Source organism: Sinohyriopsis cumingii, chromosome 17 (genome assembly GCF_028554795.1).
Source record: "Sinohyriopsis cumingii isolate HCF-2022 chromosome 17, ASM2855479v2, whole genome shotgun sequence".
Taxonomy (NCBI): Eukaryota; Metazoa; Mollusca; class Bivalvia; order Unionida; family Unionidae; genus Sinohyriopsis; species Sinohyriopsis cumingii.
In genome coordinates this window covers 15,339,665-15,411,753 of record NC_142977.1, presented here as the reverse complement: position 1 = coordinate 15,411,753, position 72,089 = coordinate 15,339,665, and the positions used below count along the sequence as shown (strand labels likewise).

Here is a 72,089-nt window from a genome sequence, read left to right as displayed (position 1 = left end):
GGATAAATGTTAGGCCTTATTGATTTGTATTGAATTGTACAATGGAATTTAATAAAGTTAGTCAGAATCATACCGAAAAATCACTAACATTTATTTGCAACATTATAAGCAAAATAATGTGTGCATTTGGAATTAAGCTAACAAAGTACACCGCTCCCTCAATAACTCATGCCCTGATAACTTGCAAACCAGCATATTATTAATTCCAATTAATTAATTTGTAACACGTGATAGGTTGTTGAAACCAGTTGGAACGATCTTTCATATGTTGGACATTTTGAAAATAAATGTTATTTAAACAGAATAATGAACAAGTTCATTAGAAAAAGCACGTTATTAAAAATTAATATCGACAAGAATGTAAAATGAGGAATTGGTCAATAAACAGCACAGTTCCATAACACTGCTTCCCCCCCAGTTTTCTTGATATCAAAGGGATTTTTTTTTCTCAATTTTTGGAGTTCCCTTGGTAACTCACATCCTGCTTAAAGTGTGGTCTATGTTTGTGGACCTCATTATGAAGTACTTTTATAATCATTTATCCAATATATATAAAATTATGTCTTTTGTTTTCTTCCTACCAGTGTCCAATATTCATAGCATATATTGAAGAGGTTCTTTTTTACTTAATTCTCCACAAATGCTTCAAATATGAATAAATATATGGTCGAAGTTTTTAACATTACTGGACTTGCAACTGTGTATCTTTCATAATGACCAAATGGAGAATATCTTCCAACTCTTATTACCCAGCCTAATGATGTTATTGTCTTTTAGACTAAAGGTCTGTTTGGGTTATTATTGTGGTACTAGTCACAATACATCAAATTCGTATATAAAATACCTTGAAAGAATATTTACTGATATCTATAAGGCCATTCTTAAGCTTAAACTCAATCTGCAACTCAGTTAAAGCCAACACATTTTACATACATAACTGATATAGCTAATCACATCTACTGTATAAATTGAAAACAAAAAGTATGACTTGGAAAATCTCATATAAAATATTCATCCATCTTTAAAAGAAAGTAATTTACTAGTTTAGAATTAACCAGTTTGATGTCATTTTGTTTATGGAAATTACATTATATAAGATTAAAAAAGTCAACTGAAAATATAACTATCAAATTAAAAGAAAATATTAAATCAGTTGTCAAATATCATGACATTGAAAACATACCTTTGCATGTTGTCTGACTGCTGTTGCATATATTGGAAGTATCTTCTTTTCTGTCATCAATACATCTTTCAAAACAAAAATATTGTCTTTTATCCCCCACTTGACTTTCTGTGCCATTTGGCTCTGCTGTTTATTGGTGTGATCCCTCTCAGACTTGTATCAAAGAAGGGCCCCCCCTATGTCACTTCACTAAGGATGGAGTTTCAGAAATGACCAGGCAAAATGATATCAGTTTGCCTTTTATGAGAAACCCAATTACTGGACTGGAGGACATGAAGGCTATCATATTTCAGATTATCAATGTCAGTTTGTTGGAATCCAATTGACTGTAATTGCTACAAAGAGAAACCTGTTGATATGTGATTCTGCAGCTGTTCCCTTGTAGCTGTGCAGGGTCACCTGAATGGGGAGTTTTCAGAATTAGATTTTGAAAATAAAAACATTTTAGCACAATTAAGCAAAAAACAATTGGGGAAGACAGATTATATATATATATATATATATATATATATATATATATATATATATATATATATATATATATATATATATATATATATATATATATATATATATATATATATATATATATATATATATATATATAATTGACCCAATTAGATGTTCAGGACATTATAACTTCATTGTATTTTATACTTTCCACACTTTGTAACACTTTGTACTTGAACATGCTGTCTTACAACAATTCCAAGTACAAGAAATTCACATATTCTGTCTATATCATTATTGGCTATGTATGTATTTATGTAAATGTGTTGTAACTGTGCATGGGAAAGACTATATGTATGTATGTATGTATGTATGTATGTATGTATGTATGTATGTATGTATGTATGTATGTATGTATGAATGTATGTATGTGTGTGTATGTGTGTGTGTGTGTGGATGAATGGATGGATGTGTGTGTGTATGTATGGATGGATGGATAGATGAATGGAAGAATGGATGGATAGATGGATGTATGTATTTGTGTATGTATGTATGGATGGATGGATGGAAGAATGGATGTATATATGTATGTATTTGTGTGTGTGTGTGTGTGTGTGTGTAATTTCACCTAGTAAAACAACCTGTGATGGCTCATTTCATAGGGAATTAGACTCATAATCCTAGCATTCAAGCTTTGACAGTCTGCTCAAGCCAGCATTGGGCTAACCGCTTTAGTGTGTCCTTGGGAAAAGTATTTGGTTATAATGGTGCTGACAAAACCAACGAAAGCAAAACACAAAAAATCCGGCTCTGTCGGTCAACAATATAATAACTAATGAAGCAGACTCCAAGAACAAATACTTACATTAACAAGGAAAACAAAATTAACCTCTGGGTTTTTATCAACTCATTATAGTACCTACCTTGATATATAAAATCAAGTTATTGTATGCCATGCCTTGTCTTATCACTGTGAACATCATTTCATTGTCAAGATAACTTGTATATGAATTTTTCTACTTCATAATTCTTGTTCCCAATTGCATTTAGAGATTACTTTTCTAAAAGATTTGCAATGGTAGTTATATTGATTATTCTCTGGCTCATGTAAAGTTACAAATGGTTACATTGTTCAAGACCGCTCTCGTGGCCTAGTGGTTAGAGCATCTGCCTTGGATGCAGGAGGTCATGGGTTCGATCCCCGGCCAAGTCATACCAAAGACTTACAAAATTGGTACTAACAGGTGCTTCGCTTGGCACTCAGCATTAAGAGGCTAGTGTTAGGACTGGTTGACCTGGTGTCAGGATAACGTGACTGGGTGGGACATCATGCTACATGTTTGCGTCATGGTGCTGCAGTGCTAGACATCACTATAAACTGCCACACTGCAGACATCATACATCATAGCAATATGACTGAAAAATTGTTAAAGCTATGTTTTAAAAATTCAAATCACACACACACATACTTTGCCACACCAGCATAAGTTGTCAGCTGAGTGATATACCATACCTTATCTTCATTCTATATTCAGAGTGATACTCTTTTCAAATGGAGAGGGTTAACATTAGAGGCAGAATGGTTCAAACACTGACTCTGTTCAACATTGACCCATGGGAATTAGTTAATGAAGATATCCTTGACACACAGGGTGTTAGGCTGAAAATTATTTCAGCTGTTAGTACAAGTATCAACCACAGTTATCTCTAATCTGTGTTACTAAATATATTTGCTGGTCCTGATTGTCCAATGATACATCAATCTCTGTTAATTATCATAGGACCTGCCTTAGTTGCATGGTTTTCAAAGCATCAGTGCTTGTAGTTCCAAGTCAGCCTTTGTTTAGAGAAGATGACAACAAAGATCTAAACATAATCAACAATTTCATGTGCATGACTCCCCTACATCTGTGTAAAAATGTACAATAAATAACAGATTGGAACTTGCTGTTTAGTAAAGGGATGCAAGTAAAAGCTATCAGAACCATATTGAATTATTTTCAAGCAAGTATGTCAGGCATAGCCACTTACATACAGAACCATGTCTAGTCTAATATGATTGTCATCCAAAATGAATTTTAAGCCAAAAAACACTCAGCCCTCACAAGTTTTGTGTACCCATTCCTCTCTCTCTCTCTCTCATTGATTTATGCTCCAGTATAAACAAAATAAGTATTGTACTCAAATTTATAATGCTGTAGCTATTATTTTTTCAAACTGTATGACATTTTCTGCATCAGTGTGCTTCTAGCAAACACGCTTGCAGACAACAATATCTTGCTACAATAAATGATTATGTATAGTAACAATATAGTAATTTTGATTGGTTCAGTTTATTTAATGCAATTACATGTAGCAAACAGTATCTTTTCCTCTAAACAGTGCTGATGTCATAAACTATCCTAACAAATATATTATAAAACTTGGCTTATATACTAGCGAGTATGATAAGATAGACACAAACACAACGTACGTTCCCGTCCCGTGTATGAAAATTAACACGGACTTGTCCCGTACTCCGTACTCCGTACGCCTGATTGTGTATTGTGGCTATCTTATCATACGACGCAACGCCTACGTAGCGGGACGACGGAAAGAGCGCGAGCGAGTTCCCGTCCCGTGTTAAAGTTAAGTGTGGTGGCCGTCCACGGCCACCACACTTAACCTTTAATGACGGGACGGGTTACTGATGAGAGCGCGATTGACGGAGGACACGCGGAGTACGGCTTAGGAGTATGATAAGTATAATTGCGTCTTACCCGATCCAGATGTTCCAATGATAATCATTCTGATGGAATTTGGTAACGCAGGATGGTGTTTAGCTGGCTCTCGCTGTCGAGTTGCTGAGAAATCAATTATATCCATATATATTATGACATGAATTTATATTGTTTACGTTGTAAAGTTAAAACTCCAACTACTGATTTAGCTACGGTTACAACAAAAAATAAAAAAATAGCGTATGGTGGAAAATGTTCTGTGTGCGGTAGAAAGAAATTTTCATTTTTACCTAATAAGCGCGGTGGTGATATTGCTAAAATGATGTCAAAGTTTCCAGGTGCTCCATGGGCTAAATACCCAGGAGAAAAACATCTACCAGGATATAATTATTGCGGTCCTGATACCAGACTTGATATCAGATTTGATAATCAAGATCAACCAAAACCAGGCGAGGAACCAGTAAACGCTATTGATCGAGCTTGTCATGCTCATGATGTAGCTTATAAAAGTGAAAATCTACAAGACAGGCAGTATTGCAGATGTGAAATTAATTCATGCATTAAATTCCATAAAAAATAAAAATGTCAAAGAAAAATTAGCTAATTGGTTAGTAAGATCCGCGATGAAAAGTAAACTCGTATTAGGGTCTGGTAATATATAATGGAATTAATTTATTATAGTCCAAGAGGATATTGGAAAGGTAAAGCAGCAATTAGTAAACTTGCTGATGCAGCAGCAGTTAAACATTCTACTGCTAAAAAGTGGTTATCCAAACAAGCAATATGGCAAATTTACCTACCACCACCGAAACAAATTCAGTACGCGTATTTCGATGTTAATGTTCATAATGAAGTTCATCAAGCTGATATTCGGTTTTTACCATATGATATTGTACGTAGAAAAACATACAAATACGCGTTAACTGTAGTTGATGTTGCAAGTAGGTATAAAGATGCAGAACCTCTATCAACGAAAACAGCATCTGAAGTCGCCGATGCGTTTGAACGAATTTATCAACGAGGACCATTACGATGGCCACAATTATTACAGGTTGATCCTGGTAAGGAATTTCTTGGTCCAGTATCATCGTTGATGAAACAACATAATACCAAAATACGACGAGGACATACTGCAATTCATCGTGATCAGGCAATTGTTGAGCGATTTAATCGAACACTCGCTGAGCGGTTATTTGGATATCAATACGCGAGGGAATTTATTCAAGATAAAAGATCTCGCGAATGGGTTGCAAGATTACCAAGTGTGATATCTGCATTAAATAATGAGATTACACGAACAACCAACATGAAACCCATTAATGCAATTCCAAAAAGAATTATACCAACACAACGAAAAGATGTTGAAAAACAAAAAATATTGGGTGATGTTACACTTAGATATTTATATGAACCGGTTTAACTTGAAGGTGGTAAAAAAAGAGCAACTGATCCTATTTGGAGTGTTACCACACACAAAATATCCACCGTGACAAGATCCCCAGGTAGACCTGCAATCTACAGATTAGATGTAACCGCTCCTCAACGTGGATTTACACGTGAACAACTACAAATAATTCCCGAGGATACACAATTACCACCGCGATCACTTAACTAGCGCCAAGGGTGCCAGCACCCCGACGTCGATTACACTCGAGACAGGTCAACATCACATTTTCTCGTGTATGACCGCGACTATTATCTTTTCTGTCTACGGTAAATTGTCTTGAATCATTACTCGAATACATCCACAGCATTATACAATTGCAACTGGCGCAATGATTATCCTGCTGCTGTTTTAACTCAATAATAAATTCAACATCAAGATCAAAGTCGCGTTTATTTTTTTATCAGATTGTTTGTATCCGATTAATTTTTTTCTTATCATATCATCATCGATGATGTTAAATTTATTAACGATTTCAGGAATTATAATTCTCCGTAATTGAGATATTTTTCTAACCCTCGATACCGCTAAATAGACTAAATTTGACCACTCGATGCGATCGTCTGCAATCCAGACTCGTGTATCAGAAATAGTTAATCCCTGAGACGAGTGGATCGTCATAGCGTATCCCAACACCCATGGAGATTTGTCAGCGCGTAATGCATCTTCGACCACACTGATATCAAAAGCGACAATATCATTTAATACGAGATTTTGTTGCTCAGTCTGCCCTGGAATATCAACATTAATATTCTGTTTTCGTGTATCTGATGGTCTATAACACAACGGTACGGGTAATTTTGAATATTTTTCTTTATGTAGCTGAAATAACTGCAGTTGTTAAACGTCTCTGATTATTTTTCTGCTTGCTACTATCAAATCGTTGGGTCTCCATATATTCAAAAAATCATTCATTGAGGTCTCTGAGATCACTCCACGTATTATTTCACACTGAATTTTGTTTGATTGTAATCTGATTAATTTTTTTAATTCCTTTAAATTTTCATCGAGAGCTCGATGATCATCATCTATTTCTTCGTAAAATCCACGAAATTTTTTAACCAATCATGTGGAGATGGTCCAACAAAAGGCGGCGGTTGACCATGATCGCCACATATTATTATAGCGGTATTTTTCGTCAGCAACGGATCAAGAAATATTTTTAATGTATCCAATGACACCGTGCATATCTCGTCCCAAATAATTATCTTAGGTATATATTTTTCTCCCATTCGTTCAGGAGTCCATGTATCTCCGCGCCACCGAAAGAAACTATGATACGTGCACGATTGTACTTGCCGTTGTTTCATCTCCCGTGCAAGCCTATGTGTGGGTGTCAGCACGATCATATCTGAATTTCTAAAAACATTAATTGCTCGAGTCGTTTTGCCGCATCCACCAGGTCCATTGAGATATACTGTCTTATATCTAGTTATTGGATCACTCACCGGCGGCGCTTTCGACATTTCTGATATTTTATTAACCTTACGATAAAAATCTCTCATTGGAACATCTGCTGATTCTGTATAATTGTGTAATATTTCTTTTTTTATCCTCCACGAACTCCATCGTTCATCATTACTTGTAAATTTCATAACAGATTCTAAATATTTACTCGAAATATAAAACGAATCTGTTGCGACTCTGACTGCGGTCTCAGGAAATCTATTAATCATCGATAATACATTTACAGAAACATAAGCCAACATAGAAGATCTTAGATGAGTATACTGTGGGGAGACATCATTTATGTAACTAACGATCGTACCCAATTTTGTTCCGTCGGATAAATAAACATTTTCTCGATTTACAAATATATTTCTCGCTGTTGTATCTGCGATTATAAAATCGTATTCGGCATCATCTAGAATTAATCGTGCGTAATGTCTTTTATGATCATATGACCACCTTGAGTAAATTTACCTATAATTCTTCTACCGAGATCTTTCGTTTTCTCGTTATTTTTAAGTTTAATCTCGAGAATTTTAGGGGCTTCTTTGATAATATCATCTTCAGAAACACCAGGACATTTTTCCTTAAATTCCTTAATAACTTCATCAAAACTGATTGAATCTGGCATGGGCAACCAAACTTCGTTCTGTGCGTGATATGATATAATTGCCTCACTGACAACCAACGATGTCAGTATAGCACAATCTAGCATATATCTTAATAAAACTATAGGTGCCCAACGTTTTTCACAAAAATGTCTGCCAAACCAAACATAACAAATCCTGTGAAGGTTTTCGTTAAACTCGAATGATTCAACACAAGGAAATCCAGTCAGATCAAAATCAGGTAATGGTCCATTAATTGCCACTCGCGTCATCTCGTTTGTAGGGTGACCAAATCTTTTAAAGTACACAGAACAATCTCCGTATCCTAGAAAACTTCCCGGATAACCTGCAACCATATCAACCGAAATAACATCATTGTAATTATACTTGGTATTCCACAATCCGAGGTGTCCATATTCGACGCAACTTGCGCGTACGTCCTCGAGTAAATCAAATCGTGTTGGTTTCCATGAATTTTTTTCTCTAGCGAAATGAGCAGCAACAGATGGAACGGTAAAGCAATTAGTTAGTAATTTGTCAGTATTTTCCGTGGAGTGCTTGCACTCTAAAAACTTCTCCGCAAGATTTTTCATCTCGTCATGGAGAGATTCTGTTCGATATATTTCACCATTCGGTCTAACAAACTGATCAAATCCACCTTCCTCATTACTTTTAAATAACCATACTGATACAGGATCGTTTTTACTTATTTCGTTGATAAAATCAAACATATCTGAGGGGTAAAATCTAACAGTTCGATCACGTGGAAATGTTGTTACAGCGCTGGTCCATGCGTGCGCGTTATGATCAATAATATTTATTGAAGCTCCTTTCGATTTATATTTCGATTCACACAGTACTTCTCCCGTTATTGTTGATACTTTTATTGGAAATTTTAATATGTTTCCTAATTCAGCAGCATCTTTTATTGTAGCACCGGTATCCTTAACTGAATCAGCCCACGAGTTTATTTTTTCACGTCTTAAATCAGTTAATCCATTTCCACGCATCGCGGTTGTAAAGTGTTCTATTACACGTTCGGCTACACAATTTATTTTTGAAAATTTCATGGGTGTCAGTTTATCAACGTTGGGTCTTTTATTTATCTCATAGATTCCATAAATAACTGCTGTTACAGGATACGCTCGCTCATAATACAGTTTGTCAATACCCGTCAACAGACCTGGTCTGGAATTTTTACTTAATATGGCAATTTTATTATTACCAAAGACAGGATCATATTTGTCACGGATAATCCAACTATCTGTTTCTGTTAATACAATAAATTTTACTCTGAAGAAATATTTTTGATTACCCTCGTATTCAGTGATGTAGTTAATGATAGTTGCCGCTCGCTTGTCATTCATTGTAGCGTCCTTGACAGTATTGCGTATAATCTTGAACGTTGACCATACATGAGATGCACCATCTGTGTAAAATTCTTTCTTGGCGTCATGAATTGTCCTGATCAAACTGTTATTTTTCGGATCAACCAGATCTCGTACTGGTAAGTCAGAAGATAATCTGTCGAGATTAAATTTATATTTAGAAGGCCTAGTTTGGGATAATTTTTCGAATTCGTTCATATAATTAAAACAAATATTTAAATAAAAAATATTATATATACAATGTCTCAATGCAGATGGCTCATGATCGGTTCAGTAAATCGCTGCAATAAATCCTGTAGAGGTGAATTTTGTTGGTTGCACTTACAAAATATACGACGAGGAAGCTTAGGACCAATACCATGTCTGCGATGTGGTGTTGGGGTGCGAGAAAAAACAAGATTATGTGGAAAGTGCGGTGGAAAACGGTTCAGAGAACTTAAAAGATATTATGACAAAAAAAAAATAATAATAGCGAAAACGCTATAAAATCCGTAGAGGATTATATATCAAGATTTCAGACAAACAATGATTTAAACAAATAATATTATTGTATGGAGCAAAATATATTTGTCCCACATCCTGTCATAACAAACTATGAATCAAATATTAATGGTGTCATCAGAAATTGTAGGTTAAAAAGACCAGTTGGTCATGTCATTAATACTGGTTATCTAATATTCACATACGAGGGAGGAAAGAAACATTATCTCTGTCATCGTTTCATCTACGAATGTTTCTTCGGAGTGATCAAAGATGGTCTAGTGATCGATCATATTGACGGGGATCCTCAAAATAATAGTTTATCTAATTTACAAGCTATCTCACGGAGTGAAAATAATATACGTGGTAATACTGGAAGATGTAAAACAATCGGAAAGAGGGTGATAAATTCTACAAACACAGAAACTGGCGAAGAAATTATATTTCGTTCGATATGTGCTGCTGCGAAATACTTTGATATTCACTCGTATTGGGTACAAAAAGTAGCAGAAAATATATATAAAACTGCTTTCTCAAAAAAATATAAATAGAGAATCACCTTCCGATATCAATAATTATCATTACCACCTCGAATTAATTTTTTTTTTATGTAACAGTATTTCCTCCATAAACTACTGAATTTTTGATTATATAAAAGGGAGATTACTTTGTAATCTATAGTTTTCTTCGTAGATTTCTGATTTTTTATGATCATAATTAGTCAGTTTAACTAATTACGTCGTAATTAATTACTCGTATAAGCATATTGATGGTTTTTAAATATATAAACGTATTTTCCCATCATACAACATAGCGGATCTTTATGAGAAATCAGGGCAATGTACAACCGCTATTATTGATCCGCAGGTAGCTGTATATGCTGCATTTACAATCAGCTTAGAAACCGTTGTTAAGCGCACGTGTATTTCACAATCCGTTATTGATTTCGCAGGTTGTATTTGCAGTCTGTTACGACAAACGCTGTTTATATATTCAGAAATCGTTGTTATAATACAGAAACCGTTATTTTAATGCAGAAATAGTTATTTAAATGTAGAAACTACTATTATTCAGAAACCGTTGTTTTAGTGTAAATATATTTGAAATTAGTTCATTAGCTATATATTAACTTCCAAAACATATGTTTGTAACAAGATTCGATGGCTCAGTCGGTATCGTATTGGACTGTGACGCTCGCGGTCCAGGATCGAATCCCCATGGCTGACAACTGGTCGGTGGTGTACGCATAATTGCGATTTTTATAATAATTGGGGAACCGCAAAACCCCCGCTCAGCAAAACTCAACCACCATATCGACCGGTGGTTTGATACATATTTTCGTATCACCCACGGGATTGATTATTGTGGGTGGCTTTTTGCTGAGCATATATGTTTGTACTGTCCTTCATTCATTGTATATATTCATTTCATAATATATGTTTGTAATGTCCTTCATTCGTAATCTGAGCTCGCTAATACACTCGATAGGGGCTCGTCATTCATAATCTGAGCTCGCTAACACACTCGATAGGGGCTCTTCATTCACTTTATATGTTGTGCCGTCCTTGAAACATCCCGACGAACTCGCTAAACACTCGAGAGGGGTTCTATAGGGATAATTTTTTATATTTTAAATATTTATATATTATATAATGAACCATGAAAATATCAAAGACATCATTTCTGCTATTAAAAAACTAGAAGAAAATGGAATTAATATATCTGATGAACTAAATCCTGAAAAAATAATATCTGATTTTGAAACATTAGAAGAACTTAAAAATGAAAATAAGTATGTTCTATCATCTCAATATAAGTTCATAAAGCGGATTCAGGCAGCTATGTTTCAGTCACTAGCTACGGTGAACGATGATCAAGTAAATTAATTTATTCCTCTTTCTGTCGCAGTAGAAAAGGTCAGATCGGGGTTATCGTACAGCGAGTACGAAACGAGAAAAACAATCATTACCTGCATAAGATACTTAAGAAAAATTATGTCAACAAGTAACGACCAAAGCAACCCTGTCTGAATTATTATATATTTATTCTGAAATATTTTATTTTTTCTGAGATTATATTTATTTTGAAATATCTTATTTTTTCTGAGATTATATTTATTCTGAAATATTATATTTATTCTGAGATTATATTTATTCTGAAATATTATATTTATTCTGAAATATTTTATTTTTTCTGAAATATTTTATTTTTTCTGAAATATTTTATTTATTCTGAAATATTATATTTATTCTGAGATTATATTTATTCTGAAATATTTTATTTTTTCTGAAATATTTTATTTTTTCTGAAATATTTTATTTATTCTGAAATATTATATTTATTCTGAAATATTTTTTCCCTGAAATATTTTATTTTTTTCTGAAATTGATGGGCTAGTTGGTACTCAGAATCATGCAAATCAATCAATTTTGTAATTTTGATGGGCTAGTTGGTACTCAGATTTATTATTTATTTTATTTATTCTGAATATTTTATTTTATTTTCTGAATTGCCTATTAGATCGTCGGGTACAGTTGCCTGGTTCTCTAATTGATTTTAATTGAATAATATACTAAAACCAGTAAAAACCAGTACAAATTACAAAAAATCAGTAAGATTAGCTCAAACATCAGTAAAATTAGCTCAAATATCAGTAAAATTAGCTCAAAAAATATGTAATTTTTTACTGATTTACTGGTTTTTACTGATTTTGATATTTTATTCAATTAAAATCAATTAGAAAATCAGGCAACTTTCTGATTTGTATTTGGTTGAAAAAGACCTTCTATGATCGCCTGATGATTCAAAAACAGGTTTATGATTCTATTATGAAAATATTCAATAGTATCAGCTATATGATTTAAAATTTCTACTCGTTTAATAATTTCTTCTCGCGTAGATGTCAAATCGGACAAATATTCCCGAAAACTATCACGTAAATTAACTAGTTGTACTTCGTGATCTGAATTTATGATACTAATGACATTACTGATATTTATATCGTAAAATGAATTATACAGGTTATTACCGCATCAGCGTTGTGTAAGAGCCAGTAGTACTCACCAGTTCGCTCGACACGAAATTGATCCCGTTTATCCCATTTTTCTATGTTCCACCAGAAACTTGTATAATTCATTTTAATATTATGATGAAAACTTTTCGATGATGTAAAATCAGCCCGAGCTGGTTCTGGTGGTCCTTCATACACCGGGGGAACATCAGGCCAACCTAGTACGGATCTAATCGTGGATTGATAAATTTCAACGACATAATCAGGAGAATGTATCTCAACCGTCGAGGACAGCGTCGGCTCATGAACATTAATGGATATTTTTGCTTCTTTTCCGGTTATTGATTTTATTCTATGTTGAAATTCCTCATTGATTTGTTCGATCTCATAACTACCAGTGGGTATTCCAACATCTATCCAGTCAGGAATACCATCTGGTTTGTTCTTGTTAGCAAATACAAGTAAATTATTTGCTGGTGTACCATTAAATGATTTTGATCTGATATTTGGCCAGCTGTAATATACCCGTAATTGCGCTAGTGCTATTTCTTTTACTGGAATTGCAGTAGGAAAGTTAATTCTGAATTCAGGATTAGATGAACTTACCGAGATCATCGTTATCTTTGATGGAGTTGTATTAGTCAAGATCTGCTGGAGTAATTCTGTCATTATTAATATTTGTATCTTTAATACCGATACCTTCGTCATATATTTTAGTCATCATTTAAAACTCGAAATCAGATATAATTCCATCACTGAGACTCGCTGATAACAACGAGGATAACTTCGAGTATGCTACCGTCGTTGTGTGTAATTTTATTATGTAATCGGATAATTTTTCATTCGTGCAGGGACTTATTTTTTTTGCAATGATATTAAGCACACCTGCAATCGTTGTTGCTGATGAAATACAAATAGTTACAGCTACTGGTGCCATCATTGTCACCGCTGATAATATAACACCAGTTCCAGCAACAACAGCGGATACTGAATAAACAATCACATCAACGATAACTAATCGTCATCGATATTTTTTTACTTTTACTGTATATTGTTCGACTCGATCTTTCAATGCTGCCTGCCATTCACGCGCTTGATTGTACCTGTATTGTGCACCATCCATATATTTTTTATGCAGTAAATAATTGAGGTGTTTCAGCTACAAATTCCAAACACCACCAGTAAGATGTTGCAGTTAATTTCTTATCAGCTGCTTCCAAAATAAATATTTCTTCGGTTCAGCTATTTAATATAACAGATACAACCCCGGAAAACCTATCAGTTGAATGACGCCATGGAAACGTTGTAAATATTTCAAATTTTGCAGCACTAAACACAGACAGCCTGTACACGCCAGTGACTGTTGCGGTATATTTGATAGTTTTATTTTGCTGCGACCATGTTACAAATCCCGATGATACTGTGTATACTATATTTGTGATATGTCCGGGAGTTATTCCGGCTGGAATTTTAATCAGACTGGTTTTGTTAACGATATCAGGAATCCCCGCTACGATGTTTTGCTGTGTTTGTTCGATCGTGTCAGTGTTGGTCTTAATATCAGAAAGTTTCATGCCGATGACGGGAGGAGTTCCAATGAACTCATCTACAGATTCATCGGTTTTTTGAAAGTTTCTTCGAAGTCTTGCAAAAGCGCTTACGTGAACATCATACTCGGCCCGCAGCGTGGATAATTTTCCATCTACGATGTCAACGTACATTTTTGTTGCTGCGTCTTCGTCGGATGTTGGATCTCTTAAAACTACTATTTTATTTCCGTTCATGCTGAGTTCACCCGTCATTGTGTCGCCGGTGTTTTTCACGCGATTAGCAACACTTTTTGTAATTTCATCTCTGATGGCTATAAACGATGGCTTGAATCCTTGATTTTGCCGCTGTCAGTAAACACAGGAATATTATCCGTAACTGCACCGAGTACTCGTCGAACTATATCATTCCATCTGATGTTGCTCGTTTTTAGTTTTCCGTATCGATCCTGAAAAATAACAACATCATCTGGGTCAACTCCAGCCAGGTTCATGATATCAGCGAGTTCATCTTTAGTTGCGTACATCGACAGATCAACGTCGGAATTTATTTTCTTGCTGGTAGAAGAAGATCTACCGTAAATATCAACCATTATAATAAGATCTGCTGTTTAAAACGAATCGGTTATTTGTATAATCATGCACGACTTTATGTGGCGGTTTGGATGATTTTGATATAGCGTTAAGTACATTAATTACTTCACGGCCACATATTGGCGGATCTGTCATTGTTTGTGTGGGTAGCGTTGAATACCAAACTTTGGAACCAGAGGTTCCTGCGTGAAGTGGTGCAACATACTTGATAAATTCAACAGGTGGAGCTAACCCGTATGAATCAAAATAAACAATTCCAAGTGGATCAACCGCTTATGACACCCAACGAGTACCGGGTCCTGAATTCGAGTCTAGATTAATACTACCTGTTTCGAGTTTGTTTGGTTGTTTTGGTAATTGATAATCGCATAAAAACACCTCTAAATTTTTTTATTTTTAATTTTTTAGCAACATTAAGTAAATCAAAATTTTTTTCTAAATGAATCTCGCACGGGAGGAAATTTTTCAATTGCTTCTAGTCTCTCTCGTTCTATTCTTGCAGTATGAGATTCTGGATGTACCATTATTTTTAATATAACAATTTTTTAATTAATAGCAGCAGAGAGGGCTCGTCTACAATTCTATTTGAGACAAACAATAATCGTAGACGTGGTGTTGACCTCTATGAAGGGTCACTATTTTTTTGTCTAAAAACAAGGGGTGACCATTCCTTATAGTGGTCTGATCGCCCTCTCTGCAGCTCACACATCCATCCATCCATCCACCCATCCATCCATACATACATAAATGCACACATACATAAATGCATCCATCCATGCATGCATACATACATACATACATACATACATACATACATACACACACCCACACACACTCACACATCCATGCATGCATGCATGCATGCATCCATCCATCCATTCATCCAGATATACATAAATGCATATTTACATAAATGCATACATGCATAAATGCATACATCCATCCATCCATCCATCCATCTATCCATCCATGCATGCATGCATGCATGCATCCATACGTACATACATACATACATACATACATACAGACACACACACACATACACACGCACAAACATACATACATACATACATACATACATACATACATACAGACATACATACATACATACACACGCACGCACGCACGCACACACACATACATACATACATACATACATACATACATACATACATACATACACTATTAATTACAATATATTAAAAACATTTACATCATACCTAGAAACAATGGAGCTTTATATAGACTATGGTGGTGGATAAAGCCAGCTTAAATAATAGCGTACAATACTCCCTTGGTACTGAGATGTGTGCGTCTGCTCTTGTCGTCTCTAAAATATACTTTTTTAAAGCCAAAAAGACATTTCGTACACACAATTGAGTAACATTAAATTTCATCAGACACTCGAATTCTTTTAGATTTGCCGAACGTGTATTATCCCATCATTCTGACCGTAGTAACGTATCCCAGCATGTTGGGGAAATCAATACAAACAGGATTTAAACTACTAATGAGCAAAAGAATTTTGGAATGATCAGCCCACATAAATAACTGATATTACATGTATAGTTTGATGCCGATTCTCAGAAGCATACTGTATGTTTTTGAAGATTTTTTTAATTTTTTAATTATCATAATATAATGGTTGTCACTCACTCCAAGTTCATACACTATGCACATCACACTATTGGTCAACCGATTAAATTCTCCCAAAGACGATATCACGTGATGTCACCGCTGTTATTAGTCTCGCGGCTGCTCAAAATCAATGGCATAATATAAAAAGACGGTTTTGGATGCGCTGCCATTTGTGAGGAAGCTTTTGTGAAGAGCTGAATAGAGCGGCAGTGAACAAAAAAGGTAAGAACGTAGAATATCTCACTATTTTGAATTGTGTCTTTCAGACTTAGCATGTGATGAAATAGTACACTTTTCCTCTGCCATTTCCCCACCCCATTGTATATATTTTGACATATTTGTTGGAGTGTGTGAAGCAATGAGCAAGATGTTTTCTGTACTCTTGGGTATCCCAATTTTGGCTAACAAGTAATGCCCATTAAAAAAGAAAACATGTTTTGATTTTTAGCTAGAACGGAAGATTAAGAATGACTGTCAGAATAAAAAAGGAATTGCTTGCTTGTCCTTTTTAAAGGAATTTTAAACCCTGTACACACAATATCAAGTTTAATAAGAAGAAGCACAAGAAGTTGTAAAGTGAATCATGTTGTACTAGTAAACGTACTAGTAACAATACTACATAGTTAATTCCCAAAGATATGCATTAACAATACCCTATTTCCCACCACTGATTTTGTGATCTCTAAAACATGATGTAGCAACAATACTACATAGCTCTCCACCAAACCCATGTAGTAACAATACCCTATTTCTAGGCATTGATTTGTTTTCTTCAAAATCTGATGTAGTAACAATACTACATAGCCTTCCACCAAACCCATGTAGTAACAATACCCTATTTCTAGGCATTGATTTGTTTTCTTCAAATTCTGATGTAGTGACAATACTACATGGCTCTCCACCAAACCCATGTAGTAACAATACCCTATTTCTAGGTATTGATTTTGTGACTCCAAAGCCTGATGTAGTAACAATACTACATAGCTCTCCACCATACCCATGTAGTAACAATACCCTATTTCTAGTGCACTGGTTTTGCGATTTCCAAACCTGATGTAGTAACAATACTACATAGCCTTCCACCAAACCCATGTAGTAACAATACCCTATTTCTAGGGCACTGGTTTTATGATTTCCAAGCCTGATGCAGTAACAATGCTACTCAGCAATCCACCAAATCCATGTAGTAATGTTACCCTATTTTTAGGCACTGATTTTGTGATCTCTAAAACCTGACGTAGCAACAATACAAGATAGCTCTCCACCAGACCCATAGTAATAATACCCTATTTCTAGGCACTGATTTGTTTTCTTCAAAATCTGATGTAGTAACAATACTACATAGCCTTCCACCAAACCCATGTAATAACAGTACCCTATTTCTAGGCACTGATTTCGTGATCCCAAGCCTGATGTAGTAACAATACTACATAGCTCTCCACCAAACCCATCTAGTAATATTACCCTATTTACATGTGACATTTAAAGCAGAGTCTGTGATCTCCAAAATATGATGTAGTAACATGCTACATTGTCAGTCACCAAATTTGTGTAGTAAGATTACTTTATTTCTAGGTCACATTGTAAAACTAATTGTCTTTATTTCCAAAACTTGATGTAGAGATAATACTACATTGTTAATTTAGTTGTATTACCCTATTTCCATTTAACAGTGTAACATTAACTTATTTGATTTGCAAAACCTGGTGTAGTAAAAATACTACATCCTTAATTCCAAAGCACAAATAGCAACATTACCCTATTTGCATTGTAACAGTATACCATTCATTTGGTTGTTTAAAATATCTGATGTAAGATTACTAGATCTATGCCTCACACTGCCTCCAGAATATAAAAAAAAATTATGTGTTGTTATTCCTATATGACTTGAACTTTGTGTTTAATATTAGTTGTAAATGCTTATTATATTATTATATTACTCTACTGATTATCAAATGTACTACCCTCCCAAGTGGAGACTGCCCATGGTAGTAATAATAGAATCCATCATATGCCTATGTGTAAATTATGAAAATTCCATCCTTGGCTCAGAATTTAAAGTGGTACACAAGGTTGTGCTGAGTGTTTGATGCAGATCTGTAATCCCAAGGGGAAAATTTCTATCCCAGATCAAAGCACAACGATTATTATTTTCTGACACATTTTAATCAAAATGGGAGTCCATGTCAAAAAGGCATACTGTTAATATTGCAGCAACTTTGAAACTTTCATTACCTAATGATAGAGCTTAAAAAGTTAGATTTACACTGAACTATTCAGTGGAAACGTTCAGTGATGTTCCTTTTAGCTTTCAAAGAACACAAACACAGTAGTTAAATGATACACATATGAAGAGGTCACAAAAATAAGTCCACTTTTATTGATAAGATTAATCAAGATGGACAAAAATAATGACATAGTTCTCATTCAACTTTAAGATACAATTGATTTACCCTTCAGAAAAGATACAATAAGATTGTATATTTTATAAACAAAACAACAATTACAACAGCAGCTTTTTCAGCTTAAAATGCTTGTTTTGACTACTGGGAAAATATGTTCAGGTGATGATACAAAGTGAAGACATATTTGATATTTTGTGTGCTCCCAGTAAATGTTGTTGTTGTTGTTGTTGTTGTTGTAGGGTTTAACGCCATTTTTCAGCACACGATAGGCTATACATGGCGTCCAGTATTAATGGTGGAGGAAGAACCCGGGAAATCCACGGAAAGAACCACCAACCCTCGAGAAGCTACTGGCAAGCTTTCTCACATACCCACATTGGCCGCCCAGTAAATGTGTATATGAATGTGATAATATCACTATATTGCCAAACATACCATATACCTAATTAAATTTAAGGTGATTCCTGAATACATTTACATATCATTTGATATTTGCTTATACCAAGAGGTGCTAATGTTAAATGTGACTAGTTATAGATTTTATTTTGAAATAATATCTGGATACAAAGAAAGATGTCACCCCTACATCAAGTTTGTCATCCTGAAGATCATGCTAAGCCTTCTTTCCTTGATCAGTGCATAGATAGATACCTGACAAGTGTGTCACTTTAAACTGAATAATGAACATTTGTTCCAGATAATAAGGGCTGTTCCATTAAAAAATATGTGGGACAAAGGGAAGGCACTTTTAAAGTGGGGTACTCACCCATAGATGCTATTTAGAAATTTCTTATAATTTTAATATGAACTCGTTGAAATCAAAGTACCATGGCATATATTTTTTAAAAACTGCCTTCCCTGGGTACCATGTATGTTTAAATGGAACAGCCCTAATGGTTATAATAGCGCAATCATATCTTTGTAAAGAAGCAACCAGTAACAAGTGTGCATATACTGTCTTCACAAAATAGTACAAAATACTTCCTATAGAGATTGTCATAAGTTTAATATTTTAGCATTAAAGATTGAAAAAGTTTGTAAGTTTTGCTCAAAACAGTGATGTCTTGAAAGAATCAAATCGGTCTCAAAAGGAAAATAAATCACACAGATTGTACAGCAATTTACTTTTGTCATATGATTAATGTCAATTTTGCAGTTTTGTGCCACAGTGACAAGATTGTTAGACTTATTTTAAATAATTTTTTATTCTAGTTTCCAGCCACTTCTTGTTAATATTTTTCATTGAAATTATATCTTTGGTGACATGTCCAAACAATTTACATGCTAGATAAGCTGTACATATAATATGTTTGCCTTTTTTATCTAGCTTCATTGACATTTTGCTGTATGCCAATTTCTCTTTTTGCACTTTTGCTATTGGTTCTTTACAAAATATAAAGTGTTTTCATCTGAAAAAATGGCCAGATACAAAAATTTGTGGGTGTATTCAACAAGAACTAACTCTTGGTCTGTGCTTTCTGATCCTTTTCCTTCCTGCAATCAAAGATAGAAAAAAATGAATTTGTTACTTCTAATCTAAAAACCAACTGCATAAAATCTGTGAAGATGAAATGATTAAGGATATAATCTTGAGAAACATAAACTTTAAAGCATATAAATGTTGAATTTTCGGTCACAAATGTTCTAAAGACAGAAGGCTCATAGACCCACTACATGAATGAGTAAACCTCTGTAAACTTTACATCGGCATAAAGATACATATCATGGGGATAAATGTTAGGCCTTATTGATTTGTATTGAATTGTACAATGGAATTTAATAAAGTTAGTCAGAATCATACCGAAAAATCACTAACATTTATTTGCAACATTATAAGCAAAATAATGTGTGCATTTGGAATTAAGCTAACAAAGTACACCGCTCCCTCAATAACTCATGCCCTGATAACTTGCAAACCAGCATATTATTAATTCCAATTAATTAATTTGTAACACGTGATAGGTTGTTGAAACCAGTTGGAACGATCTTTCATATGTTGGACATTTTGAAAATAAATGTTATTTAAACAGAATAATGAACAAGTTCATTAGAAAAAGCACGTTATTAAAAATTAATATCGACAAGAATGTAAAATGAGGAATTGGTCAATAAACAGCACAGTTCCATAACACTGCTTCCCCCCCAGTTTTCTTGATATCAAAGGGATTTTTTTTTCTCAATTTTTGGAGTTCCCTTGGTAACTCACATCCTGCTTAAAGTGTGGTCTATGTTTGTGGACCTCATTATGAAGTACTTTTATAATCATTTATCCAATATATATAAAATTATGTCTTTTGTTTTCTTCCTACCAGTGTCCAATATTCATAGCATATATTGAAGAGGTTCTTTTTTACTTAATTCTCCACAAATGCTTCAAATATGAATAAATATATGGTCGAAGTATTTAACATTACTGGACTTGCAACTGTGTATCTTTCATAATGACCAAATGGAGAATATCTTCCAACTCTTATTACCCAGCCTAATGATGTTATTGTCTTTTAGACTAAAGGTCTGTTTGGGTTATTATTGTGGTACTAGTCACAATACATCAAATTCGTATATAAAATACCTTGAAAGAATATTTACTGATATCTATAAGGCCATTCTTAAGCTTAAACTCAATCTGCAACTCAGTTAAAGCCAACACATTTTACATACATAACTGATATAGCTAATCACATCTACTGTATAAATTGAAAACAAAAAGTATGACTTGGAAAATCTCATATAAAATATTCATCCATCTTTAAAAGAAAGTAATTTACTAGTTTAGAATTAACCAGTTTGATGTCATTTTGTTTATGGAAATTACATTATATAAGATTAAAAAAGTCAACTGAAAATATAACTATCAAATTAAAAGAAAATATTAAATCAGTTGTCAAATATCATGACATTGAAAACATACCTTTGCATGTTGTCTGACTGCTGTTGCATATATTGGAAGTATCTTCTTTTCTGTCATCAATACATCTTTCAAAACAAAAATATTGTCTTTTATCCCCCACTTGACTTTCTGTGCCATTTGGCTCTGCTGTTTATTGGTGTGATCCCTCTCAGACTTGTATCAAAGAAGGGCCCCCCTATGTCACTTCACTAAGGATGGAGTTTCAGAAATGACCAGGCAAAATGATATCAGTTTGCCTTTTATGAGAAACCCAATTACTGGACTGGAGGACATGAAGGCTATCATATTTCAGATTATCAATGTCAGTTTGTTGGAATCCAATTGACTGTAATTGCTACAAAGAGAAACCTGTTGATATGTGATTCTGCAGCTGTTCCCTTGTAGCTGTGCAGGGTCACCTGAATGGGGAGTTTTCAGAATTAGATTTTGAAAATAAAAACATTTTAGCACAATTAAGCAAAAAACAATTGGGGAAGACAGATTATATATATATATATATATATATATATATATATATATATATATATATATATATATATAATTGACCCAATTAGATGTTCAGGACATTATAACTTCATTGTATTTTATACTTTCCACACTTTGTAACACTTTGTACTTGAACATGCTGTCTTACAACAATTCCAAGTACAAGAAATTCACATATTCTGTCTATATCATTATTGGCTATGTATGTATTTATGTAAATGTGTTGTAACTGTGCATGGGAAAGACTATATGTATGGATGTATGTATGTATGTATGTATGTATGTATGTATGTATGTATGTGTGTGTATGTGTGTGTGTGTGTGGATGAATGGATGGATGTGTGTGTGTATGTATGGATGGATGGATAGATGAATGGAAGAATGGATGGATAGATGGATGTATGTATTTGTGTATGTATGTATGGATGGATGGATGGAAGAATGGATGTATATATGTATGTATTTGTGTGTGTGTGTGTGTGTGTGTGTGTGTGTGTGTGTGTGTAATTTCACCTAGTAAAACAACCTGTGATGGCTCATTTCATAGGGAATTAGACTCATAATCCTAGCATTCAAGCTTTGACAGTCTGCTCAAGCCAGCATTGGGCTAACCGCTTTAGTGTGTCCTTGGGAAAAGTATTTGGTTATAATGGTGCTGACAAAACCAACGAAAGCAAAACACAAAAAATCCGGCTCTGTCGGTCAACAATATAATAACTAATGAAGCAGACTCCAAGAACAAATACTTAAATTAACAAGGAAAACAAAATTAACCTCTGGGTTTTTATCAACTCATTATAGTACCTACCTTGATATATAAAATCAAGTTATTGTATGCCATGCCTTGTCTTATCACTGTGAACATCATTTCATTGTCAAGATAACTTGTATATGAATTTTTCTACTTCATAATTCTTGTTCCCAATTGCATTTAGAGATTACTTTTCTAAAAGATTTGCAATGGTAGTTATATTGATTATTCTCTGGCTCATGTAAAGTTACAAATGGTTACATTGTTCAAGACCGCTCTCGTGGCCTAGTGGTTAGAGCATCTGCCTTGGATGCAGGAGGTCATGGGTTCGATCCCCGGCCAAGTCATACCAAAGACTTACAAAATTGGTACTAACAGGTGCTTCGCTTGGCACTCAGCATTAAGAGGCTAGTGTTAGGACTGGTTGACCTGGTGTCAGGATAACGTGACTGGGTGGGACATCATGCTACATGTTTGCGTCATGGTGCTGCAGTGCTAGACATCACTATAAACTGCCACACTGCAGACATCATACATCATAGCGACATGACTGAAAAATTGTTAAAGCTACGTTAAAAATTCAAATCACACACACACATAATTTGTCACACCAGCATAAGTTGTCAGCTGAGTGATATACCATACCTTATCTTCATTCTATATTCAGAGTGATGCTCTTTTCAAATGGAGAGGGTTAACATTAGAGGCAGAATGGTTCAAACACTGACTCTGTTCAACATTGACCCATGGGAATTAGTTAATGAAGATATCCTTGACACACAGGGTGTTAGGCTGAAAATTATTTCAGCTGTTAGTACAAGTATCAACCACAGTTATCTCTAATCTGTGTTACTAAATATATTTGCTGGTCCTGATTGTCCAATGATACATCAATCTCTGTTAATTATCATAGGACCTGCCTTAGTTGCATGGTTTTCAAAGCATCAGTGCTTGTAGTTCCAAGTCAGCCTTTGTTTAGAGAAGATGACAACAAAGATCTAAACATAATCAACAATTTCATGTGCATGACTCCCCTACATCTGTGTAAAAATGTACAATAAATAACAGATTGGAACTTGCTGTTTAGTAAAGGGATGCAAGTAAAAGCTATCAGAACCATATTGAATTATTTTCAAGCAAGTATGTCAGGCATAGCCACTTACATACAGAACCATATCTAGTCTAATATGATTGTCATCCAAAATGAATTTTAAGCCAAAAAACACTCAGCCCTCACAAGTTTTGTGTACCCATTCCTCTCTCTCTCTCTCTCATTGATTTATGCTCCAGTATAAACAAAATAAGTATTGTACTCAAATTTATAATGCTGTAGCTATTATTTTTTCAAACTGTATGACATTTTCTGCATCAGTGTGCTTCTAGCAAACACGCTTGCAGACAACAATATATTGCTACAATAAATGATTATGTATAGTAACAATATAGTAATTTTGATTGGTTCAGTTTATTTAATGCAATTACATGTAGCAAACAGTATCTTTTCCTCTAAACAGTGCTGATGTCATAAACTATCCTAACAAATAGGTTTAAGATTGTGTCTTGTCAGTTTTGCAAACAAATCATAGATCACTTCTCTATCCAAATGTAAAAATTATATGAAAATATATCCAAAATGGTCAGTCTCATGATAGCTTATAACTATGTTTTAAAAAAGTGTTTTTTCTGATGCATTTAAAGGTTTGAACTGAAATCTAATCTCAATTTCCTCTAATCTCTCTATCTTGAATCCAAATAACATTCAATTCTAAATGTTTTGGGTTTTGTGATGGCTATTTTATGTCATATGTATTAGTACTGTATTGATTACCTGGAATGACTGCTGATCATTCAGATATTATTGCTAATCATATAAAAAATTGGTAACAGTGAGTTACCCCTCAACCTTACTTCATAACACTAAGCATATTTAGCTAGCTGTACAAATTGTACATACAGAATGAAAATTTGCATAAAATGTCTCACTCAGTCTGGATTTCTTCAAAGGCCTGTGATGAAATGAAGCAGTCTAATTAATATATCTGCCATGGATAAAGCCAAATGCAATACATGTCCCATTGTCTGCTATTCTTAGATATAATACAGATTAATATTAATACTATCTTTGCTCATACTGTATGCAGTGGTAACATTATATCTTATGGTTTGTGTGTCTACTAGTCATTTTAAAACTAGACAGGCACAAGTTTTAAAACTTTGCAGTGATTCTGAAAATCAGGGTATCATTGTTACTTATTATTGCATGCAATGGTGGATTAAACAGTGAACTAATTCTTAGGTATGATACAGAGTAATATTAATAATATTAATAATATATTTGCTCATACTGTATGCAGTAGTATGTAGTAATATGATATCTTAAGGTTTGTGTGTCTACTAGTCATTTTAAAACTAGACATGCACAAGTGTTATAACTTTGCAGTGATTCTGAAAATCATGGTATCATTGTTACTGATTATTGAATGCAATGGTGGATAAAACGGCGAACTAATTAAAGGTATTATACATGCCTGAACTTCATGCAAACACAAGAGTATATTACTACATTTGTGTCAGCAGGAGTAACATATATGTTTCACTTGATTTTAGAAATTGAATTTGCTGTAATTCTCACCATTTTACAGTCTGTACATGTTTTGTAGATTGCAATTAACCGTTTATTGTTTTCTAATGAATTATGGACTTCCACTTAAGTAATTTACTGCAAGCTGACTGTTACTTTTAGTACAATGTGACTCACTCTTTACTGCACACTGCTCCGATGGCCTAGTGGTAAGAGCATCCGTCTTGGATGCGGGAGGTCATGGGTTAAATCCCCAGCCGAGTCAAACCAAAGACTTACAAAAATGGTTCGAACAGCTGCCTCACTTGGCTCTCAGCATTAAGACGTTAGTGATAGGACTAGTTGGCCTGGTGTCAGGATAATGTGACATGATGCCCCAGTGCTAGACATCACTATAAACTGCTACACTACAGACATCATAGCAGCATGACTGGAAAATTGTTAAAGCTACATTAAAAATCCAAATGACACACACACACACTTTAGTGCAATGTGACTTTCACTCTTTACTCCAATGTGACTGTCACTCTTTACTTCAAGGAGACTTGCTCTTTACTGCAGTTTGACCATCACTTTTTAATAAGTGTGACTGTCACTTCTGGTGCAATGTGACTGTCATTTTTACTGCAGTGTGACCCACTCTTGGTGCAGTATGACTGTCACTCTTTACAGCAATGTGATATACACCCTTGGTGCAATGTAACTGTCACTCCTAAGCTGTAATGTGACTGTAAATCTTTACTGCAATGTGACTGTCACTTTTGGTGAAATGTGTCACTCTTTACTGCAGTGTGACTCTCACTCTTGGTGAAATGTGTCACTCTTTACTGCAGTGTGACTGTCACTTTTGGTGAAATGTGTCACTCTTTACTGCAGTGTGACTGTCAATCTTGGTGAAATGTGAGTGTCACTCTTTACTGTAGTGTGACTGTCAATCTTTACTGCAATGTGACTGTCATTCTTGTTGAAATGTGACTGTCATTCTTTACTGCAATGTGACTGTCACTCTTGGTGCAATGAGACTGTCTCTTTTGGCAGATACACATACCTGGTCATACATTTACTTAAAATAGCTTATCATTTACTTATGAAAATTACAGAATTCATAGAATGTATGCTCCGTGTTGCATTCTTTAAGGTCAATAAAAATAAAAACAAAAACTGAAACAAGAACATCAGTGGCACTATTACATTCATATCTACTAAGGAATACTATCTTTATTATGCTTTAACTAGATCTGTATATATGTATGTTAACACAAAAATCATTGTGTCCATTAAGTCATTATTAGTCCTAGGTTCAACAAAATGAGACTACAGTTCAGCCAAATCTTGATAAAATATAACCATTGTGTACAATTTTCCAAGGAGAATCAATCTGGTTTGTATTTGAAACTTTCTCAAGTTTTAAACTTCCTTGCAGGTTTTATCAGGAATATATTGAGTATGTGTGTACAATGAGGAATCACTAACAAAGATAACACCCATATGTATACATTAAGTAATTTCTTGCATGTTTGCTTCAGCCATGTATACATATTTGGATAGTTTGAGTACCTTTTGTGATACTGTATTAGATTTAATTCAGTTTTCTTTGAATTAAATGTAGCCAACCAAATTTGGGACCATTCCTATATCCTTACACATTAACTGAGTTTAAGTTTCAAAACAGTGATTTCTTTTATTCAGGAAGGAGATACTTTTTCAGTTAAAATCTACTGAAATGAAATGATTAAGTTTAGTGGATTGGGCTATCTCTATACTAAATTCAAGTTTCTCCCAAGCAGCTATGTTATAATTAGGTGGTCATCATATTCATGCAGCTACTACCTTCTTCCCTGTATTATTTAGTTCTAACCATGTACATTCAAGGTCAGAAATGTCCAAGTTACACTTTAAAACAGTCTGAATGTTGTTGTTTTTTAATGCTTGCATCACACTCAAGTGTAACCTTTCCTTCCTGTATTTCATCATTTAGAATAATATGCTTAAGCCACATCTCAGCAAAAATCACTACATTAGGCAAGAAAAAGTAAATATCTGTGTTTCTGGTTGGCTGACCATCTCTGTTTTTTGTTTCTGACCCCTATTACTTTTTCCCCCTGGAGTATTTTTTTAAAATCCCATATATATATATATATATATATATATATATATATATATATATATATATATATATATATATATATATATATATATATATATATATATATATATATATAAATAGTGCAATATTAAATATACTTTTTGGGCCTCAGACATTATTGTCTATATCATGCTAACCCAGGGTGGCATAGGCCGGTATCCAGCCTGCAAACTAAGCTCTCTCTCTGTATCAAATCTATGTTACATCATAGATTGTGTACATTAAAGTACATAATATTACAATAATTTCAGTATGTTTGTGAACTGGGCTTAGGTTATATCAATGTCAACAAAAGTAAGATCCTAATAAAAAAAATACATTACTATGACAATAAAAAGAAACATTACTGGTAAAGAATGACCTATGTAAAAATAAGTATATGTGCATCAGATCAAATAACCAAACACATGGTAGGTAACATTTGGCATTACAATGTGCTGATCACATTATATAATTTTAAAATATATTAAATAATTAATATGAATAATAATAACAGGATTGTAAATATTGTCCTAAGATAGGGATCCGAATACATGTAGCATCCAAGCTAAAATCTTGCATTACAAAATTTCATAACTGTTGTATGCATCTGTGAAAGTTGATTTGCACAAGTGTCATACAACCTTATGCCAACAATTCTAACAGAACAATTTGGGAAAACACCACTGCCATAAAAGAAAGGGTCATTTGTTTTTATATTTCCCTGAATATAGACTACAGTTGTTCAGGGAACCATCTGACGGACTACATCATAATTCATTGTGGCACATTACTTTACAGGGAGTATTGATTAACACTACTATATAGCATTATATTCTAAGCCCAATACAGAACTTAATATTGGCTACTGTAACGATGGAAAAAGAAAGAGGGAGACAAATATGTCAGTCTCTTAAGGAAAGAGGGTGCAAAACAAAAAGAATAGAGTGAGAGTGAGAAAAAGAGCATATGTTTATTATAAGCATTTTCTACATGTACACATATTTAGCATACAAACATATATCAACACAAACACTTAGACAATATACACACATATACTTATATGGTCATGCACATTTGCATGTTATCACTAGACTAAACATTTGCTTGTTATTACAAGCTTTATAAAGTTGACAATATTTGCATTCTGTTACTATTTTAAATAATTATTTTCCCTTATTACTAATCTCATATGAGACAAAGAGCACTTTAACAATTTACTGCATTATTACCTTTGAAATTACTCTACTTTACTGATGTGTATATACAACTGCTAAATGTTTCTTTTCCTTTCAACAAAAGCATTAGGGGCCCCGAGTGGCTCAATAGTCTAAAGTGCTCTCCCTTATGGATCACTGCCACCTCACCTCTGTTTGCGTGGGTTCGAGTCTCGGATTCAGCTAATGTGGGTATGTGAGAAAGCTTGCCAATAGCTTCTCGTGGGTCGGTGGTTGCTTCCAGGGTTTTTCCCGGTTCTTCCTCCACCATTAATCCTGGCCACCATCTATAGCCTACCATGTGTCGAAAAATTTCTTTAAACCCTACAAAAACAACAACAACAACAAAAACAACAAAAGCATCAAATAAACAAGGCCATACCGACAACTGTAAAAGTAAATATTTAACTTCTCTGAATTTGCTTTCATAATTAAGCTTGACCATATTGTCTAACTCTATAGAGAATGTAATACATGTACCTACATACCTAAAATAAGATGTATTCCAATCTAAATGATATTCTTCACAGTACCTTATTGTACTTTATATAAATACACATTTCATTTTTTTCCCACTATTTATACAGAGTCCAGAAAATTTACAATATTAGTAGATAACATACAGAGTTGACTTAAGGGACTTTGAAAAGTCATCCAGGGTGAGAGTGGTGTCATCTGCATACTGTGAAACTATATATTCTTTGTTTTTATAAGTGTATACCTGTGATTGTTAGCTGAAATATCTAAAACTATCTTGTTGCCATTTACATCTGCTTTTACTCTGTGTATGGAAAACTGAAAGTTATTGTTTAGTAAAAAAAAATGTATTCCTCTTGAGTTGGATGCAAAGGAATTGAAGATACATTCATAAACCAAACATGATCTAATATGTCTTCCATCGTTTTATAATATGCAAATCTTGCAATAGACATATTAAGTATTGCATTCTTTTTCAGGTTTTTAAAACATTCTTTTTTGACTGGGCTTCCCAAACCCATGGAGGCAATTCTCAATAACTCATCCATTGTCCCTCTCTTAAAATTAATGATATTTGACATTGCTGAGTACTTTATTTCTGTATTTGCACAGACAGTCTTCTCCAAAACTGCAATAGTGAACATTTTATTTGTTATTCTTTGGTTACATATAAAACAAAGTTTCATACTGTCAATAAGATACTGAGAAAAGAGGAAAGACAAGAAGCAAACAAAGTCACAGGTGATACCTAAAACACAAATTGTCCATGTTGTTAAGTGAACTATCTAAATGTTTTTAAAATGGTAAAACCAATGCCCAGTAATTTAATAAGAGTATTTATGACTTGTTTGTCACTTATTTTTTAACTTTGCTTTTTTAAATGTCTTTTTATCTAAAATATCTCAGCAATCCAAATGATGCAACCTGTGCAGTCTGCTTTGTTGCTGTTCATTTAGTATTAGTGAAAAATCTTGCTTTTGGCTTACCAATGGTTACCCTTCACTGACCCCCCCCCCAATCCCACCCTCAAGGTATTAAAGATGCAGTGGACATGGCAAATTTCTTAACTTAAGGCTGTGGTGTGACTTTTTAAAAAAAAAATATTATTGTTTAATAATTAAAGATATGGATATATTTGTTAATTAGGTCTTGTAGATTTGTGTTTTTTTTTTTAACTGATGTGAGGCATGTACACCTCATATAATCACTGCACAGTAAGTAGCCAATGAAACACCCATAGTCATCTAGGAAGCAGAGCTAGCCAGTTATAGCAGTAGACATGTTTGTTAAAGGCAAGTAGAATATCTCAAAAACTGCTTGGATGACAAAATATTTTGACTTGCATCAAGCTATTAAGTAGGCAATGTTCTTCAGAATTATTAACCAGGGAAAGGGCTGGTGTTTGCACATTGCTCTCAAAAATGGCAGGCCTTCGAACATGAAAAATGCATGTAAAAATTTGGGGATAAGGTGCAAAAACATTTTATTCTGTGAATTTCCATTGACTTATCAGGCCAAGTGAGTGATATTATGTTTTGCTTTATTATGCCTATCCAAAATTATGGCCCTCTTTGACCTCACTGATGTATTTTTTAATTTAAAAAATTTATTTGGCAGGCTTATGCAACATTAAATTTTATCATAAAAACTGTCCCTTGCACCCATGACCAGTTTTCGTAATACATGATCAGCATCAAAGAAGTGGATTTTAATTGCTCTCCAGTCTGACAGTAAGCCTTTAGATGATTTGTAGAAACAAAAGCAGACTGGTTTTCTAACTCTGCTTGTAAGTACACAAGCTAGAACTCCAATTATACTAAATAATGATTGCAAAAAATAAGTAATTTGGGGACATCCATTTCAGTTTTGCATGGTTAACAATAGGTATCTTCCTTGTCAAGATAGAAAGAAGGCTAAATGTGTGAGTGTGTGTAATTTGGATTTTTAACATAGCTTTTTTTTAAAAATCAGTAATATCACTATGATGTCTGCAGCGTGGCATTTAATAGGGATGTATATCACTAGGGCATCATACAGTAGACATGAAGCATGATGTCTCACCCAGTCACATTATCTGGACACTTAAGTCCTAACACTAGCCTGTTAATGCTGAGTGCCTAGCAAGGCAGCTGTCAGTACCATTTTTAGAAGTGTTTGGTACGACTTGTCCAGGGTTCAAACCTGTGACCTCCCTCATTCGAGGCAGATGCTCTAATAATTAGTGGTTAAATAGGTAAAAAAGCTAATTTACAAACAATTTAATTTAGTATCAAACGTAAGACAAATATTGTAGGAAAGGAACACTTCCATATACTACATTTTAAAAAGTTATATGATACTAATTTATAAGTTTACTTACATACTTGGTCAGATTGCACTATGCTGTAAGATTTTACTTGGGAATGTGGTCCTTTAGTTTTGACAGGTTTTTTCTCATCTAGAATCTGAGTTTTTATCATTATTCATGTTCCCATTATTCTTCCATTACAAAAATGACAGTTTACAAAGATTCATGTTTTACTTTTACCGTGAAGTCATATGTTGCCTTCATTATATCTTCCTTAATCACATAGTTCGAGCCCTTAAAAGTCTTCCTTGTGCCTTTTTATTTTGCTTGTGTCCTTCAGGAAATTTCTGTCCTTATATCCGTATATCAGTATGCCCATTCCAAATCCACTTTAGTGTGATGGCAAAAAATTGTTCAACTAAGAATGATTAAAATTATATACATTTGAAATTTTCCAACATGCTGACGTGATGGAAAATATGCTGATCAGAAGAGTTTCTGGTGTAATTTTACTAGCCACCTTAGAAGGCTTTCCACAGACAAGATGATTTTTCTTATGCAATTTTTTGCTTGAAGGTGGTCTGATGTCCTCTCAGCCAGCACATCCTGAGATGGCTTTTCCAGGGAGATATACTATGTTGTTTTTGTTGTCGTGGGTATCAATGTTTTTATTGTAGGGAAGGTAAAGAAAATTCTGGTTTCAAAAGTTTCATTTGTTCTTATTTTGCCCTATGTTTAAGAATTAGTTAGTAATTAGTGCTCTATTTCTTGGTTATTTTCTGTTAATTCTCCCCTGTGGTATTTTACATGACTCACTCGTATATGTCATAATGTTAGATCCTTCTGTGTTTATTATTCATCATTAGGTTGCCTGTTTATGTGGGCGCACTTATCAGTCTTGTTTGGTAATTTGATTTTGGCTTCACTGCCTGCTGTCTTCCATCTGTTGTCAGCTGGCGGGATTTCGGCCCACTTTCTCCTGCACACTGTGTTAGAGGCACTATGTGTCTAAATTAGTTTCTAATGATCTTTTTTTAAGCATACAGTTACATCACAACACACCGCTCCGGTGGCCTAGTGGTTAGAGCGTCCGGCTCGGATGCAGAAGGTCGTGGGTTCGTTCCCCGGCCGAGTCATACCAAGGACTTACAAAAATGGTACTAACAGCTGCCTCGCTTGGCGCTCAGCATTAAGAGGTTAGTGTTAGGACTGGTCGGCCCGGTGTCAGGATAATGTGACTGGGTGGGACATCATGCTACATGTCTGCGGCATGATGCCCCAGTGCTAGACATTACTATAAACTGCCACATTGCAGACATAGCGATATGACTGAACAATTGTTAAAGCTACGTTAAAAATCCAAATCACATAACACATAACATAACATCACAACACACACAAACAGCACCACACCGGACTTTAATGACTATGGCAGTTCACTTCAAAATAATAATGATAACAAAATGGGGATGGGAGCGGAAACTTTAACCCTGGACTTCTGCAAAGGAAAAAGGAGTTCGATCCTAAGTTTCATTCATGTTGCTGTTGTTGTTGTTGTTGTAGTGTTTTATGTCATTTTTCAGCACACGATAGGCTTTACATGGCGGCCAGTATTAATGGTGGAGGAAGAACCCGAGACAAAACCCGGAAAGAACCACCAGCCCACAAGAAGCTACTGGCAAGCTTTCTCACATACCCACATTGGCCGAATCTGAGACTTGAACCCATGCTAACAGAGGTGAGATGGCAGTGATATGTAACAGAGAGCGCTTTAGACCACTCGGCCACTCAGGGCCCCTTTATGCATGTAAGGTTCAAGGCAAGAAAATGCTCACAAGCACTAGTGTTTGCAAGTATTGACCTGATAATGGAAACTGACCTACGTACCGGGTGGTAATGGAGGAGATCTCACAACCAGCATGCAGGGACAACTCAAAAAATATGACAAAATGAAACAAAGAACAACCTGACATGAAGGAAAAAAATGCATACATGAAATTCAAAAATTGGGAGAACGGGGAATACATAAATTACAAACCATGACATTTAGAAACGAACAACAGTGTGACACCTCCAACTCTTTACCAGCAAATGCTGGAACGGAGTCATGGGGTGCTAATATAACTTTAGTACATGTGTTTGGGTTTGTTGGGTTTTAAATAGCGAATTTGGGACACTGCATGTTGGGGCAGGGTAGCTGCTTGTGTCCTTATTACTAGCCCATTGTAAATGGCTTTTCACAGGTGAGGGCAGGGGTAGTTTCTTAGAGTTATTTGGTTTCTTTTTCTGGTGCAGTTTTGCTAGAAGCATATTGGCTTTCCAGAGTATAAATTATAGTTCAGTAATCCAAACCTGCTTTCTTCTACTTTCCATAGCATTATAAATGAAGTCTCCATTCAAAACTTTGTTATTTTATGGGTATAAAGAAGATTTTTGGGCTCAAACATGCTATCACTGTAAACATCTGATCCAGGCACTCTCCTTACTGAGGAATTTGCTAACTGTGAGCTCATAATTGTTTAGCATGCTGATGATGTTAGCAAAACACAGTTGGATGCACAGCAGGTGTTAACAACCAGTGAGGCCTTTATATTAAATATCTGGCCAATCAAATAATGTAGAGAGAGAGAGAGAGAGAGAGAGAGAGAGAGAGAGAGAGAGAGCGAGTTGTAAATATTTTTAGTATGATGAGAATAAACTATTTTCCGATTTAAAGAAAAAAATGGTAAACATTAATATGATAATGCTTTCCACAAATTCATATAGTGAACCAACTTGGTATCCATATGTTTGGAAAAAAGGGCTGGGATTATTTAAAGATTAACATGAAGAGCATACACCAGATTGTTCTCCTCCAAAATAGAAAGTAATATCAACATGGAAATTCTACCAAAAGACTTCTTATGATGTCTTGTTGGTCCTAAATAATAATGATGCCAATATGGATTCCAATATGTCCACCATAGCAGTTAAATTTGAAAATGGTGTTATTGTTGAAGAATATCAGAGATGGTTACCACATTCAGCAGTTAAAAAGAAGTAACGAAATTGATTTCAAGACAAAATTTCAGCCTAGAGACTGTGACTGCCTTCATGAGAATATTTGTTCGATTATTTTTTACACATTTACCTTTTCAACATATATTTTATAAGAAAAATATTTTAGCAAGATTATTTGAAAAAGATTAAAATTTATTTTAAAATCATATATTTTTTTAATAAATTTGTTGCTTTGCTGGCCTTAGTTCCAGCAGAAGTGTGTGAAAAACCATTAGAGTTGAAATATATTCTTAAAGACAGAGAGAGAAAGAGAGATTTGTTAAGATGTAAGAACAAAAGCACTTTCTGAATGAACAAATATATGTCCAGACTTGGAAAAGTTACTGTTTTCCAAAACAAAAACACAAAGTAAATCTGCTAGTTATCTTGAGTATTTTGATGAAAGTTTAGGGATTATGCAATCCTGGATATATGGATGAGTTGATTTATTAATAATATTGCACATGTCCTCCAAACGTTTCTTGTCTCTAGGCTTTGAAGTTTAGGATATGATTGGAGATGGTCTACCTATGTGTATAATAGTTTTAGCATGATGAACCAACCCTGACTATTAGGGCTTGATATTGAGTTTGGAAGTTGTTTCAAATACAATTTAAATATACATTCAATCAGTCCTAAGAGCACCCACATGAATTTGCTCAAATCTGAGAGTGGATTATCTCATCAGTTACAATTATCAGCAAATTAAACTTAACAAATATTACTACCTAATTAACCTGGCTCTGTGTGGTGGCTATAATAGTGCAGATGTGCCATTGTTGCTGTTTTTTTTTGTTGTAGGGTTTAACGCCATTTTTCAGCACATGATAGGCTATACATGGCGGCCAGTATTAATTATTTAATTAATTAATTAATCGACCCACGGAAGCTACTGGCAGATGTGCCATGCATGCATGCATACATACATACATACATACATACATACATATATACATACATACATGCATACATACATACATACTCAAAGTTCTTGTCCATATGATGTAATCATTATTCTGTAGGACAGAAATGCAACCTCATTTCTGTGTACATCTGTTGTAAAAATTATTCCATCTTAAATATACTTCTAATCAGAGTGCATGCAAGGAAATTGAGTGTTTCAAGAATAAAGGAAAGCATATCCCCCTCCCACTTGTATTATGGAGAAAACTCGGGTTTGGTAAAGTTATTTTATAATTACTACAAATGGAGAGACAAATTCCTTGTGTGAAAAGATCAAAGTTTACAGCTGTCGAGATAGCAGTTATAGAGAATGGCAGAGCAGTTCTTTTGCCTGACATAGCAAGACACATGTGGGTTATGTTGGACGATATTTGTACAATTAACTAGTGTCTGAGAACTGATGATGGGAGTATCAAACTAAATGTCAGCACCTGTTGGGTAATGAATGGGATCCCAATTGGCTCTCTAGTTGTAAAACAATTTAGAAGGGTAAGGACTGGATAAAATCCAATTATTCACATTAGCTATGCTATATGTGATTCATGCAATGCCCAGTGCTTTGTATTTTAACTGCTAATATCTAGCAGTAAATGTAAACATATGGCTTATTAAATGGGTTAGTATTATAAGCTGCCTGAAGTAAATCCTTGAATGTATTGCCATATAACACTGAAATGGTCAGTGAAACAGACTTGGACTTTGATGAAGTAGGCAATTCCATGGAAAACAATTATGAAACTCAAAGTAATGATGCTTTAGGAACCTCATTAATGGAAAATTATGTGTGGCAGGATAATGCTATATCCAAAAGTATTGAAGTTCTGGGTACAGCACTTATTGACAAATTGGGAAGTTCTTTGCAAGAAGATCTGTCAAAAAGTCATGATGCTTCAGATACATCAGTTGCAGAGGAACACAACACTTTTCAAGATGACAACATGACCAAGATGATGTTGATGGATTTGGATCATCAATAACTTCTACAAAACCAGCATATTCAAGAAGTTGCTTCATGGATATCCAGATGGAAAACCCATCATTTACTGAAGGTATCAAGGTATGTAGCATCTTAAATATTATACCACAAAATATTTATAAACCTTAAAATAAATGCAATGTATTTGAGGATTTTATCTATTCTGCTTGTAATTAATTGTAATATCTACCATTTTTTTTCTTCAAATGTAGCAGTTAGCAGTTACATTATTTTATATGATTCTTCAATATCCTACTTCTGATTAAAATTTAGTATAATTTATTGTTTAACCAGGTGGTGTGGAACAATACGTTTTGTAGATGTAGGTATGTGTAGAATTTTTACAGTTCTTATTGTGCCATTAATATAAGCACATCACAGCAATACAGAAATAAATGTTAGTCTGTTGATGTAGCTTCCAATTCTAGCATGCAATTTAAGCCTCAAAACGGGGAGAGTGACACAAATGAATGCACTTATCCACTTAAATGTTCAATTCATCATATAAAGATGTTCATGATCTTAGTTATCCTTAGTTTTCATGTGACATCAAATGTATGCAAGTTGCCGAGTGGTCGTAAGCGCTCTCCGTTACGGATCACTGCCATCTCACCCCTGTCTGTGTGGGTTCAAGTCTTGGATTCGGCTAATGTGGGTATGTGTGAAAGCTTGCCAGTAGCTTCTTGTGGATCGGTGGTTCTTACCGGGGTTTTTCCGGGTTCTTCCTCCACCATTAATACTGGCCACCATGTATAGCATTTCATGTGCTGAAAAATGGCATTAAACCCAACAACAGATGTATGCACTTTATCCAGAATTGCATTTTAGCAAGAAATATGTTTGTTAACTAGTTATGACACTATTTGCAGCTGGAAGATAGGGCATGTGGTGATGCTCAGGGTTTTAGTGTCATTTAAAAAAGCCGAAACAATTCTAATTTTCTTGTATTTTGAAGATAAAATGTTCATTGTTGAATCATTATAGCTATAAAGTGTGTTTTACTGATGTTTATGTTCTTGTACCAAAACATGAAGTAAAATAAAAGAACAAAAAACAAATTTAAACCTATACATTTTATAACACAATTTAACTCTAAAGCCTACGATTTAAGCATATAAATCTATGATTTAAGCATATATAATTACACCTTTGATGATACATGCAAATCGAATAAGAGCAAACAATTAAGAACTTACAGTAACTCCAAGCTGCTGGGAAAAGCTATGCAAAATATAACAACATGCTTACAGAAGGCAAAACAATGTGTGAATTACTGTCTAAAAATGATAACAGAAACTGATATCAAACAAGCAAGATATTGATACTGAACATTTGTTTTGAAAGCAGAGATGAGTGCTTTTTTTGACAAAATAGCTGATGGGAAGGACAAAAAAGGAATGTTTCTTATTTTACTGATGGTGGAAAACGTGTGTGTATGTGTGATTTGGATTTTTAACATAGCTTTAACACTTCTTCAGTCATATCACTACGATGTCTGGAGAGTGACAGTTTATAGTGATGTTTAGCACTGGGGCATCATGCCGCAGACATGTTGCATGATGTCCCCACCCAGTCACAGTAACCTGGCATGCAGGCTGACCAGTCGCAACACTAACATCTTTATGCTGATCGCCAAGCAAGGCAGATGTTAGTACTGTACCATATTTGTAAGTCTTTGGTATGACTCGACCGGGGATCGAACCCATGACCTCCCGTATACGAGGCAGATGCTCTAACCACTAGACCACCAGAGCGGTTGATGGAAAGCGTGTTTGTGGATTTGCTTCAGATGTTTGTATAGGATTGACAAACATTTCTATTACAAATACATAAAGAAATCTAAGGGTGGCACAATTTCAGCTGGATACAGAAAAGAGATTGGTAAAGGACAAGGAAGAGAACATGCAATATCTTGGCTTCAGGATTATGCATACCACCATGCTGACAGAATGACAGTTAATGGTGATATGATGCTGCCTTACAAATCTAAAAAATTAACAATATACAAGCAAAATCTGCATGAAAAAACAAATGATCCATGCAGTTAGTCGGTCAACATATTTAGACATGTGGAATCAAAGTTTTCATCACCTTAAGTTGAAACAGGTTAGGAAATTTTCTTAGACCATGATTTAATTAACTTGACTTGTTGTATAATTGTCATAGTACATATGCAGATTATGTGATAAATCATCACTGCAATGACTCTAACTCTCACATATAATGTTCATCATGAGAGTATGGACATTACTGTCCATATGAAATATGAAGTCTATTGGCTTTAATATCAAGTGTTGTTTTGCAATTGCATGCAGTTTAATGTTTATCATTACTACAAAGTATCAGGAACTTGACACAATCTTTCAACTTCTGGTCTAACAGATACTGAATGTAAACTGGGTAAATCAAATAATTTAATATTAAATCGATCAAGGCCATCTTGAAAATATTCTCACTACTAAATATTACAAAATATTTTAGAAGTTTATATTCAGTTTTCATAATAAATGTATTATTCTGCTTTTTGTAAAGGCAGATATTATATGATCCTGCCTTGACATTAAGAGGTTAGTGTTAAGACTGCTTGATCTGGTGTCAGGATCATGTGACTGGGTGGGACATCATGTCCCAACATCTATATAAACTGCCACACTGTGGGCATTGTAGCGATATGATTGAAAAATGATTAAAGCTACCTTAAAAATCCAAATCACACACAGACATTTACGATCCAGCCTGTCCATCCATCTATATGTATGCTGATACATACATACTTAATGTAGGTTGTTAAGAAATGCAGGTGGAGATCTGAAAGATGGCATACGTAATAGGCTTCATAACTACACACTTTGGGTCTTCCATTCTCCAGTGATGCCCATGGGTAAGCTCCTGGAAGCTGTTGAGAGCACCCTATAACCATATATTGTTTTAAAGGTCATATTGTATGCTATGTGCATGGTGGATCAAAATAGTATTAACAAAATTTCCATGCTAGTGTCTGCAATGTTTTCAAATAAACTATTTTATCTTTTCAGAAAACTGATGAGGACAAAATTCTGTATTAGTGGAGACAATGACTCTATGCGTAGGCTATATGTTGAAAAGAGATCGATGGAAGAGCAGAACAGAATTTATATGAAACTAACAGCCTCCTAAGGAAAGAATTACCCAAATATCTGCCTTATATGGAAGAACTACCAGAAATAACAGCATGAGATGCTAGTGACATTTTAATTCTATTACATGAGAAAGAAATTGTGCATTACGTAATGTTGAAAATATATATATTTCATGATGATTAAAATGTTGTATACAAGTACTTCAATATACTGAATATCTTCTAAGTTCTATAAATAGCACATTCAACAATCTAAACTAGACTGTATTATTACTGGCCATACCATTAAACCAGGCTTGTTGATGACAGCTTCAGAACAATGCAGTCTCCTAGGAACAACATTTTTACAAAAGGATTTCAAGTATAACAATGTAGAAATGCTACATTTGCAAGTAATATTATGTCATCAGAGAGCAATGTAGTATTGTTACTACATCAGGTTTGGAAATCACAAAACCAGTGCCCTAGAAATAGGGTATTGTTACTACATGTATTTGGGGGGTAGCTATGTAGTATTGTTACTACATCTGGCTTGGAAATCACAAAACCAGTGCCCTAGAAATAGGGTATTGTTACTACATGTGTTTGGTGGAAGGCTTTGTAGTATTGTTACTACATCAGATTTTGTAGAAAACAAATCAGTGCTTAGAAATAGGGTATTGTTACAACATGTGTTTGGGGGAAGGCTATGTAGTATTGTTACTACATCAGATTTTGAAGAAAACAAATCAGTGCCTAGAAATAGGGTATTGTTACTACATGGGTCTGGTGGAGAGCTATGTAGTATTGTTACTACATCTGGCTTGGAAATCACAAAACCAGTACCCTAGAAATAGGGTATTGTTACTACATGGGTTTGGTGGAAGGCTATGTAGTATTGTTACTACATCAGATTTTGAAGAAAACAAATCAGTGCCTAGACAAAGGGTATTGTTACTACATGGGTTTGGCGGAGAACTATGTAGTATTGTTGCTACATCATGTTTTAGAGATCACAAAATCAGTGGTGGGAAATAGGATATTGTTAATGCATATGTTTGGGAATTAACCATGTAGTATTGTTACTAGTACGTTTACTAGTACAACATGATTCACTTTACAACTTCTTGTGCTTCTTCTTATTAAACTTGATATTGTGTGTACAGGGTTTAAAATTCCTTTAAAAAGGACAAGCAAGCAATTCCTTTTTTATTCTGACAGCCATTTAAGGTAGACAAAACAAAACACAACAGAGAAACTTTCGTAAAAGAATCTACTAAAATGGACAATTCATTCAACTCGTACATGAAGAAAAGGTTTGGAATGTCTTTGCATTGTGCAGGTGTGTGTGTGTGTGTGACAAAATGCACAGATAGAAAATTGGTACTGAATCGTTTTGTCTGAATTTATTCTGACCCTGCTGATCCCAGTTTTTGTAGCAACCTGTAAAAGGCTAGATTCAACATGTAGAGAACAAAATTCAACGCGATTGTCATTGGTTCCTTACAAAAGTTGCATCTCTGGTTGTTATTCTCGGGATATATACATTACTAATTATGCGTCCTTTCCTTATATTTACAAGCATTACGTTACTGACATTTAATATTTTTGATATTTTGCTTAAACAACACCATAAACGTTTTATAATTAATTTGTGCGTACATATTAGACCTCGAATGTCATGGAAATTTGGCTGTGAGATTTGGTTGGAGATTTGGTTAGTTATGTGACTAACAATGCAAAGATGAGAACTTGGTCAAATGTTGTCAGCGCTGTCGATGGCAACGGATAGCTTCGCAACATGGCCACTGGCATTTCTTATGTTAAGGTTGTGATTTGACTTTTTAGTTTATTAATGTTTAATAATTAAACGTGTGGTTATTTCCGTGATGTTCTTGAAACTGATGTGAGGCGTGTAACCTCATAATTATTTCAGTCGCACGTATAGATGAGAGTTGCTGCACAGGAACCGAGAACCATTGTGTAGATAGTGGATTGCCTTAGTACTCAGATGTGCGCGTCTACTCTTGTCGTCTCTAACAAAAACATTTCTTCAGCCGAAAGACATCTGGTATACACAGTTGCGTAACCTAAACATTTCATCTGTGCAGCAATAATTCTCTATCCATTAGTATAAAACATACAAAACTTCCCATTTAGACTCTCCAAATCCTTAAGATTTGTAGACAGTATATTATCCCATCATTCTGACTGTAGAAAGTCACGTATTTTACCATATTTGTAAAATCCATATATATGACATGACGTGTGAGTTGGTTGTGGTCGGTCAAGTGAGAGATAGCGAAAGCGTATCATTGTGTTTTTTTCTTGACTGTTTCTCATAGATGCTTTATTAAAATTAAAGTTTGATAGATTGTGTTTACCGTTATTTCAAAATGACTTTTACATTTCATAATAAGCTGACTGTCATTGAGCTTAATGTTATTTTAGACTGTATTAATGGAATAGATAGCGATGTCGGGTGAGTGGAATTAAATCCATAATAATTCAATCGTCTCAATAATGGTATCATCTAGTTTCCTGTCATAGTCGATAATACCGAGTGCACCTTCGAATACATTACTAGGGTCCAAACAACACCGTATTAATGATATTTTTCAAAACTAGGACACACACACACACATATAAATATAAATAAATAAATAAATAAATATATATATATAAATATATATATATATATATATATATATATATATATATATATATATATATATATATATATATATATATATATATATATATATATATATATATATATATATATATATATATATATATATATATATATATATATATATATTCAGTGCTCTGTGGTCACCTTTTTAACTTTACATTTTATGTATGAATTGCACCGGGTTGCCTCAGTTTGCATCCAGTCTTGACATCTCTAAAATACCTTTTATAGTCCAAAAGTCATGTAGTACACATAAATACATAATTTTTTTCTTACCCTAAATTACTGCTTTAGAATTCTCATTGCATTATTGGAAAACATTCAAAACTCTAATCAAGACGACACAGTGTTAGAAAGGAACATCCGAGTCAAGATGTCAAAATTTATAGACAGTGCATTGTCTCATCATGCTGACTAGAACGTAACGTATCCTAGCGTGTTGGAAAATCAATATAAACAACATTACTACCATCAGTCGGATAAAACATGAATACTTAGAGTTCATATTTGTCTGATAGTACATGTATACTTGAATAGCTTTACTCAAAATCATGCTGTATGTTTTTAAGATGTTATTATCTTTTTTATCCCTATACAATAGATACAAATTATCACTGTTAATAGAAATATGATATGATGTCGAGTCATCATGTGATGTCACGTCATCAGAAAATTGATGACACTATCAGTAGTTAAGTGGGGCACCCTAGGGACAATGGGACTTAGCATTAAAAAGACCCCTGGGCAACTCTAGGGACAATGGAAATTTAACATGGAGAAAAATCGTGGGCAACTCTAGGGACAATGGGAATTTAACATAGAGTTTGGGCTTGTCTAGGGACAAGGGAAATTGAACATGGGGGGAATAGAGTTTGGGCTTGTCTAGGGACAAGGGGAATTTAACATGGGAATAAATCGTGGGACTGTCTAGCGTCAAGGGGAATTGAATATGGAGAAAAATCGTGGGACTGTCTAGCGTCAAGGGAAATTGAACATGGTGGGATTGTCTAGGGACAATGATGGTAGAGGGTCAAACACAACAGAGATAGAGACATACATACACTAGTACAAGTGTGAGATTTATATATAAAGCATTACCAAGACCTGAAATCCTGCTGGGGTGTTCAAAAATTTGCATAATTGTAATGATGCTATAAATAGCTATAATCAAGGAAATGCTCAACGACAAAATGGATGTGACTAAAAGTAACGCTAAAATGACGAAATTGTCCCAGAATTTAAAGGAAAATAAACATATCCCCGAAAATTAAGTTACAATGGTTTAGACTAAAATGGATAAAATTAGTAACTACTTACAATATCAACTTCTGTGACGATCGTGAATAAATACCTATGTATCTATAATCAGCTGAAATTCCTATGAAATCCCACTATCTATTTATAGCTCCAACTTGTGGGTTTTTCCTTTGGAAAATCCCACTATCTTTTCATAGCCTCAGCTTGAGTGACGTTCCTGTTTATGAATTCTAGTATATATGTATAGCTACAAAATGTGGAAATCCCCAAGTCGATATTTATAGTCTCAAAATTTGCAGCGTCAGTGACGTCACTGTACTGAACACTAGGGGATAAATGTCAACAGTGTTGCAAGTGGCTGACCTGAATACACGCTACTGCAGGTAGGTAGGTAGAGTGTATCTGATAGGGATAAAGTGAGTTTTTATAGGGACAAACAGAGACCAATACACACACACACACACACACACACACACACACACAACTTACGCGCGCAGACATACGCACACACACACACACACACAGAGGGAAGAGAAAAAAACAAATCCAAAATATACTATCAATACAGAAGGGAGATAACACAAACCCCAAATAAACTATCAACACAAACGTACGCGAACGCATACAAACCCCAAATATACTATTCACACAACGTCGCTAACGCATATAAACCCCAAATATGCTATCTACACTCGGGAGGAAGAAGAAAAAACAACCAAATATGCGATCTACACAACGTACGCGAACACACACACACACACACACACACACACACACACACACACACACACACACACTCACACACAGAGGGAAGAGGAAAAAACAAACCCCAAATATACTATCAAAACAGAAGGGAGATAATAAAACCCCAAATAAACTATCCACACAAACGTACGCGAACGCATACAAACCACAAATATACTATCAACACAGAAGGGAGATAATACAAACACCAAATAAAATATCCATACAAACGTACGCGAACGCATACAAACCCCAAATATGCTATCCACACTCGGGAGGAAGAAGAAAAAAACAACCAAATATACGATCTACACAACGCACGCGAACACACACACACACACACACACACACACACACACACACACACACACACACTCACACACAGAGGGAAGAGGAAAAAACAAACCCCAAATATACTATCAACACAGAAGGGAGATAATACAAACCCCAAATGAACTATCCACACAAACGTACGCGAAAGCATACAAACCACAAATATACTATCAACACAGAAGGGAGATAATACAAACACCAAATAAACTATCCATACAAACGTACGCGAACGCATACAAACCCCAAATATGCTATCAACACTCGGGAGGAAGAAGAAAAAAACAACCAAATATACGATCTACACAACGTACGCGAACACACACACACACACACACACACACACACACACACACACTAACACACAGAGGGAAGAGGAAAAAACAAACCCCAAATATACTATCAATACAGAAGGGAGATAACACAAACCCCAAATAAACTATCAACACAAACGTACGCGAACGCATACAAACCCCAAATATACTATTCACACAACATCGCTAACGCATATAAACCCCAAATATGCTATCCACACTCGGGAGGAAGAAGAAAAAACAACCAAATATACGATCTACACAACGTACGCGAACACACACACACACACACACACACACACTCACACACAGAGGGAAGAGGAAAAAACAAACCCCAAATATACTATCAACACAGAAGGGAGATAATACAAACCCCAAATAAACTATCCACACAAACGTACGCGAACGCATACAAACCACAAATATACTATCAACACAGAAGGGAGATAATACAAACCCCAAATAAACTATCCACACAAACGTACGCGAACGCATGCAAACCCCAAATATGCTATCCACACTCGGGAGGAAGAAGAAAAAAACAACCAAATATACGATCTACACAACGTACGCGAACACACACACACACACACACACACACACACACACTCACACACAGAGGGAAGAGGAAAAAACAAACCCCAAATATACTATCAACACAGAAGGGAGATAATACAAACCCCAAATAAACTATCCACACAAACGTACGCGAACGCATACAAACCACAAATATACTATCAACACAGAAGGGAGATAATACAAACCCCAAATAAACTATCCACACAAACGTACGCGAACGCATACAAACCACAAATATACTATCAACACAGAAGGGAGATAATACAAACACCAAATAAACTATCCACACAAACGTACGCGAACGCATACAAACCCCAAATATGCTATCCACACTCGGGAGGAAGAAGAAAAAAACAACCAAATATACGATCTACACAACGTACGCGAACAAATACACACACACATACACACACACACACAGAGGGAAGAGTCAAAAACAAGCCCCAAATATACTATCAACACAGAAGGGAGATAATACAAACCCCAAATAAACTATCAACACAAACGTACGCGAACGCATACAAACCCCAAATATACTATTGACACAACGTCGCTAACGCATACAAACCCCAAATATGCTATCCACACTCGGGAGGAAGAAGAAAAAACAACCAAATATACGATCTGCACAACGTACGCGAACACACACACACACACACACACAAACACACACTCACACACAGAGGGAAGAGGAAAAAACAAACCCCAAATATACTATCAACACAGAAGGGAGATAATACAAACCCCAAATAAACTATCCACACAAACGTACGCGAACGCATACAAACCACAAATATACTATCAACACAGAAGGGAGATAATACAAACCCCAAATAAACTATCCACACAAACGTACGCGAACGCATACAAACCCCAAATATGCTATCCACACTCGGGAGGAAGAAGAAAAAAACAACCAAATATACGATCTACACAACGTACGCGAACAAACACACACACACACATACACACACACACAGAGGGAAGAGTCAAAAACAAACCCCAAATATACTATCAACACAGAAGGGAGATAATACAAACCCCAAATAAACTATCCACACAAACGTACGCGAACGCATACAAACCCCAAATATACTATTCACACAACATCGCTAACGCATACAAACCCCAAATATGCTATCCACACTCGGGAGGAAGAAGAAAAAACAACCAAATATACGATCTGCACAACGTACGCGAACACACACACACACACACAAACACACACTCACACACAGAGGGAAGAGGAAAAAACAAACCCCAAATATACTATCAACACAGAAGGGAGATAATACAAACCCCAAATAAACTATCCACACAAACGTACGCGAACGCATACAAACCACAAATATACTATCAACACAGAAGGGAGATAATACAAACCCCAAATAAACTATCCACACAAACGTACGCGAACGCATACAAACCCCAAATATACTATCAACACAGAAGGGAGATAATACAAACCCCAAATAAACTATCCACACAAACGTACGCGAACGCATACAAACCTCAAATATGCTATCCACACTCGGGAGGAAGAAGAAAAAAACAACCAAATATACGATCTACACAACGTACGCGAACAAACACACACACACGCATACACACACACACAGAGGGAAGAGTCAAAAACAAACCCCAAATATACTATCAACACAGAAGGGAGATAATACAAACCCCAAATAAACTATCCACACAAACGTACGCGAACGCATACAAACCCCAAATATACTATTCACACAACGTCGCTAACGCATACAAACCCCAAATATGCTATCCACACTCGGGAGGAAGAAGAGAAAAAACAACCAAATATACGATCTACACAACGTACGCGAACAAACACACACACACACACACATACACACACACAGAGGGAGGAGGCAAAAACAAACCCCAAATATACTATCAACACAGAAGGGAGATAATACAGACCCCAAATAAACTATCCACACAAACGTACGCGAACGCATACAAACCCCAAATATACTATCAACACAGAGTGAAGAAGAAAAAGTTTTTTGAAAGTACCTAAGCCCTCACCTGCAATGACCAACTCTGCCAAACACCTACACCCCACCCCCACTCCCAACACTACAAAACCCATTTAACCCGTTATTTTATGGCATCAGTGTGTGATTTAGGAAACATCAAGACACAAAATGATGGATGAATAGACTGACTATTGTTTACCGATTTGCATGTCTAAAGAGCGTGCGTGAAGGAAAACATCCTTCCATTTCAATTCTAACTAAAACATGATCCAGAGGGATAGAGAGAGGTGAAAGAGCACAATTTCATAAAGTGTGAGTAAAAACAAAACACGCCATCCTTATTATACAATGTCAAGACCAAGAGACACTTACGTTTTCTTTCTGGTCTATTCTCTTTTAGAAGGTAGTATGAAATTTCACATCAGGGCCAACGCATCGGCTCACATTGTCAATTTTTCCATTTCCATGTCTTTACTGGCACAAGTTCTTCATCATCTTCAATTTCTTCTTCTTCTGAATCCCTCTTCTCTGTTTCGTCTTCTCCTGACAACGATATTAGGTATCTTGACTTTTGTCTCTCTTTCTTAGACGAAGCAGGTATTCTGGAGACAAATACCCATTTACCTTTGCAGATATAGCAAACTTCATTAGCACTTACACACTTTCGTATGACTCTCATCAAATCAACGATCAAAAGAGTAAGTTTTGTTGCCACTTTCGCATGTGAATTATGCTTTCGTATGACTTTTAGCAAATATTTGATAAGCAGGTCGATCTGTGCTGACTCTTCCATCTTCTTGATCGTTTGAGAGCGGAATGAATACTCTGACGCTAAGACACTCTCCTTATATACAGAGACCTGCTGCGTATGAAACCTAGTCAAATGTAATTTTGCAATAAGATGAAACGATTTCATTGAGGAAGTAAAAAGCAATGATGTACCGTATCGCCTCACAGAAAACCTGAAGTGTTAGTTCAAATCCGTGTCAGCGATTTCGAAGACGACATAACTGAGCTTTAATCAATGCTCTCCAATTATGCCACAAAACCACGAGTCCTGATTCACGCCAAAAGAAATTTCGTTCGGTCCATAAAAAATAGTATCATATCTGAGAAACGCAAAAAGGAACTTCCAGAAAACTGAGAAAGACGGCTTACACCTACAACGTAAATGTATGAGTTCAAGTAGTGCGTAAAACTTAGTCAAATTAAATTTTTATAGTCAAGACGAAACGATCTCTTTTCGAACAAGAAAGCAGACACCAAGCGACAATGGCGATCCGTGTCACACAACACTTTTCAAAATGTATATTATCAGAGGTTTGTTCTAGCGATCTGCACGGTTAAATTAAATGTTGATGTATTTTGCAATGAGACGGACACAATTTCCATGGGATCGCCCATGGTACGAATGTTCGTGCATTAGTTTAATTTTTAAAAATATTTTTTTTATATAAATCGCCTATAGGATAGACCCAGTAAAGCATGGCCATTCTCGTCACTGTCTGAATAGCTACTCAAGTCAATTCGAAGCGAACGCGGTAAGAAAATAAGTATAGCCAATGAAATGGCTTACAACGGGTGATGCATTGTTTTGTTCTAGGACTGTGTGGCATAATAATCCCTATGTTCTTGCGTTGTTACTATTACAGTGCAGACAGACTGAAATGTGAACTTACAAGCCCTCTTTGTGTTGTACCATTTCCTCTTACCACATCAAAATACTGAGCGTCACAGTATTGGTTCGCGTTTTCAAACTGACCATTTTTTTATATCTCACTTAAACATTTCGACATAAACACTCACACTCACATCGGTAGAGTCAGAACAGACGTGTTACAGTATTGAGGGGCATGTTATCTTTTCGTTTTCAAACTAATACATTTGGGGCTTGTATGAAGTAAAGAACCGAAAGTACAGTGAAACTCAAGGATGATGACCCAATCTGTCTGTCTATTGACGCATGTATTTACTTAAGAAGAAATATGACCTCTAAAACACAAAGAGATACGGCAAGCATGATTAGATCAAACACAACGATGTTTTTCTTCACGCCCGTGTAATTTAGAGTTTCAATCGTCTTTGAAGACAAACTTGGTCTCCTTTTGTAGGGCTTGAAATAATAAAAGAAACTGAAAAATCTTAAGCACTTTGCTATAGATAATTTCATCAACAGACTAAACAACATAAATACCGTTACAACAATAGAAAGCCTTAAATCTTCTATCAAAAAGAAATGCATGAAAAAAATTAAAGATTAACGATAACTAACCAATGAAACCGAATTTAACAAAGGCAATGACATGTGAAGAAATGCCTCTCACTTTGGAAAGGTAGGCGAATGTACTCTGTCATGCACCATCAACTTGAAAAAAATTATAAACAGAGAGAAACCTGAATTCAAAATTCAGTTGTTTCTTTTTCTTCAAAATTGTTTCGTTTCTTTTTTCTTTTTTTTGGAACAAATCTAAGCACTAATATAGAGTGGAAAAGGGAAAATGCACATACAAGCTTTGATATTTCTGAAAAAATGAGGGGATATTCCTAACGTTCATAACCACCTATATATGCTTGGACTTGTCTGTGACTTATCCACAAAACAAGATGTACATATTTCTGGGCAAGCTGCAAGTGTGTGCGTGTTTTTGAAAATGGTAAAAATGGGATATACAATTTTCTCGTGACACTTATAAAGTGAAGAGTCTGTGCAAGTGTCAAAAGCCAAAGTCATATAAGTTTTGTATTTTGTACGGCTTGTAAAGATTTCCACTTTAGAAAATGTGAAGTATCACAAGTTATTATAACAAACAGAAGTGGAACATAGGGGCTTGCAAGAAAGAAAATAACCCAGACAGTTGGTGTCATCAAGAGTGCTAGAGACGGTACCCGAACTTGCTTGCTTGCTTACTTGAATTAAAGTGATTTTCGCTCTAATGGAGCATGTATCACTGGTTTAATATCACACCGCGTGATTTTTAATTACTCCTGGGAAGGAAAGAGAGCCTCATCCCCCCAGGCTTTCATGTACTCACAGACTACTTTTAAATTTAGCCAATCAGGTGTAGGACTAACTAGTCCTTAACAACCTGACTGAAAGGCTTTAAACATGAGTGGGAATTGTCTCACCACACACTCATTTTTCTGTCCGAGCGTGGTAAAGGAGGAAAAAGGTGCTCAGCAAGACAGCCATGGATGTTAAGTACTCACCAAAACGCTAGCCCGTACTTATTTCAAATCAAGTCGTGTCACCAAAAAAGACGACGTGTACGACATCAAAGGCATTGTCAAACGCAGAATGCCTCAGTGCTAACTGGCTAGGTCTGCATTTCTTGCTCCCGCTGCTGTTGCGTATATTTCTTCCTTCCACACCGAGTTCTGGGCCTAATTCTTTAAATTTCGTTGTACCCGAACTTACATTATCCATATTACCACCAACAAAAAAAAAACAAAAAAAAAAAAAACGCACAGACCTAAAAGAAACACTCACTCACTTTTTACAGAACATTACTATTTTTAAAATTTTGATAAGCGACGGAAACGAACAACTTAGAGTCACACTTTCTAACCAAGATAAAGAAATCATGTGCTGATAGACTCACTTCTGTATTTTTTCTTCTAACTGACTAACATATCATAGGCAATGGAATGTTATTTCTTTTCGAGAGTATGGGGTAGCCCTGAAATTTTTGGGGGGAACTTGAAGCGATCGCCATAGCTTCAAGTTCCCCAAATTTTTGGGGGGAAGTTTAAAATAAATTTGGGGAACTATGGCGATCGCTTCAAGTTCCCCAGTGAGTGTAAAAAGTGAGTGAGTGTTTCTTTTAGGTCTGTGCGTTTTTTTTTTTTTTTGTTTTTTTTTGTTGGTGGTAATATGGATAATGTAAGTTCGGGTACAACGAAATTTAAAGAATTAGGCCCAGAACTCGGTGTGGAGGGAAGAAATATACGCAACAGCAGCGGGAGCAAGAAATGCAGACCTAGCCAGTTAGCACTGAGGCATTCTGCGTTTGACAATGCCTTCGTCGTATACGTCGTCTTTTTTGGTGACACGACTTGATTTGAAATAAGTACGGGCTAGCGTTTTGGTGAGTACTTAACATCCATGGCTGTCTTGCTGAGCACCTTTTTCCTCCTTTACCACGCTCGGACAGAAAAATGAGTGTGTGGTGAGACAATTCCCACTCATGTTTAAAGCCTTTCAGTCAGGTTGTTAAGGACTAGTTAGTCCTACACCTGATTGGCTAAATGTAAAAGTAGTCTGTGAGTACATAAAAGCCTGGGGGGATGATGCTCTCTTTCGGTCCCAGGAGTAATTAAAAATCATGCGGTGCGTTATTAAACCAGTGATACATGCTCCATTAGAGCGAAAATCACTTTAATTCAAGTAAGCAAGCAAGCAAGTTCGGGTACCGTCTCTAGCACTCTTGATGACACCAACTGTCTGGGTTATTTTCTTTCTTGCAAGCCCCTATGTTCCACTTCTGTTTGTTATAATAACTTGTGATACTTCACATTTTCTAAAGTGGAAATCTTTACAAGCCGTACAAAATACAAAACTTATATGACTTTGGCTTTTGACACTTGCACAGACTCTTCACTTTATAAGTGTCACGAGAAAATTGTATATCCCATTTTTACCATTTTCAAAAACACGCACACACTTGCAGCTTGCCCAGAAATATGTACATCTTGTTTTGTGGGTAAGTCACAGACAAGTCCAAGCATATATAGGTGGTTATGAACGTTAGGAATATCCCCTCATTTTTTCAGAAATATCAAAGCTTGTATGTGCATTTTCCCTTTTCCACTCTATATTAGTGCTTAGATTTGTTCCAAAAAAAAGAAAAAAGAAACGAAACAATTTTGAAGAAAAAGAAACAACTGAATTTTGAATTCAGGTTTCTCTCTGTTTATAATTTTTTTCAAGTTGATGGTGCATGACAGAGTACATTCGCCTACCTTTCCAAAGTGAGAGGCATTTCTTCACATGTCATTGCCTTTGTTAAATTCGGTTTCATTGGTTAGTTATCGTTAATCTTTAATTTTTTTCATGCATTTCTTTTTGATAGAAGATTTAAGGCTTTCTATTGTTGTAACGGTATTTATGTTGTTTAGTCTGTTGATAAAATTATCTATAGCAAAGTGCTTAAGATTTTTCAGTTTCTTTTATTATTTCAAGCCCTACAAAAGGAGACCAAGTTTGTCTTCAAAGACGATTGAAACTCTAAATTACACGGGCGTGAAGGAAAACATCGTTGTGTTTGATCTAATCATGCTTGCCGTATCTCTTTGTGTTTTAGAGGTCATATTTCTTCTTAAGTAAATACATGCGTCAATAGACAGACAGATTGGGTCATCATCCTTGAGTTTCACTGTACTTTCGGTTCTTTACTTCATACAAGCCCCAAATGTATTAGTTTGAAAACGAAAAGATAACATGCCCCTCAATACTGTAACACGTCTGTTCTGACTCTACCGATGTGAGTGTGAGTGTTTATGTCGAAATGTTTAAGTGAGATATAAAAAAATGGTCAGTTTGAAAACGCGAACCAATACTGTGACGCTCAGTATTTTGATGTGGTAAGAGAAAATGGTACAACACAAAGAGGGCTTGTAAGTTCACATTTCAGTCTGTCTGCACTGTAATGGTAACAACGCAAGAACATAGGGATTATTATGCCACACAGTCCTAGAACAAAACAATGCATCACCCGTTGTAAGCCATTTCATTGGCTATACTTATTTTCTTACCGCGTTCGCTTCGAATTGACTTCAGTAGCTATTCAGACAGTGACGAGAATGGCCATGCTTTACTGGGTCTATCCTATAGGCGATTTATATAAAAAAAATATTTTTAAAAATTAAACTAATGCACGAACATTCGTACCATGGGCGATCCCATGGAAATTGTGTCCGTCTCATTGCAAAATACATCAACATTTAATTTAACCGTGCAGATCGCTAGAACAAACCTCTGATAATATACATTTTGAAAAGTGTTGTGTGACACGGATCGCCATTGTCGCTTGGTGTCTGCTTTCTTGTTCGAAAAGAGATCGTTTCGTCTTGACTATAAAAATTTAATTTGACTAAGTTTTACGCACTACTTGAACTCATACATTTACGTTGTAGGTGTAAGCCGTCTTTCTCAGTTTTCTGGAAGTTCCTTTTTGCGTTTCTCAGATATGATACTATTTTTTATGGACCGAACGAAATTTCTTTTGGCGTGAATCAGGACTCGTGGTTTTGTGGCATAATTGGAGAGCATTGATTAAAGCTCAGTTATGTCGTCTTCGAAATCGCTGACACGGATTTGAACTAACACTTCAGGTTTTGTGTGAGGCGATACGGTACATCATTGCTTTTTACTTCCTCAATGAAATCGTTTCATCTTATTGCAAAATTACATTTGACTAGGTTTCATACGCAGCAGGTCTCTGTATATAAGGAGAGTGTCTTAGCGTCAGAGTATTCATTCCGCTCTCAAACGATCAAGAAGATGGAAGAGTCAGCACAGATCGACCTGCTTATCAAATATTTGCTAAAAGTCATACGAAAGCATAATTCACATGCGAAAGTGGCAACAAAACTTACTCTTTTGATCGTTGATTTGATGAGAGTCATACGAAAGTGTGTAAGTGCTAATGAAGTTTGCTATATCTGCAAAGGTAAATGGGTATTTGTCTCCAGAATACCTGCTTCGTCTAAGAAAGAGAGACAAAAGTCAAGATACCTAATATCGTTGTCAGGAGAAGACGAAACAGAGAAGAGGGATTCAGAAGAAGAAGAAATTGAAGATGATGAAGAACTTGTGCCAGTAAAGACATGGAAATGGAAAAATTGACAATGTGAGCCGATGCGTTGGCCCTGATGTGAAATTTCATACTACCTTCTAAAAGAGAATAGACCAGAAAGAAAACGTAAGTGTCTCTTGGTCTTGACATTGTATAATAAGGATGGCGTGTTTTGTTTTTACTCACACTTTATGAAATTGTGCTCTTTCACCTCTCTCTATCCCTCTGGATCATGTTTTAGTTAGAATTGAAATGGAAGGATGTTTTCCTTCACGCACGCTCTTTAGACATGCAAATCGGTAAACAATAGTCAGTCTATTCATCCATCATTTTGTGTCTTGATGTTTCCTAAATCACACACTGATGCCATAAAATAACGGGTTAAATGGGTTTTGTAGTGTTGGGAGTGGGGGTGGGGTGTAGGTGTTTGGCAGAGTTGGTCATTGCAGGTGAGGGCTTAGGTGCTTTCAAAAAACTTTTTCTTCTTCACTCTGTGTTGATAGTATATTTGGGGTTTGTATGCGTTTGCGTACGTTTGTGTGGATAGTTTATTTGGGGTCTGCATTATCTCCCTTCTGTGTTGATAGTATATTTGGGGTTTGTTTTTGCCTCTTCCCTCTGTGTGTGTGTATGTGTGTGTGTGTGTGTTTGTTCGCGTACGTTGTGTAGATCGTATATTTGGTTGTTTTTTTTCTTCTTCCTCCCGAGTGTGGATAGCATATTTGGGGTTTGTATGCGTTAGCGACGTTGTGTGAATGTATATTTGGGGTTTGTATGCGTTCGCGTACGTTTGTGTGGATAGTTTATTTGGGGTTTGTATTATCTCCCTTCTGTGTTGATAGTATATTTGGGGTTTGTTTTTGACTCTTCCCTCTGTGTGTGTGTGTATGCGTGTGTGTGTGTTTGTTCGCGTACGTTGTGTAGATCGTATATTTGGTTGTTTTTTTCTTCTTCCTCCCGAGTGTGGATAGCATATTTGGGGTTTGTATGCGTTCGCGTACGTTTGTGTGGATAGTTTATTTGGGGTTTGTATTATCTCCCTTCTGTGTTGATAGTATATTTGGGGTTTGTATGCGTTCGCGTACGTTTGTGTGGATAGTTTATTTGGGGTTTGTATTATCTCCCTTCTGTGTTGATAGTATATTTGTGGTTTGTATGCGTTCGCGTACGTTTGTGTGGATAGTTTATTTGGGGTTTGTATTATCTCCCTTCTGTGTTGATAGTATATTTGGGGTTTGTTTTTTCCTCTTCCCTCTGTGTGTGAGTGTGTGTTTGTGTGTGTGTGTGTGTGTGTGTTCGCGTACGTTGTGCAGATCGTATATTTGGTTGTTTTTTCTTCTTCCTCCCGAGTGTGGATAGCATATTTGGGGTTTGTATGCGTTAGCGACGTTGTGTGAATAGTATATTTGGGGTTTGTATGCGTTCGCGTACGTTTGTGTTGATAGTTTATTTGGGGTTTGTATTATCTCCCTTCTGTGTTGATAGTATATTTGGGGTTTGTTTTTGACTCTTCCCTCTGTGTGTGTGTGTATGTGTGTGTGTATTTGTTCGCGTACGTTGTGTAGATCGTATATTTGGTTGTTTTTTTCTTCTTCCTCCCGAGTGTGGATAACATATTTGGGGTTTGTATGCGTTCGCGTACGTTTGTGTGGATAGTTTATTTGGTGTTTGTATTATCTCCCTTCTGTGTTGATAGTATATTTGGGGTTTGTATGCGTTCGCGTACGTTTGTGTGGATAGTTTATTTGGGGTTTGTATTATCTCCCTTCTGTGTTGATAGTATATTTGTGGTTTGTATGCGTTCGCGTACGTTTGTGTGGATAGTTTATTTGGGGTTTGTATTATCTCCCTTCTGTGTTGATAGTATATTTGGGGTTTGTTTTTTCCTCTTCCCTCTGTGTGTGAGTTTGTGTGTGTGTGTGTGTGTGTGTGTGTGTTCGCGTACGTTGTGTAGATCGTATATTTGGTTGCTTTTTTCTTCTTCCTCCCGAGTGTGGATAGCATATTTGGGGTTTGCATGCGTTCGCGTACGTTTGTGTGGATAGTTTATTTGGGGTTTGTATTATCTCCCTTCTGTGTTGATAGTATATTTGTGGTTTGTATGCGTTCGCGTACGTTTGTGTGGATAGTTTATTTAGGGTTTGTATTATCTCCCTTCTGTGTTGATAGTATATTTGGGGTTTGTTTTTTCCTCTTCCCTCTGTGTGTGAGTGTGTGTGTTTGTGTGTGTGTGTGTGTGTGTGTGTGTGTGTGTGTTCGCGTACGTTGTGTAGATCGTATATTTGGTTGTTTTTTCTTCTTCCTCCCGAGTGTGGATAGCATATTTGGGGTTTATATGCGTTAGCGATGTTGTGTGAATAGTATATTTGGGGTTTGTATGCGTTCGCGTACGTTTGTGTTGATAGTTTATTTGGGGTTTGTGTTATCTCCCTTCTGTATTGATAGTATATTTGGGGTTTGTTTTTTCCTCTTCCCTCTGTGTGTGTGTGTGTGTGTGTGTGTGTGTGTGTGTGCGTATGTCTGCGCGCATACGTTGTGTGTGTGTGTGTGTGTGTATTGGTCTCTGTTTGTCCCTATAAAAACTCACTTTATCCCTATCAGATACACTCTACCTACCTACCTGCAGTAGCGTGTATTCAGGTCAGCCACTTGCAACACTGTTGACATTTATCCCCTAGTGTTCAGTACAGTGACGTCACTGACGCTGCAAATTTTGAGACTATAAATATCGACTTGGGGATTTCCACATTTTGTAGCTATACATATATACTAGAATTCATAAACAGGAACGTCACTCAAGCTGAGGCTATAAAAAGATAGTGGGATTTTCCAAAGGAAAAACCCACAAGTTGGAGCTATAAATAGATAGTGGGATTTCATAGGAATTTCAGCTGATTATAGATACATAGGTATTTATTCACGATCGTCACAGAAGTTGATATTGTAAGTAGTTACTAATTTTATCCATTTTAGTCTAAACCATTGTAACTTAATTTTCGGGGATATGTTTATTTTCCTTTAAATTCTGGGACAATTTCGTCATTTTAGCGTTACTTTTAGTCACATCCATTTTGTCGTTGAGCATTTCCTTGATTATAGCTATTTATAGCATCATTACAATTATGCAAATTTTTGAACACCCCAGCAAGATTTCAGGTCTTGGTAATGCTTTATATATAAATCTCACGCTTGTACTAGTGTATGTATGTCTCTGTCTCTGTTGTGTTTGACCCTCTACCATCATTGTCCCTAGACAATCCCACCATGTTCAATTTCCCTTGACTCTAGACAGTCCCACGATTTTTCTCCATATTCAATTCCCCTTGACTCTAGACAGTCCCACGATTTATTCCCATGTTAAATTCCCCTTGTCCCTAGACAAGCCCAAACTCTGTTTCCCCCATGTTCAATATCCCTTGTCCCTAGACAAGCCCAAACTCTATGTTAAATTCCCATTGTCCCTAGAGTTGCCCACGATTTTTCTCCATGTTAAATTTCCATTGTCCCTAGAGTTGCCCAGGGGTCTTTTTAATGCTAAGTCCCATTGTCCCTAGGGTGCCCCACTTAACTACTACTATCATCGAAAAATTCAGATCATGATTAGACGCTTCGATGACAACTCGATGTGATATAGCCATCAATACTGCATTAGTGTGATAATAACATATTCATGATTGTTTATGATATTATTTATTATCTTTACAGTATATAAATACGATATTAATCAACATGGAGCAGATCCTCGAAGGCGAACAAATGGAACTAGAAGATGTGGTTCAGAATTTGTTTGCTGAACGACATGCCAAATTTATCTTTGACATGTTGAGTTCCTATGAGTCAAGGCCAACATATCACCTTATTCATAGAGAGCAAGGTCGGAGATTTGCAGATGTACCAGAAGTCGGTAATGGTCTGTTTGTATTGTGCGTTGAGCTTCCTGATAATGGAATTCCAGGACTTCCAGTATACGTGGGAAGAACAAAACGATCCTTTAGGGAACGCTTACCAGAAATAGGCCATATAGAAAGAGTCTTTGCAGTTCTGCGAGATGAATGCCGCCTTGGTGTTTATGTGTCGAAACTTTCACATCCCGTTGCTTGTTTCATGAAACACTTTTTTCTAGAAGAATTTAACTTCAGTCTAAACGCAAATCTAAACACCCCTCGAAGATCGTTCCTTCAGTATATGCCACAGTACATACGGAGAAATAGTGCGGAAGAGATATCTACAAAATGGAGAGAGTCTCTGGGAGAACTGAAAAATCTGGACACCAAACTCCAGGTTATGAAGTACGAAAGCCTACAAGAAAGTCATGACTTAACAGAAGAAAATCAAACCTTACGCCAGGATATAGACGACTTAAGACAGCAAATAGAACGCATTAACCATAATCTGGGTAATAACCAAAACTGAAATAAATGATGGGGAAAACTTGTATTGATTGAACTTGAAACATGATGCAAACTTCTTATTGGAGAAAACCATCTCAGACAAGGCATGATATGATCTATATGTGTTTGAAACGCACTGATTGTATTGTTAATGGCCCTATGTCAAATCTGTAAAAATGCTAAAATAACATCAATACTATTCTCTTACAAATAGGATAAGCTCTCACCAAATGTCTGTTAAAAAAAATAACGTTTCATTATGAACCAATTGTCGATCTTCAAATCTGTATATACTCCTCTGGTATTCACGTTACTTATTGTACGTAAAACTGTGAAAGTCTAGAAGTGGGTATACGTAAAATACAGTATGTACAGATCTGAAGGGCTATAGTTGAATTTCCTTAACTGAATTGAATTCATTTCTTTTTGTTAAAGAGCTTTTCTTTTTATATGCTGCGAAAGATCTGATGTATCTCCTAATGAGTAATCGAAGTTAAGGCACTCTTGTTCCGCTTATTTGAATACTGTAAAAACATCTCTCTTGGTAGTTAGGCACCCAGTCCTTGACACTTAGGCCGACACTTACTTACCACAGGGCCGCGCCATGTTGACTTCTATGTAGGTACCACGAAGCCATCTTAGTTAACTAAAATCCTCTTCTGGCGTGGTCATATACATACGTCTTGACGGTCAGAAATATTGAGATTTACAGATTTATTAACGAGCTTACATTCCAAGGATTGTCTCTGGTAACCGCTACATTTTGGTAATCTATATGTATTACAACGAGTATTAGTACAATAAATAGATATACATAAAAGACGTATTTTTAAGTAGCAAATCAGCTCCTCTTTGCATGTAAGGTACAAAATTCTTACACGATCCACATTGTAGTCGAAATCATTACATTTCATCGACTATTTAAAAAACCTAGAAGAAGAAAATTATACGAATGATATTAATGCTATATTATTTATTTGTTTTATAAAATTAATATGAGTACTTTTTCTATCTGAAAAGACGAATTGCTTTTCACATACCTGATCAACAGATTGATCAAAAGTAAAAAGTGTCATTTACATGGTTCACACTTAAATTTTTAATGTCATTAAGCATTTTGAAGTATATAAAATTTGTTATAATAGTTGTTGATTCTTTACATCGTGTGTGTTGTTTTAAAAAAACACTTATCCCATAATGTAGGAATTAACATGCATTGAAACAATCCATGCGTGCCCCGCCCACCTATCATTTAGCCAAGTACAAAACATTGAACTTTAGATAACTTTGAAATAGGCATTAAACTGACTGACGGACACCAAACAGATTGATTTTTTTTCTAACATAAAATGCCTTTCTCATTCTTACGCACATATATGTATTGTAATGGCTTAAATGGGATAATGAATCTCAGACCCCTTTAACAGTTTTTATTATGCCATTCCTGGCGACTTAGTCCATCCATTATTCCGTGACAGTTTTCTTTCCTCTGAATAGCCTTGAAGCCTTTTGATATCTTATAATAAAATTTGACACGTTTATCTCATCACTGGAAGGTTTGTTGGATACAAGCCCATCTGCCCAATCTTCAGTATCAAGGTCACGTTCAGTATTTCAAGTTTTCCACAACACTTTTGTTTCCATTCTTTGATTTAAAGTTGTTTCTAGTTTTGAATGAAACTTGATATATTTGTCTTAGCCAGAAGGCAAGTCACATACCAATGTCTACGTCATTGATGTGCAAAGTTTAAAGCCATGTGATGTAAACAATTAAATGGATGAAACATTACATATATATTATCATTAAAGGGGTGTGAAGCAATACTTCTTGGGTTCATACTTCTAGGTAAAGGTCACATGATTATATTTTAGATTTTTCATCACACATTACTTTGAACTCTGTTACTTCAATGTTCAAAAGCAGAATTTTTTAAAATACTTGTTGAAATGTATTGTAACTTTCAATTAAATATCTTTAAAGCAATTGTTCCAAGTTTTAACAATTTTTGGTATTAAATTATAAACAATGGGAACTCAAACAATTGCAGATTTTCAATGTGAAAGGACAAGAATACAAACGTGGGCATGCTGAAGAGGCAGCTAGAATAATATTCTGAATTTTCCAAAAACTTTCCCACTACATGTGCAGTCCTCCAATCAATCCAGTTTTTGTATTACCTTCCTGTTTCAGCTATATATAACTCTCTATCCATTTTTATAACGCTTGAAATTTGGTAAACTTAACTTTTCATTATTATATGATTTGTTTCATACCTGATTCTAAGATCAAGGTAAGGTCAGTAATACAGGTGTTTTTATCACATTTTGATTTCTGCTCTATCAAATGATCACAAGCCACCTTTAAATGTATGTACTTTAATTCTTTAACTCCAAAGTAATCAGATAAAGGATGAAACCCGATACGCTTCTATCTGGTGAGTAGATCGACGGTCACGTATCACCTTCAAGACCATTACTTTACATTCGAGGTCAACGTTCATTTTAATTCCTTAAGTTGTACTCTAGCACCTTTAAAGATAGATATTTTAAACATGCCATACCTCTTACCAGTTCAAGTCAATGTTTTCTATTCTATCGTGTTTTAATTTTATGCCTTCTATTTAGCTATTTAGAAAGATCAGGACGCATTCATATAAATGTGTCATTGGTCCCATCGGGATTTCTTGATGTTTTGATTACATGATAATATCATGTTCTTTGAATATATGTGATGTCATAAGCTACAGAGTCTAAGCACTGATTTATCAAAAAAGATATATATATATATATATATATATATATATATATATATATATATATATATATATATATATATATATATATATATATATATATATATATATATATATATATATATATATATATATATATATATATATATATATATATATATATATATATATAACCTGGTTAGATTGTCAGACCATTAGTCTAAGACCAAATTCTACAACATTTTTTAACTTTATTTTTTTCCCTTCAAAGCGTATTAAAATCGTTGAGTCCAAACTCTAATTTACACAAACGAAATTCGGTTGGCATGTTTGCATACGTAAGTAGAATTTTTTTCCTTCACATTACTGAAAAAGTTGTTTACATTTGTCAGAATGTTTGAACTTTTTTATACTAAGGAATTCTGCATCGGGAGCATACATCAAGTTAAAATAAATATTATTATATTATGCAATAGCAAACTTATGATCTTAATTGTTATTATATTACACGTATGTTGCATTTCTCAGTAATCTTTATTGAAACTTCTTCTTCTTCCATGTATAAAGTAATTGTTAGATGTAAGGTATTTTAAGCGGTACATTTGAGCAATAATCATTACATTTCTTCTTAACATATAGGTACAATATGCCTATCTGTATATTCTATCTGCGTGTTAATAAATTTGTATATGTTACAAAGACTTAATATTCATTACTCTTAAGTTCCAGTACATACGGATTACTAAAGGTGTTAACTCTGTTTCTCAAAGATCAGAAGAGCTTATGGGATGGACTGCTGGATTTGCTGTCCGTCTGTTAGAACACATTATCGCTGCTCCTACTAATGTTTGCTGGAACATCCAATATGGCCAATACAACGGTCATAATGAAAACAGTATCATCGCTACTCCTCCTGAATGGATGGTTATATCAACATGGCGTTTTAACTGATGTCTAGTTGGTCCTAAATATAAATGTTGCTTATTTGACATCCAATATGGCTGCCATGGAAGCCGCCTTGACAATCTTGCTATCACAACTCCTCAGGATCATAAAGAATATTGAACAGAGATGTATACTAGAAGTTTTCTCATGTTGTCTAGTAGGTCCTAAATTAAAATTACGGTGATCAGATATTATATATGACCACAATACTGACCATTTTTGAAAGTTTTGTTATTGCTACTGTTCCTAAATGTTTCGTATTATCGATATGGCATTACCAAAAGAGTTATGATGATATAGAGTTGGTTCAAAATTTAAAGTTGTGTGAATCATACATCCAATATGTATGCTCACTAATGTTATGGGTCAGGATTTTCAGAAGCTATTTCAACAGTCAGCAGTTAGAACGAAACGGTTTTATCTTGAATTCCTGGAAAATATCTCGCCAATGAGAGCGTTAGTCCCTTGTGAAGGACTCTTGTTAACACACCTGACCATCAGATAAGTGAAGCCGAAGACCTGAGCAAATCATTTTTATCAGTTAGTGTTTGATATTTTCAATTTTTATTCCCAAAGCTATTTGTGATCTCGTTTTAGACACAGCATCCTAACTTTAAAGTTTATTAAATTTGTGCAAATGATATCAATCTGCAAACAATTAATAATGCTCTAATTAAAACAAAAAGAACAACATGTCGACAATAGCTTCTCCTCAACATCGTCCAATACAATTCAACCTAATTTGATTAGATATATCCTGGCAATATCCTCTCTCAACTTTAGAAGATGATGCCATCCATCATCAAGCCTAGCGGCTGTTACTACAAGTAGAATATAACTAAACTACCTCGTTTCTCAAACTGCTATGTATAAATTAACTAAATAATCAGTGTGTTAAACATCATAGTCTTTCATGCTTATGCAAATTATCCCCTCTAATTATTACATATAGCTGGGATTACTACACATAAGAAATGACACCACCCCTCGAAAAACAGCTGAATGAAATTTCACCAAATTCAAAGGTATTCTTTGAAAACGATATCTCAAAATCCACCAAATATGACTGTCGTTATTAAAAGTGTACAAAATTCTTCACTGGTTTCTTGTCCAAACCACTGATTAGAACTTACATGCAGCATCCCAGCATCATATTCTCTCAGTTTTCCGCAAACAATACAGATCCACTCGCAAATAGCATGCCATTTCCTGAGTCACATCCATGTTTGGTCCATCTTGGCAAATATGGCTCACCAGAGAATTATCAGACCAGCTTGCCCCTCTTTTAATATCCCTATGCACACTTTCAAATCTATTTTGAAATAACGTTTCCCTAGCGTTTCTGAATGTTTTAATTGCTTATCATACCATTCCTGCTTGATACCATTTTAAACTATCTATCAATCCTCCATTCATCACCATACCGTTTCGTGTTGTACCATAGCGTTTTGCAAAATTCAAGAGAGTGTCCCAGTCTGTCGCGACCTGTAGTTATTTAAAGCAGATTTCAACTTTAATATGGGCAAAGTCTATTAAAACAAGTCCAAATTGTGAACATTGAAATTAACTCTTCAAATCATTCTCTGTTAACTTGACAGCGTACTGTTTGATATTTTTTTATTGTGTATGCCGATGTGGTCATATGGGCGCATTTACTCATCATGGTAATTGTCTTCTAAAATTTAATATCAATATAAATTTTTCAAAGTCTATTCAATATTAGTTATTGAATGTTCTGCATCTTTACTGTTATCAATAAACTTCCAGACGAGAATGTTTGATCGCAATGGACTTCTACAATGTTGGGTAGGTACTAACTGGGCACTATTAGTCTACTCATCACAAAATAGGGTAGTACGATTTTTTTTCAACATTCGCAGTTTTCATTGAGACACCACAGCGCGCGACATTCAGTCCGGTTAATACTCGAGGAAGATGAAGAAAGACGATAATAAGGGCATTTCGTACATGCAACAAATTTGGAAAATTCAAAAATAATCTCAGTGAAATCGGACTTTGAACGTTAGGATGATTAAATCATGCAAATAGAAAAGATACCATTATATATAAAAATCAATCCAAAACGCTAAAATAAGTAAGATATGGTTGAGTAATGTAAAGGATAAACAATACTTAGGCATTTAACTGATTTAGGAAACAAGTAAAGAAAATATTAACAAGATTGAAAAGTAAGTGATAAGTTCTTATTAGGTTAAATGATAATGCAACTTTTCAAAGAAAAATGTGTAACAGATGATACTGTTTTATGGTTAGTAGTAAGATGGCAGCTACTTTTGGTATAACCATGGCAACTTTTGTAAGAAAAACAAGACAAGCATCGCGGTAGAAGGTGGTAGTGGTGGAGGATTCAGCGATTGTTATACAGAATGATTTATGTAAATTTATATAAATTTAAAGTATTATTGCCAACTATTTTTGCCAGTGAAATAAAGTGTTTTGTATCTTTGGTCGGGTACCTCACAGGCTTTGTACATTCACTGGAAAAGTTACTTTTTCATTAGCCGATAACACGGTTTGTTAAGTCGTGCCATTAACTTGCTTTGTGCAATTGTATCATAATGAGGATTTTTCGGTAAGCAAAACAAAATGAATAAAACTCCGAGAAAAGTAACACATTAATAGTATACTGATTAATTTATCAACCAGCTTCTTTAAACAAATATTACTCCACCTCTTGAAATAATTCGACGAAGTTATAGACGATAGTTTTTTTTTAACATTTTTTTAGTTTATGTCTGGCTTACCATTAATTAGACTGCCACTATTTTCCATTTTCATATTTCTTGTATAAATAACATTCAGTGTCGTGTACATCCTTTGTGCATGCAGCCGTCTTAACACCGAATAAACAAATCTAGCAACCCAATAGTGTCGTGTACATCCTTTGTGCATGCAGCCGTCTTAACACCGAATATACAAATCTAGCAACCCAACAGTGTCGTGAACATCCTTTGTGCATACAGCCGTCTTAACACCGAATATACAAATCTAGCAACCCAACAGAAGTTGATGCTACCATCCAAGGTGTAGAGAGGTGCATTTCTGATGTGAAATCATGGCTGACATGTAACAAGCTGCAGATGAATGTTGACAAAACTGAGGCCATTCTGATCACAACGCAAAGACGTTCTCATTCACATCCTTTACCTCAAACAATACATATCAGCAACACCAACATTAAATTCACACAATCAGTACGAAACCTAGGTGTTACTCTGGACAGTATTCTCACATTGCACCAACATGTCATGAACATATGCAAGGCCGCATATCTTGAGCTGAGACGCATCAGCTCCATTCGCAAATATCTTTCAGTTGATGCCACTAAAACACTTGTGTGTTCATTAGTACTTTCAAGGCTGGACTATTGTAATTCAATTCTGTCTGGTTCATCTCAATATCTACTCAGAGCACAATTCCCCGCTACTATGCACCCTACACTTTCTATCCATTCGATCCAGAATCAAACACAAAATTTGTTCTCTGTTTTACGTTTCACTGTCGGACTCTAGTCCAACATACCTATTTGACCTTACCCATGTGTACACACCAGCAAGATACCTACGCTCCTCTTCAGACAATCGTATACTCATTATTCCCACTACGAAAACAAGGTCATATGGACAGCGTTCTTTTACATACAAGGGCCCAGCAACGTGGAATGAATTGCTTATTGAACTTAGACACAAAGACTAAGTGATCCCATTCAAGAGTGCTCACAAAACTCACTTATTTCGACTTCAAGAACAAACTTAAAGACCTAATAATGTTTCCTACCTTAAATATTTTCAGCATTTTTTGTTATGTTATCTAATTTCATGGTGTTTGTTTTTGTAATCATATCATTATATATTAGGCGCTATACAAAGTCCTCATTATTATTATTATTATTATTATTATTATTATTATTATTATTTTATCACTGCTTTCTTTGCCAAGTGAGTGCGACTTCAGTACTTTCGAAAAATTTCACTGTGCTATTATTTCAGATGCACTGTTTGTCTTTGCTTGCTGACTATTTATTATCTTTATTAGGAATTAAAAATAAACAATTCAGAAATCACAAATAAAATTAGGGATATAGATCCCACTCCAGAGCGAATCGAGGTCGGGTATTCGATAATTTCTCTTTGCTTCGGTACGGTTTGCCTTTAATTCAATGCTTTGTGCTTGAATAATTTAATAAACCATGTACACCAGAGTTGGATAAAATTTTAAAATCGAATTCATAACAACAGGAACATGTAAAGAACGGGTTAGGTATTTCATAAAAGTCTGACTGCTAGTGAGCCACAGTATGTTATAAATTTATGAGTGCCGGTGGTTTTCAGTACAGTTTTAAGCGCTAGTGGCCTACATTTTTGCATCAAATTTGAGTGTTATTGTTTGATGATTTTGAATACAATTTTGAGTAATAGTGGCATGGATGTTTCTAAAATATTAGGTAAATAGTAAAAGACGGTCCATTTGCTTTACAAATTTGCTTAAGAGAGTCAAACTACGTATGTTTTATACATTTCTCTTACAGTACTTTTTGTTCTTTGATTGTAAATTGTTGCGAAGCCAAGAAGCGTTATCGTAATATAATGTCAACTGATATTCATACAACTGTTTAAACTGAATCGACATACCTTACTTTCCAATATAGCGTCATGTCGTGCACGTACCACATCAAAGGTGTGTTGTTGTAGTTTTGAATGCTTTGGGTGGCGAGAACCACGGGAAGCTACCTGCATTCTTCCTCACATGCACACACTGGCTGAGTCCGAGACTCGAACTAACGACGGCAAAGGTGAGATAGCAATGATCGGAAAGCGCTTCAGAGCATTCGACGACCCGGGCCTCCGAGACTCGAACCCACGCAACAGAAGTGAGAAGTGAGTGATCATATAAGGCGAACGCCTCAAACTACTAGTCCTTCAGGCGGCCGTAGAAGTTGTAGTAGCAGTATGTTGCTGCTGCTGCTGTTCCATTACTGACGGCATTTTCATAGAAGTTCCATAACTTCTGCCTTATTAAATTTATAAAGAGAAGAAAAATAATTGGAAGGGTTTGTATACGATTTGAACCGTATTGAGAACTAATCTAACTTTAGCACCTTTAACACAACTACGCAATTGGAATTTTGTTACATAAATAAAATCTCTAATGAAACAACATTTTGTTAAAATCTGAGGAATTTAAAAATAGGTTGTAAATATACATAATTCAATGGATAACCGGACTAACATTTCTAGAACAGATCAATATTTCAAACTCAACAAGCCACATGAAAAAAGAAAACATCGTGATGCCTAACCGTCTTAGAAACAAGACACATAACACTCATGTGTCGCAGCATACATAAGCTCTCGTGTCTTGATTAGAAAACATAGCTCAACGTCCTAGTACATCACGGATGCAAACAAACCTAAAGCTCTTCCGTATAGTTTTACTCGTATATGCTGTTTCCTTTTGTGAATCTTGGAAGCTTTGTGAGTCATGCTTGTACAACTAGCAGACGTCAATTGTTCACCGAATAAATGTAGGATGGCCTTATTTCCTCTTACATAGTGCCAACTGAAAAACAAATAAAGAAATATTGCGATTAGGTCAGAGGATTAGATCACATATGACATGTATATTAGGTGCTCAAGTATAAAATTGAACATTATTGCACATTCCGTTTCGGCTTTTCGACACGCAGTAAATAGGAAGTTATTTGAATATTAATTTTAAGTAAATAAGGCTACGCCGCATATAAAACTATCAAAACAAAATTCCAGCAATATTAACACGATTCAAAAGTTTGCTAAACTATGTAGCTGGCAGCGATTGTAGTCATCAGAATCAATTTGTTCTAAGCACAAGTAATACCATAAGCACAAGCGTGATAAAAACACAACTACAAGCAAGCAGAAAGCATCACAAAACAGTTATTCAAAGGTAAACATCTCAACCAGAAAAAGGTCTTTTGAAGTCTTACTCGCTTGGCAAAGATAACAGCAATAAAAATGGTAATATCAATATCTGTAAAACAATAATAACTGTTATATGTTTCCCTTCAAAGATTGTCTAACATTTGACTTAATAAAAGCGTACCATTTACTTTAACTCAGTGTTATTATTATTTACCTTTGAAATATTTTCTAAAGCCAGTTAAATGTTTAACCATTGATTCTCTTGTAATATCTCACTATTTTAGGTTTATTAGCAGGATGTTTTCGCTAATCCAATCTTTAATATTTTCTTGCTTTAATCGTCATGGCGTACGTGGTCTGATTTCATTGAAATTAATTTGAATTTACCTAATCTGCTGCATAAACGAAACCCCTTAATTCTCTTTTTCCTTCATCATTTAATAGTCTATTCATATTTCTGTATCGAGTATAACATCTTATAAGCATTTTGCTTTATTTCGAATTTCATTCATAAAATCAATTTTCTCTTGTATAGATCAGCATCATTCATTGGCTGATCAGCAATGGTGAAGCTAATTGTTTATAATTTGGTAAATACCATTAATTCCCTCTTTGTCCAACCATTGTTACAGAAATTATGTCCACCTCTTTAAGTACAATGGAGTACAGAAGTAAGATTACATATAAAATATTTTAATTTTGTCACCTATTTCTTCAAAATATAATGTTTTTTTTATATAATTATTAATAACTAAATTAGATCCTCTATTGTCGAGTCATAATGTTCAGCATCGTCTTTATTTTAAATGTCATAAGATTCTTCATTGTAAACTACGATTCTAAATCTCTTTACATGTACCATCTTCTGTCTTTTTACTCTCTTTAAACGAGTCAAAATTAACTTTAAAATTAATACCAACATGATACGGTGAAGTTGGCAAAGACGACGTCAAAACAAGAAAAGACAAACGCCAGAGGCAGCAACACAACAGCTAAACTAACATACATAAAAATACAAGCAGAAACTAAAACCCAGGGTATTAAATGTAACATGCAACAAAATAAAAACTAAATACTTGCTTGTCGTGGATTTTGATAGAAATTGATTCAAAACAAACCATGAAAACATCAAATATTTGTAAATACGAAACTCCTTACCAGATGTACTAATATTAGGAGGAACCAGTCCTATGAGAAAATTTATTCCAAGTAATAGTATAACTTAATTACAGAAAAGATGAAGGTATAATACTTAACAACAAATAATACAAGATACGTTACTCGAATGGTATCTCTCACTTAGAAATACCAATTCAGCATTATTTGATAAACTGATAACTTTTAAGCACTTTAATTCTGAAAAGAAATCATGAGAGCGATATATAAGCCTTTAATTCAATTTTATCTTCCTAAGTAAAGAATCGGTTAATATTTTCTGACCGAGTATAAGATCTTTCTCAATCGTTTGCCACTAGTTAAATTTTATTCAGAAAATTAATACATCTCTTTAATTAGTGAGCATATAAAATGTGTTTCGTCTAACATACAATTCGTAAAGGTGGTCTGGTTGTATAGTTTTGTTTGTTCGATTTAAATGTATTCATTTCCATTTCCTTGCAGTGGTTATGCTGATTCATTACGATATGATGAATAGCATTAATTTCCTTTTTTATCTAGTTATTTACACAAATTATTAATTCCATGTCTTAAGGTACCAATTGAGTAAGTTAATAAGTTTATTTTTATTCCGTTTTAAGATAAGAGAAACATATTTGTACCTGTTCTTTCACTAATACTTAAATTATCATCAGTTATAAAATACTGCGTTTCACCTATCTCGAATTCTTGCTTTATCAATTCGTTGTATTCATCAAATATATGTGTAGTTTATGGTAGGTTTCAAATTCATCATAAGATACATTTATCAGTCAAAGGGTCTTCTATTATTAAGTCATTATCTTAAGTATTGCCTTTATCATAAATGCAATAAACAATTTCATAGCAAGAATGATTTTTAAATTCTTTACGAGCTCCACTATCCGCCTTCATTCGGCTTAAACGGATTATAACAACCTTGAAAAATAATACGGATTCACAAAAGATGCAGAACAGCGAAACTGGCTAAGATAAAGGCAAACGCTGGAAGTGATAAACACCAGAAGCAGCGACAGCGAAACCAACTTACATGAAGAATACAAGCAATAACTTTAAATTTGCATACCAAATGGAAAACACAACTAAATAGCTAGTTAATACTTATTTAACGAGGAGCTGGATAAATAGATTCAAAACAAATAAAGAAAACATAAACTGTTCGCAAATGCGAAATCAACTAAAATAAATCTTTTCAGATTTAGTAATACTAGAAATAACATCCCTAATGAGCAAATTTATTTTATTTGATAATACAGATGAACCACAGAAAGGTGGAATAAAGACTACTTAACAGAATTGGATACTTTAGTGGATTATTTCTAGTTTAGATAGGAATACCAATTCAGCATTAACCGCTTCATGAACAGTTGAACTTGGAAAACAACTTGGGAAAATTCGAAAACACAAAAGAAACCAAAAGCAGAACAGTTTTCAGAGCAAGAAGGAGAAAATAAGTTGAGAATGAGATAACTGAATGGAATAAATGAAAACAACATTTATTACTTAAAAGGTGTTCTGGGTTCCTTATGAATAGGCGGAACTATATGTATTTATGTAAATAAATTACAACACTTTAATGTGAATTAACTTGACTAAATTAAACATAAAATCACTCCAATCAACTATGTTGTGCTCCACTAACCAATAACGTGAATCCATTTCTAGAATTGTTGTCATTAATAATGTGAAGAAAACATGAATTATTAACGGCAACATAATCAACACTATACAGGCTTTTACCGAATCACATACAATTTATTGATTTTTGAAACCTAAAATCTTATATACTTTCCTTGACCAACTAAACAATACAAAGAATTAGTTAAAGAGATACTAATAAAGTCGTATTAATCATTACTTATTAAAACTATATTTCGCGGTGATTTTCTTTCATGCAATGTTAATACTCCAAATAAACAATTATAAAGGGATACGCAGAATAGATTAAATATTAACATTCAAAATTAGACGGGCAATGAAATTGATCTTTATGGTATGCCAACTTCCTATATCTTTATAATAGCTTAGCTATAATTTCGCGTAGCTCATAAAGTTCACGCACGATATGCTGGCTAATGCAACAAGTTCCTAACTTGCTTAAATAAATGACAGATCTGTTACTAGTAGGCACTTGCAGTTTTAATTATAATTTCCGGAGAAGGTTAACGAACCAGATCCTTCAGTGGAATTAGCAGCAACGCAATATTAAATATATATACGATCCTATAAATGTATATGATGGAACCACTAGACGTATTAACACCTACGACTTATGATGATAATTGTGAAGCTTTATTGCATACCCATTGAATATTAGATGGCTGATCTGACATTCGATAAAGCTGTAATTACGTATCGCACACCTAAAATTTCAGTATCCACCCAGCCTGGAGCAACGTTTAGAACTTA

At 35.0% G+C, this 72,089-nt stretch overlaps 1 protein-coding gene across 1 annotated transcript; it reads left to right on the top strand.

Moving 5' to 3' along the window:
- The first annotated feature begins 16,285 nt into the window (after positions 1-16,285).
- LOC149777800 (uncharacterized) lies at positions 16,286-62,358 on the top strand. Its single transcript, XM_089938849.1, has 2 exons — positions 16,286-16,733; positions 58,242-62,358. Exon 2 carries the CDS (start codon positions 58,266-58,268, stop codon positions 58,947-58,949), a length of 684 nt encoding a protein of 227 aa, XP_089794975.1. The 5' UTR covers positions 16,286-16,733; positions 58,242-58,265; the 3' UTR covers positions 58,950-62,358.
- Positions 62,359-72,089: the final 9,731 nt, after the last annotated feature.

Bases quoted from the DNA above. Each gene is read 5' to 3' on its own strand.
- LOC149777800 (XM_089938849.1), top strand. From the start codon at position 58,266: ATGGAGCAGATCCTCGAAGGCGAACAAATGGAACTAGAAGATGTGGTT.